This window comes from Prunus persica, chromosome G1 (genome assembly GCF_000346465.2).
Source record: "Prunus persica cultivar Lovell chromosome G1, Prunus_persica_NCBIv2, whole genome shotgun sequence".
Classification (NCBI taxonomy): Eukaryota; Viridiplantae; Streptophyta; class Magnoliopsida; order Rosales; family Rosaceae; genus Prunus; species Prunus persica.
Genome location: NC_034009.1, coordinates 42,255,603 through 42,326,764, shown reverse-complemented (window position 1 = coordinate 42,326,764; position 71,162 = coordinate 42,255,603). Strand labels below are relative to the sequence as shown.

General features: G+C 36.9%; 8 protein-coding genes across 11 annotated transcripts; 2 read left to right on the top strand and 6 right to left on the bottom strand.

Moving 5' to 3' along the window:
- Positions 1,403–3,158, bottom strand: LOC18793389. The gene has a single exon (XM_007227608.2). It carries the CDS (start codon positions 2,814–2,816, stop codon positions 1,668–1,670), a length of 1,149 nt encoding a protein of 382 aa, XP_007227670.2. The 5' UTR covers positions 2,817–3,158; the 3' UTR covers positions 1,403–1,667.
- LOC18794046 (MDIS1-interacting receptor like kinase 2) lies at positions 3,873–9,088 on the bottom strand. Its single transcript, XM_020558118.1, has 4 exons — positions 8,574–9,088; positions 6,973–8,355; positions 4,430–5,280; positions 3,873–4,294 (listed from the first exon to the last, which is right to left on the bottom strand). The coding sequence occupies exons 1-4, from the start codon at positions 9,086–9,088 to the stop codon at positions 3,873–3,875; spliced, it is 3,171 nt and encodes a 1,056-aa protein (XP_020413707.1).
- Positions 10,473–12,092, bottom strand: LOC18792479 (F-box protein At1g22220). Its single transcript, XM_020557058.1, has one exon. It carries the CDS (start codon positions 11,710–11,712, stop codon positions 10,735–10,737), a length of 978 nt encoding a protein of 325 aa, XP_020412647.1. The 5' UTR covers positions 11,713–12,092; the 3' UTR covers positions 10,473–10,734.
- LOC18790750 (NDR1/HIN1-like protein 13) lies at positions 21,227–22,529 on the top strand. The gene has a single exon (XM_007226069.2). The coding sequence runs from the start codon at positions 21,314–21,316 to the stop codon at positions 22,256–22,258; it is 945 nt and encodes a 314-aa protein (XP_007226131.2). The 5' UTR covers positions 21,227–21,313; the 3' UTR covers positions 22,259–22,529.
- LOC18793828 (probable trehalose-phosphate phosphatase D) lies at positions 28,995–31,825 on the bottom strand. Its single transcript, XM_007224279.2, has 12 exons — positions 31,601–31,825; positions 31,149–31,470; positions 30,892–31,032; positions 30,665–30,736; positions 30,457–30,549; positions 30,304–30,360; positions 30,107–30,208; positions 29,920–29,997; positions 29,725–29,794; positions 29,513–29,583; positions 29,327–29,419; positions 28,995–29,214 (listed from the first exon to the last, which is right to left on the bottom strand). The coding sequence occupies exons 2-12, from the start codon at positions 31,437–31,439 to the stop codon at positions 29,152–29,154; spliced, it is 1,131 nt and encodes a 376-aa protein (XP_007224341.1). The 5' UTR covers positions 31,440–31,470; positions 31,601–31,825; the 3' UTR covers positions 28,995–29,151.
- Positions 42,120–48,056, top strand: LOC18792436 (endoplasmic reticulum-Golgi intermediate compartment protein 3). The gene is made up of 13 exons (XM_007227425.2): positions 42,120–42,866; positions 43,211–43,284; positions 43,387–43,470; positions 43,617–43,697; positions 43,932–44,012; positions 44,966–45,058; positions 45,192–45,371; positions 45,547–45,614; positions 45,748–45,799; positions 46,756–46,809; positions 46,918–47,010; positions 47,157–47,223; positions 47,621–48,056. The coding sequence occupies exons 1-13, from the start codon at positions 42,725–42,727 to the stop codon at positions 47,710–47,712; spliced, it is 1,161 nt and encodes a 386-aa protein (XP_007227487.1). The 5' UTR covers positions 42,120–42,724; the 3' UTR covers positions 47,713–48,056.
- Positions 52,032–54,189, bottom strand: LOC18788788 (ethylene-responsive transcription factor RAP2-13). The gene has a single exon (XM_007223159.2). It carries the CDS (start codon positions 53,498–53,500, stop codon positions 52,364–52,366), a length of 1,137 nt encoding a protein of 378 aa, XP_007223221.1. The 5' UTR covers positions 53,501–54,189; the 3' UTR covers positions 52,032–52,363.
- Positions 63,140–69,002, bottom strand: LOC18791217 (uncharacterized WD repeat-containing protein C2A9.03). Of its 4 annotated transcripts, none has more exons than XM_020568012.1 (10): positions 68,764–69,002; positions 68,424–68,574; positions 68,166–68,336; positions 67,852–67,938; positions 64,747–64,881; positions 64,546–64,656; positions 64,336–64,427; positions 64,158–64,263; positions 63,978–64,064; positions 63,140–63,892 (listed from the first exon to the last, which is right to left on the bottom strand). In XM_020568012.1, the coding sequence occupies exons 1-10, from the start codon at positions 68,958–68,960 to the stop codon at positions 63,479–63,481; spliced, it is 1,551 nt and encodes a 516-aa protein (XP_020423601.1). In that variant the 5' UTR covers positions 68,961–69,002; the 3' UTR covers positions 63,140–63,478. The 4 variants fall into 4 exon arrangements, with proteins under 4 accessions (XP_020423601.1, XP_020423604.1, XP_020423613.1 ...); XM_020568015.1 differs by having other exon boundaries at positions 63,209–63,892; positions 68,166–68,333; positions 68,764–68,961; XM_020568024.1 differs by lacking the exon at positions 68,764–69,002 and adding an exon at positions 65,993–66,043 and having other exon boundaries at positions 63,209–63,892; positions 68,166–68,333; positions 68,424–68,510.

Genomic DNA, 71,162 nt, shown 5'->3' with positions numbered 1-71,162 from the left:
ATCATTGAGACATGTAGGGTGAAGTGAACATGGATGTAGTAAGTTGAGTTTCAAATGGAAGTGTTTTTCAATTGTGGGAGGTGGGAGGTGATAGGCGGTTGATGTCACAAACTCATAAACATAAACAAAGATTCCTCCTATAATGAGTAGCATCAACCCTATGGGTAAAAAGTTTAACCAAATCCAAACAAAGAGAAGTGCAAAAGAGAAAATAATTAAGGTGGGAGAGCAAGAAGGTTAGCAATGAAGATGTGTTAGATAACTACCACACGTGAAGTTTAATTTACAACAAAACGTTTTAAAATAACTATGTTTTTGCTTTTGTTTTAAGTTATTTGAATAGTTTGAATTATTATGGAGGTCTATGACCCTAGAAAGAGGAAATTGACTTTGAAATACTAAGGGATGGATACTGTGGGCTAAATTGGTCAAAAGAAAACCAGTAGGAGCTAGTAGGTGTTTAGTCTAAATCTAGCTAAACGTTGAATTCCCATGCCCTTGTAAGTTGTAGGGCTTGTATTGGGATCTAAAAATTTGGGAAATGGGAACAAGAGAAGAATTTGCATTTCATTCAATCACTTTTCGCCATGGGAATAGTAAAATAGTGATATCCCGAGACATGCAAGTTTTTCTCCTCTTTTAGAAGAACAGCCTTTTTTAGTCAATAGGTATAGAAACCTAAAACAGTTTTAGATAGAAGACATACAGTTAAACCCAAATAATAGGTTTTCTATAATTCCATCAACTACCATAAGCTGTAGAGCAGATTAAAACAAACAAACAAACAAATGAACACAAGCATTATTTACCCTAACCACAATCCTCTAATCCTTTCCCTTGCTGTTGCCAGACCCATCTGGCCATTCATTGAGAATGAGAAATCTTCTCCAATCTTCCCATCCCCAATGCATTAACACGTATAATGAAGGCCTAGCTTTCAAAGCCTGCTGTCTACATTTAGTAGATATGACATATGATTTGGGAGAATTTGCTCTGTCAATATCACAGGTATTGTAAAAAGCAACTCTATAGTGAAATTTTCTGTTCACTTTCAGATAGATCAACTCGATGAAACTACCTGTATTCTGATTAGAGATCATAATGTCTAACAAAATTTGCAGACTCCGTTAAAAAAAAACAAAAAAATTTGCAGACTGCAATAAAAAAAGTTCAATCTCATCTCTGAAAAGCAAATTTACATAAGCCACAATTACAAAAATACAAGCCAAGGAAGAGCAATCAAAGTAAGAACAAATGTTTGTAAGAGTCGAACACACAGCAGTTACTAATACCCTCAGCTCAAGATATTGGTAACTTGAAACCTAAAAGACTACAAAGTATAACTTTGAGTAGCAAATAAGCTAACTATCACTCTTTTTTAAGGCATTCAAAGTTTAAAGAATTTAATAAATGGAGAAGGTATAACCAGATCCACAATAATAATAATCTGAGTGTTACAACTTTCAAAGACTATTAGAAGGAAACACAAGTGCTCAAAAGAACATACCTCAAAAACAATCATGACCTTTCTATTTCCTTTCCATGTTCTTCCCCCCGCAAAAAAAAAAAAAAAAAAAAAACTCTTCCTGCAGGTTACAAGCATCATCAAATGCCAGTGCCAGCTAAAAATATTCAAATCGCATTAGCATGGCTCTTCACTGGTCATGTTAGACCTCAAGTTCATTTGCATAAGGAATAACAAATCTTTCAGCAAACTTCTGATCAGTGTACCTGCAGATTGTGGTCAAACTAGGTATTTTCCTAAGTAGATTTTTCTTTTCTAGGTTCTCCATAACTTGTAGTCGTGGTTTCAGCCTGTGCTCAACGCTACAAATAAGCAACTCTGGGTGACTAACTATAAATGCGATATCAGCCTTGCCAGAGCTGAGCAGCATCTCTGTTGCCTCCTTAATCTTCTTCTCAGATATACAAAACACCTGGGGAGCCCTCCTAAACGCCACCAAGACACCCTTTTCTGAAAACCCCAAACTCTGGAAAAGCTTCACCTTCATTTCCCAGGTCTCCAAACTCATCGAACTAATGGTCCGAATTGCTGATAGGAACATCTTGGACTTCCTATCGAAACCCATTTCATCAACCCTTCTAACAAAATCCATAATGCTCTCCTGCGTATGCAGATAAAATCTGGGAAACTGACAAATGTATTTGACAATCTGCGACGAACTTATACCCAAACTCTTCAAAATCTCAATATTGGGAATCATTGTCTTCTCCAAGTCATATTTGAGATACCAACCACATAACTTTAAAACCTTAAGCACACCAGCATTGGAGCCCAGAATGTTCTTCAATGCTAAAATAGCAGGACCAAGCCGATTATCAGCACTATTCCATAAAATCCAGGGGTAAGAGGATATAACATCCGCAATGTCGGAGTCTGAAAAGCCAGAGTCTTGGAAAATCTTGATTTTGGGTTTGATGGTCGTGTCAAGATTGGCACGAAGGATCCTCGGGATCCTTTTAACCACTTCCTCTAGCTGGGTTTTGGAGAATCCGCGTTCTTTTAGGAATGAAAGCACCGAATCCGTCTCGGAGGTATTTTTAAGAAAAGCGATGGATGATGAGGCTTTCAAAGCAGTTTCTGGGGAAAACTGGTGCTGGTTGATTAAATATTCAGCTACTGCTACTTTGGGCGTTGATTTTGACCTTCCGTCTTTGGAGACAAAGTTAAACTTTGACCTTTTGGGTTTGGAGGAAGAGTAAAACAAGATAGAGATTGAGTGGTAGAGAGGAGGCCTGTGAAGCTGGACCGAGCTTCTCAGAGAGAATGAGAGTGAGATTAGCCTTTTGTTCATTTGGGTTATCAAATTTTTCAGGGTTTTGGTGAATTTTTTGCAGTGATTTCAACATCAAAATTGAAAACAGAGAAATTGGTTTTGAAATATGAACTTGCCTGGGATTATGAATTCTGGGGCTCAGAATGCAGAATTAACAAGTTCCGGGAAAGAACTGGTGATGCCAAGCACTATGCTCTGTAGCCCTCAGGCTCATTCTCCAGATTACGCACCATGCCAAGCACTATGCTCTGCTTGCTTTTGGATGTAACGTTTCAAAGTAAAGAAATTTGACGCCCAAATCCCGCTCGTTAGGGTTTTTCAACCCTGCTGCTTTTTTCTTCTTCCTTTTCTGATATTCTTTCTCTGTTTTTAAATTTTGTCTTATTACCAAAAAAAATTATTTTATCAAATAAGGGTGCTTGCTTCCCAGCATTTGTACGTATTCCCCATTTTACCCTCGAAAATTAAGTTGAAGATTTCATGGTTTGTGTTTTTTAAGTCAAGAAACAGACATTAACAAAGATTACAAAGAAGATCATTGAGGGATCTTAACACCATATAAATCACAATCTATGTAAAACATTCACTGAAAAATTTTCAAACCAAATACTCGTATCTGAAGAAGCATGTTCACGGTTAATCAATATATGTCATTTGATTTGATTCCCAATAAGCATGTTGTATCGAAATGTTATGGTTTGCTTTATTATTTTAATTTTGAGATTCATTTAACCGCAGTATATTAAGTTTCATGTGCAATATTATCGTTGTATAGTCTCGTTGATTTGTTATCGTTGAAATTTGAATTAGTTTGCATCAATTTAATTAGAGCCTCGACGGCAACACTTCTCTCCAATTGGCGTTCAAACTATAATTCATGTCTATTTTAGAAGTACTCTTAGCAGCATATTACAAAACACCACACATATAAAAATATGCGAAACAAGTTCTAAAAACTTAAAGCACTACAAAGGACCAAAGTAAATAAAATTAGATGACAATAAGAAAACAACAATTAGGACACTTAATTGTTTCAAAGCAGAAAGCTGGCAGTAGGAATTAACCACATCCTGATCAGGTAGTCAAAGGATTGAAAGCAAGCAATTCAGCGCATGTAATCATAGGTAATGGCTTTGGCAAATGCAGCCTCTGTGTCTGGGTTGATGAGAGGAGTTGAGAAACTTGCTTCATCGTTGGACGAGATTGTGGACTTGCATTCAAGCATGCAAATGCTATCTTCACAAGAGCGACCGCTTCCCCTGCCATTTGATGTGTCGGCGGCGAAATGCGTTGGTCCAAAACATCCACAACCAGCATTTGATTGGCTAGTAATGCAGATGATGATGACGACAACGAGGAGGATGAGGAGGAGGAGCCCGTTGATAGAGATGAAATAAGATCTCCTGGATGCCTTCCCACAACTATTTCCAATGTGACCACCCCAAAGCTATAAACATCGCATTTTTCATTCACTTCCATTGTATACGCCAGCTCTGCTCAGAAAACATTCACAAAAATTGCGGTGTTCAAACTAATTTGTCTTTGGAACAAAAAATGAATGATAAATATTTTTATTAATACCATTTTTTTTTAAAAAGAAAAAGAAAAAAGAGAGACCATCAATATTACCTGTGCCACATATCCATATGTGCCTGCAAGGGAAGTCCAATTAGTTGAGTTTGTGCTCAAAAACTTGGCAGCGCCGAAATCTGCAACAGAGGCCTCAAATTCAGAATCCAGCAAAATGTTGTTGCTTGTTATGTCCCTATGTACAATTGGAGGCAAGCAATCGTGGTGCATGTAAGACAAGGCATGAGCTACACCTTTAACAATATTCACTCTTTTACTCCATCCCAACTCTTTAGCTTCTTCATTTTTGCTCAACATTGCAGCCAAGCTACCTCTTTCAAGATACTCATACACCAACAACGAATGTCGTTTATGTGCGCAGTAACCATAGAGCTTGACAATATTTCGGTGTCGTATCTCAGTCATTGTTCTTACTTCATTTAGGAATTCCTTCTCAACATTCTTCTCACTGTCCTGCTGCAGATGGAGTTTCTTCACGGCCACTACTATGTTGGCAAATGACAAATTCGCTCTGTAGACGCTTCCATGTCCTCCCTTTCCAATGCAATACATTGAATCGAAATCTTGTGTTGCCTTTTTGATTTCCTCATACATCGCTCTTCCGTCAAAGTTTAATATCGAAAAGGAAATTGCTTCATGCATGTTATTTCGTTCTGGATCTGAATGCTGAAGCTTCTTTCTTTTATCTAATACAAAGACAACTGTAAAGAAAGAAGACAGAAGTAAAAGCGCAGCTAGAAGAGAGAATGTGATTACCAATATCCTTTTCTGGTCCTTTTTTGAGCTACGTTCATTGCAGGGCTGCAAAACTCCATTATTGCCACACAATCCTTTGTTCCCTTGTATTCCTTCCGGTGCAGCATCTCGAAATGCGGTGTTGTTGGGAAGGGGTGTGAAATTAGAGATTTTGTTAAGAAGAATAATTCTCAATTGTTATTGATAGAGCCAAAAGGCTAAGTATTTATAGAGATATTACAAGCTTAACTAGGAAAACTAGGTTACTTGGAGACTACTCCAAATCAATTACAATCAACTAATAAAAGGAAACTAAATAACAATTTAATAACATTCCTAATTTCCAACACTCCCCCTCAAGTTGGAGAGTGGATAGCAAGAACGTCCAACTTGCACAAGAGATTGTGAAAGGTGTTACTCCCAAAGGTTGCTGATAAAGAGGCAGTGGTGTCACTGCTGTAGAGGGGGCAGCTGTGTCTCAGCTGTGTCACTGTTGTAATGAAGGCAAATTTGGAGGCAAATGGAGCAGCGGTGTGCTGCTGTAAAGGGGGTTGTTGCTCCTCTCAAATCCGACGATGTATGAGAGTCGTGAGTTGAAGGAAGCAGCACCCAAATAAAGTTGCATCTATCTCCCCATCAAATTTGACACTGATAAATGGTCAAGATTTGAAAGAAGAGAAATTGAAATAATAGTAAAGAGACTCAAACATGCCAGTCTCATGGCAGAAACAAATGCAAGAGGGGAATGTGGTAGCATACGGCTGTCTCATGAAGAAAAAACTTCAAAAAAGAAAAATAGTAAGGGAGGAAACCCGGCAAATCATGAACAGAGACAAAGACAAAGATAAGGTGCTCAAACTGAGAAGCGAAAAGGCAACTCAAGAGAGTAGCTGAAGAAGACAGAGACCGGCAGAACAGTCAAATGAAAGGCTCGACGAGCGTTGACGAGGCTCGTGGAGGAAAATAACGGCTCGGTGAGCGGTGACAAGGCTCACGGAGGAAAATAACCAAAGACCGGCAGAACAGTCAAATAAAAGGCTCGACGAGCGTTGACGAGGCTCGTGGAGGAAAATAACGGCTCGGTGAGCGGTGACAAGGCTCACGGAGGAAATAAACGGCTTAGTGAGCAGTGACGAGGCTCACGAAGGAATCGCAATGAAGACGGCGTGCCTACCGCAAGTGTAGACGACTTAAAAAAATGATGGGTAGGCTCGATGAAGGCCGAAGATGCCGTGGTGGTGGCAAGCGTAGTAGACATCAAAATATGGGCTCAATATCTGATTGCAACAGAGAGCATGACTAGAGATGGCTCAATATGATTTGTATAGAGAGCAATACTTGTATGAAAAACATAAGGAAATTGCAGCGCCAAAGAAGGGTGCGACTGTTGGTTTAGTTAGATGTAGAAACTGTGGGATGGTATGGCTTTGGTAGCGGGAATAAAATATTGATCATTGAGGAGAGGGTGAATAAGACGACTATACAAGATGAATACCCATCATGGGTGAGGGATGAAAAGCGCCAACGACTCTCAATTTGGCAAAAGATTTCAAAGATTAGCAACTAGGGTTGTGAAACATCGGATTGTGAAGAAAATAAGGATTGTAAAAAAGTTTCAAGAGACGCCCTAGAATCAGTGCTCTGATACCATGTGAAATTAGAGATTTTGTTAAGAAGAATAATTCTCAGTTGTTATTGATAGAGCCAAAAGGCTAAGTATTTATAGAGATATTACAAGCTTAACTAGGAAAACTAGGTTACTTGGAGACTACTCCAAATCAATTACAATCAACTAATAAAAGGAAACTAAATAACAATTTAATAACATTCCTAATTTCCAACAAGGGGGCCTTCTAAGTCATTGTAGGAGATGTCCACAAAGGACAAGCCATGCATGCCTTCAAAACTTGTTGGAATGAAACCAGAAAGATTGTTGTGGGAAAGATTAAGCGTCTCCAAACTCCCCATATTGCTAATTTTTGATGGCATCTGTCCTTCAAGAGAGTTATGACTTATATCTAGTTGGGACAGTTGAACTAACTTCCCTAACTGAAATGGAATAGCTTGACTGAACTTGTTGTTGCTCAAATTCAAGTAGTTTAATTCAACCAAACCACCTAGAACGCTCGGAATAGACTCATTGAAACTGTTTCTTGACATGTCAAGATATTCAAGATCAGTCAATGATCCAAATTCGGAAGGTATACGACCCGAAAGTTGATTTCCATTCAACATCAGCTTCACCAAAGAAGTCAGTCTCCCGAATTCCTTCGGAACCACCCCAACTAAATGATTTGAAGAAAGGTCGAGCACATGAATTTTGTTTGCATTGCCTATCTCAGGTGGTATGTTACCGGTAAGCTTGTTTCCTGCCATTAGTAGGGTTTTTAACTGTGGGCATTGTCCCCAGTTGAGTGAGATTTCACCATACAAGTTATTGTGGCTTACATCTATAAAATCAAGATTCGGATAAACGCCGAAGACTTCAGATACATTGCCTGTCAATTGGTTCCCTTCAAGATGGATTCTGAATAAGCTTGTGCAGGTTTTCAAGCTTCTGGGGATTGGACCAGTCAAATTGTTGTTGTGTACTGAAAAGTTTGTGAGTTGTCCACCTTGGCAAATATGTTGGGGCAAATGACCAGAAAATTGGTTAGTATCCAAGTGCAGTTTAGTCAACTTCTTAAGATTCTCTATCTCTTTGGGGATAGGGCCGGAAAGTTTGTTATCCCGTAGATGTAAGATTTCCAAATTGGTCAGGGTACCAAATGAAGCAGGAATTGAACCATTGAGTTGATTCTCGCTCAACCCTAAATCCACAATAGATTTTAAGTTACCTATCTCTTTTGGAATCGAACCAGAGAGTTGATTGTCATGCAAGTACAACAACTGTAACTTTTTTAAGTTTCCAAATTTTGGAGGGATGCCACCTGTTAAATTGTTGTAAGACAAATCTAAACCTACAAGAGATTTCAGATTCCCTAATTCTTCTGGAATTGAACTGGAGAGTTGATTTTTGTACAAGTACAACGTTTGTAGCTTTTCTAAGTTTCCAAAGTTTTTAGGGATACAACCAGTGAAGTTGTTGTTGGATAAGAAGAGATGCACAAGAAATTCCATTTTCCCTATATCATCAGGAATAGTGCCAGAAAATTTATTTGTGTAAAGCCATAGATGGGTAAGGGTTGTCAAGTTACCTAGTGATGTCGGGATCGAACCATTGAGCCGATTCTCGTACAAATAAAGCTCCACGAGAGATTTCAGGTTCCCCATCTCTTGAGGAATAGAACCACAGAAAGTTTATTTTTGGACAAGCACAAGGTTGTTAGCTTTTTTAAGCTTCCAAAACTTGGAGGGATGGAACCTGTTAAACTATTGACGGACAACTTTAGATCTACAAGAGATTTTAAGTTCCCTATCTCTTTAGGAATTTCGCCAGAAAGTTTATTTGCAAAGAGATAGAGGATGGTAAGATTTCTTAGGCCACCGATTTCTGGCGGAATTCTCCCAAACAACTCATTACAAGCTAGATCAAGATAAACGAGTTTAGAGAGGTAACTGATTTGAGGCGGGATGACATCAAAGAGTTTATTCATGCTGAGGTCGAGATATTCGAGATTCGGGAAGGACAAGAACGAGAATTCATGCAACGTACCTTGTATACCGGATGTGGTAAGGTTTATGTTGATGATGCTGCCTGCAGCGTTGCATGAAATACCAGTCCACGTCTTGCATGGGCTTGCATTGGCTTTTGGCTTGCGGAGAAAATTTGTGGCATTTTTTCTGGGAAAGTAAGTCCATGTGGATAGATTATCAAGTGTTTGATTTTGAATGCTAGCTTTCCATTTAAGCAGAGCCTCTGCTTCAGTGGAGCTAGCAAAGCATGGTGTTGTTGAAACCAACTGAACATAAAAGATAAGGCAAGCCAGAGAGGCTAACTTCTCATAAAAAGTTGAAGAGCTCATCTTCTTTTCTTTCGGGCGAAATGTACAATGTAGTGGTTGTGCTTCTGAGATGTATATTTATAATGTTCTTGGCTATGACTTTGTCTTCCACTCAGCCATTGGAGTTTCCTTTCATAGGCTTCTGAATTTAGAGGTGTGCAGAAGAATAATGGGGGGCTGTTTTTATATTTTAATTACTTCACTTTGAAAGTGAAGATAATTTGGTGAAGACTTTGGATTAATTCATACACTAGCGTCAAAATTAGGGTGCTGGAAAATATTTTCAAAATGTTACAGGATAAATCGTCCTAAATGGATTACAATTAGGCAAGATCTATGAAAAATTTGTCGGGATCAAGTAGATAGTGGATAACATATGGGAAGGCGCCATTTGAGTTTCTCATGAGCCATGGAAGCAAATCACTTGCTATTTCTAACTAAAGCAGGTGAATCCATTGTTATATAAAATTGATCGGATAAGGAGATTTTAGTTCAAGTGATTAAGAGCAGTTATATACCCGATGTCGTGTGTTCCAATTCCTATTTAAAAGATATAAAATAATCATGAGTTAACCATGCCACATTGAGTTGGGCCTTAAGAATTAGACTGACCCTGACTCGAGTAGGTCCAAATGAATTGGGCCATTATCCCACATGAATAAAATGAGCAGACATGCGTTCACCATTTTGAGCTCAATTTCAAAGTTTTAATAAATTAGAAATAAATGCTATTGAATTTGGAAACAAATGAATTAAATTTCGTAAATTATATGTACATAAGAAAAATAAATAAATTAAAGAGCAAAATCTTAGGGCCAGTTTGGCATTGCTGTGCTGTAAAAATAATCGCTGTCAGATTTGTTGTGAGAGAAAGCAGTTTGGCGTTTGGTTGTTAAAAGTGTTATTGATACTGATTCCCGCATAATCAGAAAATGATTGCAGCATAATCATTAAACTCAGTGCCTCTTCGAAACTGATTCCTGCGTAATCAGAAAATGAAAGCACCTCATTAGCTGCTTTTCTTTATAACTTTCTCTCACAGTAATTTTTAAAAATAAGTGATTTTCTCATAGTTTAACAAATGGGCCGGGCTTCCCAAAATTTTTAAAAAAATCACTTATCACCTCAAATAAACAATGACAAACTGGCACTTAATAGTTGAAAGGGCTCCTGGTTGGACCTCAATCCAGGCAAGTGAAGGTGGTCATTGTAATTTGATACATTGCTAAGGTGACAAATGGGGACCAAATTAACATCAAAATATGTATGAAGACATAAATTAGACTAATTAGCTAAGGCAGTGTTGCCGTTGCCGTTGATTGAAGACGTAAATCAGACCAATTAGCCAAGGCGGTGTTGCCGTTGCTTGTACCCAAATTCAATTCCTTCTTCTCCCACATGATGACCTTCTAAACTTGTACGAATTTGTTTATTTTTCTTTTCAAAAGAGGACATGATTTTGTTCCCCCAAATATTAGCAACGGACAAAAGCTTTATTCGATTGTTCATACAATTGCTCAGTAGCAGCACCACAGTACCAACTGGTAGTAGTACACTACTTCTACAAATATTTGGGGCCAAAAAAAAAAAGATCAGGATGAATGTACAGAACATCGAAAACAAAACCAGAAAAAAAAAAAAAACATTTCACCATTTGCCATGAATAATTAGAATGAGTTCATTTCCAGTAAATAACTCTTGGCCTTGAGCAAAGCCTCTACAACTTCCCCGTAAAGCACATCCCCGCCAAATGCCCCCATCGCCAAATCACCGTCCTCCACGTCACCGCTCAAACTCGGCCTCACCACAACAAGTGTCGCGCCCTCCACCCAAACCCCACCCTTCAGTTCCATTCTCGGCACGTGCCTCATCCGCATCCTCACGCTAGGCACCCTGCTCCTTCCCCTATCCCATCCCTCCTCCTCCACCTCCTCCTCCTCCTCCTCCGCATCACACGTGTCCTCCCTCCCGCACTCTCTCAACCCTTCCTTCTCCATCACCACCACGCCTTCTCCTTCTCTGTCTCTCAGAACCAGCGTTTCCAGCCCTCTCTGCTCCCTCACCACCTCCTTCAGCAAGTAGTGCCTCGCCGATGCCGCGATCAGCGCGCTGATCGTCCACACCACCCGCACCTTCAGCCCTCCGGCGAAGTCCGCGTCATCTCCGGGCACCGGCGTTTCCCCGCCGGCGACGACCGATCGGAACCCGAGGATCACACAGCTCCTCAAGGTCTTCCCGAAATCCGCTCGCCATTTCAGCACCGTGCCCTTCTCGAGCCTGAGATCCCCGGAGGGCAGCTCGATCGAGAGGTTTCGGACGTTGTGGAAGGACCGGAGGATCTGGGCGGGCGAGTTCTGGGAGCGGGCCCGGGTCGGGTCGGGCCTCGCCGAGACGAGGTCGTGGATCGATTTCAGAATGGACTTCAGGAAGGTAACCAGGAGGTGCGAAACGTCGTCGTTCGCCGAATCCGAGTCCGAATCGGATGAGATGACTCGGTCGACGGTTAAAAGGAGCGAGTCGGTTTGGGGAACGAGCGAGTTGAACCGCTTCGACACGGCGCGGCAGCGGATGAGCGTCTTGACGTCGGAGACCAAGTCGAAGATCTGGAGGATCAGTGAGTCCGGGAGTCGATCGAAGCCGTCCATTTGAGGGAGTAATCTCGGAGACTTGCAGACAGAGTGTGCAGTGCTCTCTCTTTGCTTGTTTTAGGTGAAAATGAGGATAGACGAGAGAGAAGAACAGAAAGGCAGTGCCTTTTTAGAAGAATCGGGCAGGGGTGGGCCCCATATTTGACCGTCTAGGTGGTGTAGGGAGGGCCCCTGTGGTTAACGCCGGCTCCGGTTTTCGATTTGTTTTTAGATTTCATTTATCAGAGAGAGATATTTTGTTTTGAATCTTTCTGTTTTGAAATGCGTGGCTGACGCGGCCAGTTATGAGCCGTTGATCATAAATGATAATCTCAACGTAAGATATAACGGTCAATAAGTTACAGACTTACGGTCGTTTACGCGTAGATCGACGACTTTGCTCTTACGGGTAGAAACGACATGGTGTGCGGAAGCGTTGAAACAAAACGACGACGGCCCGCAGCTTGAAGAATTGTGAATAGTCAATGTTGAAGGGAAGAGAGGCTGGGTCCAAATAAGGTTACAAATTTTGTGTTGGAGCACATATTTATTTGCTAACCTAAAGCCCACTGATTTATTTATTTTTCTATAATTCGTTAATGTGTTAGGTCCCAACTAAAGTATTTGTTAAATCCATCTGAGTCAGATAACACGGTCCATTATGATCTTTTGCCTAAAATTGGAAAATTGTTTGTGGGTCAATGTGGTTTTATTTTCACTCATTATTGTAAGATCCTACATCAACTAACGGAGAGGGGGTGATGTGCCTTATATGTGCACACCCGCATCCATTTAGCACGAGGCCTTTTGGGAGCTCACTGGCTTCGGAGTCGTAGGAACTCTGAAGTTAAGCGAGTTGAGGGCCAGAGCAATCCCAGGATGGATGACTCACTGGGAAGTTGGTCGTGAGCTCCTAAAAATAAAACCGTGAGGGCTAGAGAGGGGGGCCCAAAGCGGACAATATCGTGCTACGGCGGAATCGATCCCGGGATGTGACAATTTAGTATCAGAGCCACTCTGCCGTGTGGTACGAGTGTGCCGACGAGGACGTCGGGCCCTTAAGGAGATGGATTGTAAGATCCCACATCAACCAACGGAGAGGGGGTAATGTGTCTTATATGTGCACACCCGCATCCATCTAGCACGAGGCCTTTTGGGAGCTCACTGGCTTCGGAGTCATAGGAACTCTGAAGTTAAGCGAGTCGAGGGCCAGAGCAATCCCAAGATGGGTGACCCACTGGGAAGTTGGTCGTGAGCTCCCAAAAATAAAACCGTGATGGCCAGAGAGGGGGGGCCCAAAGCGGACAATATCGTGCTACGGCCGAGTCGATCCCGGGATGTGACAATTAACCACACAATCAAAGACAAAGATTGCCATTTTTTGTCATTGGTTTTAACTCAATGAAATAGGGCTTCGATTTGTAAATTAGTGGTCTTATGTTCAAATTCCAATGATACTTTGGTAGTTATAAAAAACCCCCTCCTCCAATATCACTTTGGTAGTTGTAAAAACACCCCTCCCCTAATATCGCTTGTATTTTTAAATATAAAAAAAACATTGCAATTTTTTTAATAAGAATTTGGAAAATTAAACCTAAAGGAGAGAGAATAAAATATTGATTAAAAATATAAAATAAAAGGCAAGTTCCTCCAACAACGCAATCCTGGTAAGTGATCACCTAACCTTCTAGGCCACTCTTCATCTAACTATGTACAAAGTTGGGCGTGGAGTAATCCACACACAAGATTCAAGGTTCTTTTTTATGGGATGTTTCCTTATTTGGAATATGAGACTCATGAATTCGGCAAGTTAGAAGTTGGGAAAGGGTAAAAGAATTGATTAGTAAATATTTTTGCTCATCATTTTAACTCAAGGTGTATTTTTAATATTATTCTCAACACTTGATACGTGTTTATGGGTCTAACCATAGTTAATTTTTTACTTTGTATTTATAAAATCATAGTTATACTTATGGACATGTGTTGAGAAGGGTAGTGGTGATCAGTGACGAACGGATTAAGGGACAAGAGGGGTCACACGACCCCATTAAAAATAGCCAGAAATATGGTTGTGGATAGCATGTGGAGGTCTAAGTATACCCCATGACTAGTTGCAAGATGACCTTGAGATGCACGCAAGGTGCTCGACGAAATGCCAACCTGATGCGTTTGAATTGAGCGCTAAAAAGTCAGATAATTGATCTTTGCTTGAGAAGATATAGAGAAATTAGTGCAAGATGTGTGTGAGATATATTGAAATAGACATTGCTACACCTGAGATCTTCAAAAACCCTTCTTCTTCTGGGTATTAGACAGAGGATTTCTAGGGTAGGTTGGGGTTAATGGTAGAGTATTAGTGTGTGTGTGTTTTATTTATTTATTTATTTATAATTTAATTTATTTTTTTTTATTATTTAAATAATTAGATAGGAAATGACTCATTTGTCCTAAAAAAATGCCTCAATAGTTTAGCCTAAAAAAATTTCGACACTTTTACATTGTGACCCTATGACCTGAGAATCCCGGATCCGCTACTAGTGATGATACACCATGGGTTAAAGTGGTGAGCAAAAATGCTCTCAATGGATTATTCCCCCCAATCAATCTAAACTAGTTCAAATTATGAATTTCATTGCGAAACAATTACATACAAAGCAAGTCAATTCTCTTTTTGATTCCTTTTATGTCACTTAATGCATGAGAATTTTAAAACGAGTATTATATCAATAAACATATGAGAAATTAGAAATTATAATAATTATAATACCAATTTGAAGTTGTTGTGTTTGTAAACATGCCATTAGGGTTACCAATTGTTTGAGCTAGATTTTTTTTCGTTTTCGACTCACACGTATTCTTAAGTTAGATAAAATGTGAAGGATTCAAGTTAATTCGTGTTAAGGATTCAAGATTAGATGATGGTGAAGAGAAAAGGTAAATAATAAGGAATGAATACAACACATGAATGCTAACTATTTTTCTTTTTTGTATTTTTTTTAGATAGAGAAAAGCGATAATTGTATTCATATATTAAGCACAAAGACTATCTGCCACAAGGGCAAATACAAATGCACGCAAAAGGGTAATACAAATATGGAAGCATAGTAACCATATAGGGCTAATCCAAATATAGGCCACAAAAGGCCAAAGAAATTTCGGCATAAAAACCGCATGCCTTAACAAACCAAACATGAATCGCAGCGCCCAAATCTACCAATATAACTCTCATAAGTACAAAATACAAGTAGAGATTAGAAAACAATCAAACACCCAACTTACAAGGAGTTGATGCAATTATTACAAAAAGAAAACTGCAAACAAACAACCAAAAACCATCAAAGCCACTATCGCAGTTGTTGCCACCACCACCACATATGTTGCTGCCGTCTTGGAGATAGAGAACACCACTGAGATTGCAGATTGTTACCTTACAACAAAACCACATATCCACAGATCTGGACACAAATAACCTCCCTACAAGTAAAACAGGAAATCTAGTAGATGGGAAAGGGGAAATAAGTAGGGAAGTAAGAAAAGAGATAGAGGGAGAAAGGAGGAGGAGGAGGAGGAGTGGCGTCCTCCACTCTCCCCGGAACACATAACGTAAAAGAGGTTTGAGAGAGAGAGAGAGAATGGAGGCTAGGATTTTTTAAATACTTTATTCGTTTCTATTGTTATCGTGCAATGTGCTTTAATAATCAGAATCATTTATCTTTTAACTTACTCTTCAACAATCATCTTTGTAAAACATCAACCAAATCAGTGTTTTGTTGAAACATTAATAAAATGACGAAACTGTTGGCGTGACTTGTGGATATTGACTTACTTTCCTTACACACCAAGAATTCCTATTATAATTGTAATTGATTTACTTTAATTCCTGATTTCCTACTGCAAATAGATTTAGGAATTTATTATTTACTTGCCTATTCAGATTTCGTTGTATTATAAATATGACCTCATATAAGGAAAAGAATACACAGAAAATTCCCACAAACAAATATTCTCTCATAGTTTTCATATTTTAGCATGGTATCAGAGCGGCGATCTTGGAATTGCTTACTCTAGTTTCAAACCCCCACCGCTGCTATGGGGGTTGATGATTTTTTCAACCCTCATGGAGGTAGCACCACCGACTCCTTCTCTCATTCTCCACCCACCATCGTTGAGTTGAGTGCCCAGATGGCTCCGCTCCTACAGATGCAGACTTTGACCCCGAACCCGATCCAGAATCAAGATCCTCTTTTGACGACCCCGACCCCGACCCCGACTATGACGACGACGACCCCGACCCCGACTCCGAAGATGACCCCGACCTCTACTCCGATGATGACCCCAACCCCGAATTTGTCTCTGATTCAGACCCTGATCCCGATTTCGACTCCGACTCCGGCCCCGACTCAAGCTCAGATTCCAATCTCAATTCATACTCAACCTGTATCCTATGCATCTTCCGCTGCACAGATTATGACTTCTAGACTAACGACCCCGACACATGGACCAGCTTGCGCATATTGTGGTGATCCGAGACACACTTGTGAAACTTGTTTTAAATCGCATGGCTACCCCAATTGGTAGGCTACTCTTACAGATCAAGGACAATGCAATTTGACCAGTAATGGTACTGGTTATGGATTCCATACTTCCGATAAGATTGATTTCAGGAGCTGGATAATTGATTCCGGTGCAACTGATCATATGACGTTTGATCCTGATGATTTTCTGAATACTACACAACCTCGACGACCCTGTATTGCAAATCCCAATGGTGTTACTTATCCTGTGACAGGGGCTGGCACTGTTGCACTCTCATCCTCTCTCACACTGTCTAATACTTTACTTGTTCCATCTTTATCCACTAAATTGTTGTCAGTTAGTCAGCTTACTGAACAATTGAATTGTTGTGTACTCATTTATCCGAGTTTTTGTTTACTTCAGGATATTCACACTAAGGAGATTCTTGGTCGTGGTACTAAGAGAGGGGGGCTATATTATGTCGATGACTTCAGTCATGGCATGGCTAACAGTGTGACACATCCCTTTGATAGCAAACAAAAGCAAATCTGGTTGTGGCACCGTCGATTGGGACATCCGTCTTTTAGTTATATGAAGCATCTTATACCAGATTTATTCTCAGGTTTCAAGGACTCTGACTTCACATGTGATACTTGTATTTTGGCCAAGAGTCACCGTGTGCCCTACCCGTTGAGTACGAACAAGTGTACTACTCCATTTACGTTAATTCACTCTGATGTCTGGGGACCTTCTCCTATCACTGCTCCTTCTAGTATTCGATGGTTTGTCACATTCATCGATGATTGTACACGGATGACATGGCTTTATTTGCTGAAGAATAAAAACGAAGTGTTTTCCTGTTTTCAGTCCTTCCACAAACAGATGAAAACTCAGTTTAATGCTCAAATCCAGATTCTTCGCTCAGACAATGGTGGAGAATTTGTCAATCATGACTTTCAAAATTACTTCCAACAACATGTAATTATCCATGAGACGACTTGTCCTCAGACACCACAACAAAATGGTGTTGCTGAACGAAAGAATCGACATCTTCTTGAAACCGCCCGAGCACTTCTGATTGGCGCTCATGTTCCTCGCCATCACTGGGATGATGCTATTGTTATCGCAATTCATCTGATCAACTGCATGCCTTCTAGTGTACTGACCTTTAAAACTCCCTTACAGGTGCTTGCACAACACAGACCTCTGCCTTATGTTTTGGTACTCACACCCCGAATCTTTGGATGTGTGGCTTTCGTTCATCTCCACAAAAATCAACGTAGCAAACTTGATCCATGTGCGCTTCGTTGTGTTTTTGTGGGTTATGCCACTCATCAGAAAGGCTACCGCTGTTATCACTCTCCTACCCAACGAACTTATGTCACTTTGGATGTGACCTTTCTGGAATCTGAGCTGTTCTTCCATGACCCATCATCCAATTCTAAACTTCAAGGGGAGATACGAAGTGAAGAGCAGAATTGGAGCGACTTGGAAAATAAAGAAATTATCCTTTGTACAGAAATGATTAATCATTCTGAGTCTGGAGCACGAGATTACTCTCTGTCGAAAAGCGACCAATCGCCCGTTCATGGCGATCAATTGCCTGACCCACCTGATCCATGCGAAGATATTTCTGATCCGAGTCTCACACCTACAGACAATACAGAACAACAAGATGAAGACCCCCCCTCTAACTCAACAGTACCAACAGACCAATCTCCTGAGAATATCCTTGAGGTAACTACTCCTACTAGACTTGTGTATTTAGATGATAAAACTATTGGATATCAATTACCCTTCAGGCAAAATCGTAGGAAGCCACCAAACCGTTATTCACCTGATATTGGCAAGACATCCAAGTATCCAATTGCAAATCATGTATCCACTGAGACGCTGTCTGAACCACTAAAGGCTTTTGTGCATCAGTTGTCTGCTATCCATATTCCAACCAAGATCTCTGAAGCATTGAAAGATCCTAAGTGGGTCCAAGCTATAAAAGAGGAGATGAAAGCCCTTGAGAAAAATCAGACTTGGACATTGGAGACTATACCCCGAGGAAAAAAGACTATCGGATGTAGATGGGTGTTTACTATAAAACACAATGCAGATGGATCTATCGAGCGATACAAGGCAAGACTTGTGGCAAAAGGGTACACACAGACCTATGGTATAGACTATGAAGAAATCTTTGCTCCAGTTGCAAAGTTAAACACCGTCAGAGTCTTATTGTCCCTTGCAGCTAATTTGGATTGGCCACTACACCAGTTTGATGTAAAGAATGCTTTTTTACATGGAGAACTCACGGAGGAGGTGTACATGGACATTCCTCCTGGATATAATACTACTCAGACTGGAACAGTTTGCAGGTTACGAAAAGCATTGTATGGATTGAAACAGTCACCACGTGCATGGTTTGGACGGTTCACCATGGCAATGAAGAACAATGGTTTCAAACAGTGCAACTCAGATCATACTCTGTTCTTGAAACATCGAAAAGGGAAGGTAACAGCATTAATAATCTATGTTGATGATATGATTATTACTGGGAATGATAAACATGAAATATCACAGCTACAAGGCTATTTGGCTACGGAGTTTGAGATGAAGGATCTAGGTGGACTCAAGTATTTCTTGGGAATTGAGGTGGCTCGATCGCAGCAAGGCATATTTCTCTCTCAAAGGAAATATGTCTTAGACTTGTTGACAGACACAGGAATGTTAGATTGTAAACCTGCGGACACTCCTATTGTTCAGAATCATCATCTTGGAGAATATCCGGATCAAGTTCCAACTAACAAAGAAAGATACCAAAGGTTAGTGGGAAGATTGATCTATTTGTCACATACTCGACCAGACATTGCTTATGCGGTGAGCGTTATCAGTCAATTTATGCACTCTCCAAGTGAAGACCATATGAATGCAGTTCTTCGGATACTTAGATATTTGAAGTCTGCACCTGGAAAAGGACTTATGTTCTCAAAGCATGGTCATCTAAATATTGATGGTTATTCAGATGCAGATTGAGCAGGTAATGTAACAGATAGAAAATCCACATCGGGTTACTTCACATTCGTGGGAGGTAATTTGGTGACATGGAGAAGCAAGAAATAGAATGTAGTAGCTTTATCCAGTGCAGAAGCCGAGTTCAGAGGCATGACTAAAGGGATTTGTGAACTTCTTTGGTTAAGAAAGTTGCTTACTGAACTTGGGTATAAACCTACATCCACAATGAATCTCTTTTGTGACAACAAGGCTGCTATAGCCATTGCACAGAATTCGGTTCAGCATGATCGTACTAAACATGTTGAGGTGGATCGACACTTCATCAAACAAAAGCTTGAGGCTGAAGTGTTTCAGTTTCCTTTTGTGAAATCCAAGGATCAATTGGCGGATATTTTGACAAAAGCGATTTCCAGTAAAGCATTCCACAATTCACTAGATCAGTTGGGCATTGGCGACATCTATGCACCAATGTGAGGGGGAGTGTTGGCGTAACTTGTGGATATTGACTTACTTTCCTTATACACCAAGAATTCCTATTATAATTGTAATTAATTTACTTTAATTCCTGATTTCCTACTGCAAATAGATTTAGGAATTTATTATTTACTTGCCCATTCAGGTTTCGTTGTATTATAAATATGACCTCCTATAAGGAGAAGAATACACAGAAAATTCCCACAAACAAATATTCTCTCATAGTTTTCATATTTTAGCAGAAACAACTTCCAATTTAGTTGATTTTTTTGCATAAATAATTCTTAACAAGATGAGCTCGATCACGAATAGTTTCGATTATCATACACATTGGAGAATTAAGAAGAAGTTAGGGGAAGAAAGCTTGGCATTCCCTCTATGCAACGGCAAAATTAGGCAACATTGACTTTAAGTTCAATTTTCAGCAAATGTCGGCATATGGAGCTTTCTCGACTGACGTGGTTTGAGCAAACACCACCAGAAGTTGAAAACAAAACTGCAACCATAAACCACAGTCAAAAACCTCTGCATCCCTATGCCCTCACCAGCCACTTCGGGTGGCAGCATGAGTTGGTGTTGAATTCAATTAGATGAGTTGAAAGACTGTGCAACTACAAGTCATTGAAAAATTCTCCTCTTTTTTGTGTATTTTTTTTCTTATTTTTAATACAAATGATAGTTTAAAGTTTAAACTACAGAGAAAAGGTAGTTTCACATACACTATTGATTTTGAAAAAATCAAAATCTTTTTGCACTGAATTATACCGTTTTAGCCTCTTATGGGTATTATTAAAACCCAAATTATTTTGATATTCTTCAAACAAAATTGTCAATATTTTTTTAGTTTTCTCATGCTTTGTAAGTCAAAAACTTTGGGAAGTGGCCCATATGCAATATACAAATCTCAAGTTGCAAATTTTAAATTGACTTGACTGGGAACATTGACAAATTTCTATATTATTTTTTGCCCTAAGTATTAAACTAAAGGATGGTAGTGTTGTGTATTCTATTCAAGCTGCTGACCAATTAGAGTTACCTTTGGGATATTATAAAACCCAGTTGAGTGTCCAGAGAAAGTGCAAAACTTTGAAATTCAAAGATGGGTGACCAGAGACGAGGTTTGGGTGTAGATAGCACTCATCCACTTCTTTCGAAAGATTCTTGCAAGTGTCTTCCGGTCTTCAGGCCCAGGCTTATTGGTTAGTCTAGTTATTTGGCCCATTTTTCCGTTTTATTATAGATACCCAAGACTTGTCCTTGGACACCCAATGACATTGGGTATGGGCTTAGGGTTTATCATTTGCAATGCGTATCTTTCTATCTCACTCATTACGTAATTCTTGCTATCATTACGTCACATACGTCATGAGAGATATAAAGAGATGGGTTGGACCGGTTTGTGAATTGGGTGTGACTAAGCTCACTAGGGTAAGGTCATAGTGGGACTATAATTTACCTATGTAGTAATCACAAGAGAGTAAAATCCACTGCCTCTTTTTATTTAGGGTGAATCAAAAAATCATCATCATTGAATTCTCCAGTGGCCATTAGTATATGTAATTGACCTAGTAAACAACCTCTAATAATAGTCTAATTTGGAATATCCTCTTGAGTCAAAGACTTTTGCATGCAACACCCCTCTTTTTCTTCTCTCTACCTCACTGCCTCCCATTTGTCCCATTCAATCGACGCTCCATTTTCCAATTGCACATACACCACCCTCCTTGTCTTCACCACCGCTCCCCATCTTCCCATGGCGGAGCGGGCCCTACCTGCCGGCGACGATGACCCCGTCCCTACAACATCTCCCAAACACCCCGAATTCATCCCACCTCCGCTACCCCCACCAAACTCCCAACAATTGATCCTCTCCAATTCAAACGGCTCCACCGCCACCTTCCGCTCCGGCACCTACATTGTCCAGGTCCCCAAGGACCAAATCTACCGCATGCCCCCGCCCGAACACGCCACCATTGTTGAACGACACCGGGACTCGGGTGTCAACAAAAAGAGTTGCTCCTATTGTTGCCTCGGCATCATTGCTTTCATTGTCCTATTAATCATCACCCTGGTGGCAGTTATTTTGACCATGTTGGCCAAGTCCGGAGACCCCAAATTCAGCGTCGAACGCGTGGTTGTCAAGGGCAAATCGGGGCGGCCAGACTACGACCTGACGTTGGAAGCCCGAAACCCTAACTCAAGAGTGGCGATTGTGTACAAGGACGGTGGTGGAGCTAGCCTTTATTTCAAGCAAAAAAAGATAGCGAATGGAAAATACCCTTCTCTCTACCAAGGCAGCGGCAAATCCAAAGAGGTTGCCCTTGTCCTCCATGGCTCCAACATGAAATTGCCTAAGGAGATTGAGAAAAGCTTGAAAAGTAGTTACAGCAGCACATATAAAAAAGGGCATCGTGTGAGCTTGTCCCTGAACATGGACATTCCGGCACGGATGAGAATTGGGACGTTAAATAGTAGAAGCAGGAAATTTCATGTGACGTGTGACATAACGGTGGATACATTGGCAAAAGGGACCAAGGTTCTGAAACAGGAATGTCAAACCGAACGTAAATAGCAATTAAAAATGTTGTTCTTCTTATTGTTCTTGTTGTATGTATAATTAGGAATGAGTTTGGCAGCCATGTAGCGGTGGTAGTTGGTGCTATTCTTTTTTTCTTTTCTTCCTCTTTCGCTCTAGTTCTGTTGATTTGAAGCCTGCAGGTCATGAACGCATGGATGGAGCGTCGATCATGTCCTGTATGTGTTTCCATTCCCAGAAGATGATGGATATTGATTCACAGAAAGACAAGCCAAAGAAACTTGTTAGTTTTTCTCAGAATTAACCAGTTGTTCCAAACCAACATCAGTTGATCATTATTTGAAGAATTAATCTTCTGTAAGTTGTAGCTGGTCGTTGTCTATAATTACTAACAGTAATTTATATATACATTCTTGCTCCTTTCATGAATCATAAGCACTAACATCCGCTGATGTAGCAAAACTTGAATTGGCTAGTTACTCGACCGGGTTCACTCTAGTTTTTTCTTGTGTACTCTTTTAGATATAGCAGCTATTCTACATAGAGGTTTTTACTCATAAGCATACACAAATCGGATTGTTAATTATCCCGGCAGTGGAACATTTATGTTTTTTTTGGATTTTGACAGCGATTCTATAGAGTTTATGATGAAATGAGTTGGGTCAATCCTTACCCATTGTAAGTTTTTTTTTTCTTTTCACACAGAAATCAATTCAAAATGAACCATGCACACTCGATGGCATAATACTTAGGTTAATAGATTGAAAAAAATATATGAAGTTTGGATTGAACATATAGATTTACAAGGGTACAATGTAGTTGTACAAGACCATATATCCGATATTAGGATGACAATGAGGCGAATCGGGGTTGAGTATCCCATTCTCCTCTCCTTCCCTATTAAGTTTTTCTCCCACATCCTCGCCTCCATACTCGTAATATTGAAATTGAGGGTTCTCCATCTCTAAATTCGTTTGGAATGAATTCTCCAACCCATTCCCAATAATTTGTTAATGAGAAGGGAAAAAAAAAAAGGAGGGCAACAAACAAAATATAATTTTAGTGGGAGTCGTCAAGTCACTCTCAATTTCAATCCCCATTGTGTGAAAGCCTTATACATTACTCATTCACCATTCATCTATAATTACAAATTTTGACCCATTCAAAACATAAACTAAAAGATCACTGAAAATTCAATCAAACAAATCATGAGCCTCCTATGAGTTTTATTTCGGCAGCATGAAATTGCATAGAGTTACATGAGTAGTAATTAGGGTTAAGATAGGAAACTACAGCCGTAGAATTCTATAGTAAGGGTCTTATGCTAAGGCCTTACATGATGTCTTATCTCTTAATCATTAGATTAAGTTGTTTAATCGTTGAATTAAATTGGTTAGTTTGATTCAACAGATAAAAGATAAGATCTCATATAAGGACCTTAAAGGTCTTTATAGAATAACTCAACTACAACGCGCTTGCGGAAATAAAAATGAAATAACAGGCCAGATCTGGCCCATCTTGCCAGTAACTCAGTACAAAATCCAGCTCCTCTTGTCTGCCACTTTGGGCTAAGGGCCCTAACAAAAGGCCATTATAAACAGCCACACCAAGAGAAGACATCAGCCACGAAGCACATTTCCTTTGAATCATTCTCCACATGTCATCATCATATAATTTATCTTACTTAACATAATCTCAATCATACACGCTCGGGTACACGAGTAACTGCTCATAACCACTTGAGTTATAAATTCTTTACCTAACTTAACATACTTAGTTTGATTCTCTTGTATTGCCTGTTCACCCCATCTTTATACAGACAGTGATTTGTATCAACACAAATTTCCATCCCTCTTCCCTTGCAACCAAAGACTGAAAAATAAACACCCTCAGCCTTTCTTCTTCTTGCCAACCCAGCTCCTAATCCCCTTATGATTAGAATTCAAAAGTCGATTAGAATATTTAGTTTTTTTTAATTATAATTTATAATGAGTTCCTATACACAAGGGATTAGGTCCAAGCTACCTGCAATGTGAGCACCTTATGCACCTGCTCCCTTTGTGAAGATCATTTAGCTAGTCACATGGGTAATCAATCAAAGATCTATATTTATCCAAATCTCGAACACATGCATGCAAATATATATACTTCTTTTACTGACCAACTCCGTACATAAATGATCAATTTTTATTACCTCAGTTATGTGTCGACAGTGTTGCACCACCCTCCATGGAGGGACCAGATTTCCTACAGCATGACACGTTTATAAATTATATGTACATCTAATTGTGTAGTCAAATACTCGATGCCAGAAACCATGTTAAAAAAAACTTTAAAGACATCCTTTATTTGTTCCCAAATATTCAATTCACAGAGATCCCTTTTTTTCCCCCTTCTTTTAAAGAGACTTGTCTAACCACATGGAGGAGACCTCTCCTCTCACTGCATATATAACACGTACACACATCTCTCTAAATACACTTTTATTCAGGGTTTGGTCTTTTTATAACTCTAATATTTAATATTTCTTTTTTAATTCCCCCAGGTGTTTGTTTGTTGGCACCCCAGAGGGTTCACTTTAAAATATTTGAATTAAATTATTATTTTTTATTTATAAAAACAATATCCTACTTTAAATTAAACTCGATGCACAGTGAGAAGCACATCAACTCTATCCAATTTTATTAAGTCCGTGTCTGCATTGATTAAATTAAATTAACTAACTCGAAAGACTTTTCTTTTCCTTTTTCTTTTTTTGGGTTTCTGTTTGGTTTGAGACACATCATATGTTATGTCATGGATGATGATTCGAGTGAAATGAAAATTTAAAGCTGCAGAAAGTGTGATACAGGGAGTTTTAGTTGGTCGAATTGTCCTTGATGAGATTTTTTTATGAAAAAAACTCCCACCAATAATTGGGCGCCTCATCAAGCTAGAAATAATAGAAGAGCAAGACTTTGTTTATTTCTGTTTCAGGAGCCAATAATGGGGTGGAAGGAAGATGAATCTAAGTGGGAAACTTTCTTTACACGTCTGAAAATAGGGCAGAGGTTTTCCATGGGTTGGAAGCATGCTGGGTGTCGCAATACAAATTAAAACCCATGTCTTCTTCATAGCAAGCACTTTCAGTGGATTCCAACTCCTCCTTCAACCATATTGGGATCCCTCTAGGCCACCTAGCAATAGCCATAGCTAAAAGCTAGCTCTCATTCATATATAAGCTTAGTGGGTTTCCCTCTCATCACCTAACCCTATGAAAATAACACATATTAATATTCCAATGACAAATTGTATGCAATAAAATACTTCTTTCTAAGATTCTTCCATTAATCTTTTGATGTGGGCTCTCCCAAATCTTGGTGCCCAATAGCTTAGGTCTATATCTCTCTTTCAAAAGCCATATGCTCTTCTGTTCACTCATTTTCCACCCCCTCTAATATCTTAACCCTAGCTGTTTAGCTACCTTGGATCTTATATATATTTGTTTATGTAATTGGGATCTTTTTATATATTTGTTTTTGTTTTGGATCAAATTCAATATCCATCATTTGTGCGATCGGTTTAAAAAGCATAGCTTCTTTATTTGCTTTAGGTTTATAAAAAAATGGGTTCATGGTAAGTAATATTGTTCCTTTGTACCCTAATACTGGTGCCAGAAATTAATTAAAACTTAATAAACTTAGGTCTCGTGCGGTCCTCTTTCCATGATCTCTTGTCTGAGACGAGGGTGAAGATGAAATAGTATCTATGAAAGGAAGCAACAAGATGGGGCTAAAAGATTTAATAGTTGGCTATGGCTTTAGGTCTATGTACTGAGGTGCATGTGTGTTACTTAAAAAACACATCAATCATCAGTTTAAATTGGTTCTTTTTCAAATATCATCCCCTCAATTATTGGTATAGCTTCGATCACTGTGTGCCGACGGGAAAACTTTGCTTATATTTTGCTGTGATTGAAATATACATCAAATGTTTACCCAATCTGTCTTATGCGTGTGTGGCTGTTATTTTTTACGCAAACAAATTCACACATAATATTAAGTAAACTCTTATCGTTTAAAGTAATATTTTTCACTTTGTTGGAAGAGATCCCAAGTCCGAATCTCTCCTCAAATAAATAAACGACAAGTTCATATGGAAAAGTTTGCACCCTGATGAATTAGCTTAAGTTTAGGCAATAATGATTAAAGCACAAATACATTTTGGAAATCATCACTTAATGATTGTGAACAACAATTAAAGAGGTGGTAAGTGAATATGATATATATATATTAAAGGTACATATGCACTTACTATACAGGAGTTGCAAACAAATCAAAGTTTAGGCAACAGAATCATTTTCCTAATTTAGGGTTTTCTTAAAGAATATATGATCCCAATCATAACTAGAGGGTCACAGCATCTTTTGGTGGTGCCATTTTAGGTCTCATATTCCTTGATGATACAATCATGCATAGACTGATAATGAGTGAGGACAAAATGACTAGCACAAATGGAAATCCCATTGGGACTTTAATGTTTTGGCTTGAGATGCCTTGTTGCCAGATTAAGAAGATACTTAATGGTTGGGTTGTGTATGGAGATGATGAATATATGCCTGCTAATTATGTAGGAAAAGATTAATAATGTGAATGAACAAGGCCACTAATACGTCCTCGCAGCACAAGATATTTTTTTTAGTACAAGCGATGGGGGTTTTATACAAATATATTTATAGGGTGCCTTGGAATTTCGAATCTCTATTCACATAGTAGACGACCTACCACACTAATGACGCCCAAGAATTTAAAATAATGCATGTGAGTTTGGAGCAAAACATGTAAACGTCATCAACTTGCACACATTTAGGGCAATAGTCGCAGTAATTATTCATATATTAAAAGAATACAAATATAGAATTCATTAGGTTCTTTACTCTAAAAATAAAATCACAAAGTCTTAAACCTCAATTCAAGAAAAGTGTTGATATTCTAATGTTTGGAGAGCACCATTCTGCCTAACTAATTGGGCATTTTGACAACTGTGAATAGATGCTTCCTATTATTGAGGGTTTTAATAACATTGAGTTTGTGTGGACAGAAGCCACCCAATAAACATTGGTCATTTGAAACACTCAATTCAAGAATTCTCAACTGTGCCTTTTGACTGCTGCATGCATATTTTTCTATGCTTTTGTTAGGTCATCAAGTGTAAAATCATAGAATTAAATTAGACATAAGAGGATCTCAGAACACGGCTTCCTACACCACGTTAATCCAACACCAAATATAATTAACTTATTATTAATTTATATTAAGGCAATGTGCACCAAACTTGATCCCCAATTAAGTTCAGGTCTTGGATTCCCTAGTGCATGCAAGACAGCTTTTATATGCAATGTGCCACCAAACTTGGTCCCCAAGTTCAGTTCTTCAAGTTAAAAACTAATAAAAAAAAGTAAAAATTTGGAATATGTAACTTCATGGTCCCCATCTTCATTTACATAATCATATATATATATATATATATATATTCTTCTTCTCACAGGGATTTATAATTTTAAGTGGTTAAAAATATTCATTCTTACACCAGAGATCCTAAATTCGATTCTCACTTTCTCTAGTATAGCTTGTATCAAAAATATAGATTCTCCCTCTCGATTACTAATAAAAGAAGTTCAAATGTTCATTATTATATATGGGGTAGGGTCTAAATCACTAGTGCCCCTGTAAAGAGACATGTCTTGATTCCATAATACAAGTGGAACCAAGTTCTATAGGATGCTGGGATTGGAAATAAATAAATTAATTAAAGAGTAAAAATACAAATAAAAAGCAAGAAAATGGCTCAATTTGTCGTAAAATAGTGCAAGGAAACTATTTGCCTTTTCCTACATGTGAAGGGCAACTTCCCCTCCTCATCGACATGATATGTCAAGGAGCTGCATGAATCGCTTTCAAATCATAATAATTCATTGATTTATTAACTTCAATTTGATTTGATAATCGTACTATTTTCATTACTTTATAGGAGTAAATTACATGTCAATTCAGTAATATAAGCATTGTCCTTTCTAAAATAATGATGCTTGCATATGTGTGTAAAAAGATGACTCCAAGTATATACATGTCATTCATAATTGTTTCTTATTTGCCTTAGAAAATTAAATTTTCATCTCTATTAAACTCTAATGTTAGATTATATTAGTCATTCGTTAGGTACATTATTCATGTACGTACAAACATAGATATATTGGTGTAGATACATCATATGTACTTACGTATGCATATAATCATAATAGTGCACCTAATCAAAGAACCAAAATCACAAAATATATAATTAAAAAATCCGCACTTAGTGAAGGGAAAAAAACAACTTATATCAAAGGATGAGAATTCCAATGCCCTTTTTTTTTCAACATACAACAAGAAAAAGATGAACAGTAAGTACGAGACGAGCTATAAATTTAGACTATACATATTTAATCTTAATCCCAAATGAAGAATGGAAAGCATTGCATTACAAATTACAATAATGATATGAGTTTTTTGGCCCATGGTCAATTTATTTCAACTTCGAAGGGGCAGGATAATTTTGCATAGGCTCTAGGCATATATATATATATATGCTTTGACATATTGTTTTTTGTTGTTGTTAAAGTCGTACGTTTTTCAGTTTGACAAGTGCAATATGAAGCTACTACACAGAAAAACGGCCATGCAGATCGATGTATATGGTTGAGTAAACAAATAGAGCAAGGCAGTGAGAGAGAGAGAGAGAGAGAGAGAGAGCATTATATACAATTTCCAAAATTAATTATGGGATCGAGTTCAATAATTGATAACCACTGGAAAAGAAATTAGAGTAGATAATTCAGCCACCCTTGACAAAATTTTAGGGTGGGTTTCAATCAATTTTTTTTCTCTATTTCAAGCCACCTCTCTACGAGTCTAGTTTCTTTGTTGTTGGGACAATCTTTTCCACTCCACCAAACGCCACAAAAAGTCCTTAACCTGCGAAAGTAATGCAATAATACAATACATTAATTAGGTTAAAACCAAACAAAAAATATATATAAAATAGCATAAATTCCAGGTTGGGGTTCAATAATATTATTATTCTTACCTCTGCTGGTTCTTGTAAAGAATAGGACGCATTTGTTTCTTTTGGAACTTTAGAAACCAGAATTCCAAACCCCTGTCCTCTATCGCGTAGCACCTAATTATTTTAGATGTGACAATACCTTAGACGAAATGTACGAAAATATTGACAAAGGCAAATTAAAAAATTACAGGGAAGGGCATTTGATACCTTGAAGGCATCCTCATCTGTTCGATCATCTCCAATATAGACTGGTAGCACTTCATTTGAATTCGCATATCCTAAAAGGACAATAAACAGTTTTATTAGACGTAATCGTTGATACGGGCATAGACGTGCTTTTGTAAACGTTGATTGATGTGAGTCTCAATAGAGAATCAATGGTAATGTCTTTTTACAAGAAAGTATTGACTCAAGCTCACCTAATGACTCTAGCAAGAATTCAAGAGCTTTGCCCTTGTCCCATTTGATGGTTGGCCTGATCTCTAATACCTGTTTTAAATCCAACACATGAAGTTAAGCAATTGCTTATGTCCTTAAAAAATAACCATGGCCATGCAAAAATTAACTGAACTTTTTGGTCAAGAAGATTGATCTCAATACAGGTATGATGGTACCTTTCTCCCCTGAGTCAACCTGAGCTTTGGATACTCATTGAGCACTAGTCTGACTTGCTCTGCTAAAGCAGCCCAACTCTGGCAAACAAAAAAAATTAGAATATATCATTCATCAAATTATATGACTACAACATGTTAAAATTAAGAAAATAATTGTAAAAAAAATAGGTGGGATTTATTTGTTTACCTTCTCATCAACACAACGAAAGTGTACAGATAAGCAAAACTTATTATTTTCCACCCTTGCTCCTGAGATGGATCTGGTTTTCTCCACTAAAATTTTGCACACCTATTGGAAGAGTTACACAAATTCAGTCCCTCAAACACATTTTTTATATATTCATTTTTGTTTTTTTTTTCCTTAAAGATGATATCAAAACAAACCTCATCAATCATTGGTACGAACTCACTGGCTGGTTGGAAGAGAACTGCTTGATTACCCTGAGTAATTCAACAATAAATATAATAAATCAAAATCATAACAAAAAGTAATATTCAGTAAAAATAAAAAGAACAGAGATGAATAATAAAGCTCACATTCTTATATTTGCTACTTTTGGATGGTCCTTTGATGTCCATCCCATGGCTGCCTGCATAGTAGAGCTCTCCTAATTTCACAAAGCTATGAACCTGCAAATTTGTCCAAAAACATAATAACCATTATTGTTAATATATGTCCTTTCAATCATTCAAAAAAAAATTAATTATTATTTTATTTTTCTGTTTATATAAAGAAAAATTGTACCTTGTCTCTGCACCTCCCGCTGACTATTGCTGTAGGAAAGTATCTAGCAGCAGCCTTCACAGCGTTTCTCATCTGACCAAAATGACCACAGCAGTTCAGAAGCTTTACATATATACATATATACACATCAGAAATACAAACATATACGTATATATATACATATGTATTTTATTTTATTTTATTGTGAAGAAAGTTGAGCAGAATCAGGGTAGGAGTGAAAAATAAACCTCTCTGGACATGAAAGCTCGATCTGGGTCTTCCACAATGGGGGAGAGGGTCCCGTCATAGTCAAGAAAGAGCACAATCTGCTTGCCCTTTGAATAATTTGTTATCTCCTCGAACATGCTCATAGCTGAAGGATGATGAAGCTATATATATGTATTTCCAAGACCATCAAAACAGAAACAAATTAATCAAAATTGTCAACAACAAAAAAACAGATACACACACACACACAGAGTTGCATATATAGGGCAATGCTTACATTCCAAGAGCTATAATCCACAGTTTCAGTGGCAGATTTCACACGAGGTGGAGAAGAAGCTCTCAGAGAGTCAACCCAAGCATTGACTCTGGCAGCTCCACCTTCTGTCTCAACCTTCAAAAGCTTAATGTTCCTGGGAATGGTGAAGCAGCCTCCACCTCCTCCTGCCTCAGCAGTCCTTGGCTTCGGCACAGAGGAAGAGAACATGGACTGGTTCGCAACAGTCACTGTAACAGCCACTGTAACAGCCACACCTTTCGCATCAGAAACAACCACATTTTGGTTGGTCATTTTTGTTTCTCTTCAAGTTTCAGTTCAAGCCCTGCATACATACAAAGAAAGCAACAAACTTTCAAACTCTAGCCACATCAAAGCAAACACAGAACTTTAATTTTTTTTCATTTGATGGAATGATTTTGAGAAAGCCCATTTGAATGATTGTGTTTATATACCTTGAAAGACCGATGAATTTGAGGAAAAGGGTTGGGATTGAAAGAGGGAACAGAGGAAGAGGAAAAGAGAGCAGAGAAAAAACAGAGGAGCTGGTTTTTTGTTTGTCTTCTTTGTGGTGGGTTCTTGGGGAGGAAACAGAGGAAGGGCGAGGGTTTTAATAGAACAAAACCTGAGGAAAAAGGTTGAAAAATCACAGCACACGCGCACTGGCTTCACAAGTATTTGACATGGGGTCGCTTGTCAATTTATAACTCTGTTTCACGGCACTACCTGACGAAAGTATCTCTCTTGTAAACGCCTGTACTTTTCGGCCTCAATATTGTAATAGAATGGCAGGGAGGGACCACTGTGACCCCAATGCAATGCACCCAATAATAACATCCTTCAAACAAACCTTTGTATTCAGAAAAATAAAAAGTAATCATTTTAACTAGAGATACCCTGAAATTGACATAAATCCATTGCTATTTCTAATTTTCAATACCGCATGCTTTGTCTCAGAACGGAAAATTATTGTGTGGTACTAAAATACAAGTAATATTTTAGTGTGACGATAATACTATAACGTTGTATAGTTAGTTCTAGTGTTATAACACGAGTGAATTATATTTGTTTATATTATAACATGTGAATTGATTACATTACGTGTTGTTTCGGTTTATAATTTGTTTAATGAAACCCTGAAAATTAAGCTTAACACCAAAAGTGCCCTTTAAAAGGAGCCCATAAAATTTTGTGAATATGTATGTGAACTTTCTTCTTAGGCTGATCAATCCAGGTTGAATCAAAAGGTTAGGAGACTGCTTCCTTAAAAGCGTGGCGGGTGAGAGTTGAATTCCCATGGTGAGTGTGGAAACATTTTTACCACTAGAACTATAAGCCTATTTTCTTGAAAAAAGATTCTCTTGTCGAAACAAGTTAAAGTGGGATCTAAACACTGCGTAGAATATATACCAATTCTACCTTTGACCAACCAGAGGTTTTAACTTTACGCATTTCGTTGAGTTTCTACAACTTCTTGACAAATCTGTCTTGCAATGTTCAGGTTATTCCATTGTTTTTCAAGTAATTATTTTAATACAAAATTTCCTACCAAAGGCATAACTCCAAATAAAATCATCTTCTACCTCCGGACAAGTGCAATCCAAAAATGAAAAAGTGCCAAATGAAATACGTGTAATATAGTGAATGCAATCATCTCTTACTTTTCTCTTTCTTTATAATGACAGCTGCACGATAATAATTTTCAAACATCAATAAGAGAATAACTATATATATATAAGTGATGCATATAATCCACATTATACAATGCAGATTTTGAGTAGAGGGGTCCATTTTATATATGTCCCCATTGTAGTAAACTTGTTCACGATGCAAGAAAAAGACAGTGTTATAGCACTATCTTGGAGCACTGATCACAAAATGGCCAGGGACCACTTCAAGTCCAAATCTCTCCCTATATGTTTGATTTTTGTTTGTGATCAATTACAAATCAAATTACACTAATTAAGCAAGAATGTTGGTTCTTGCAATCATGGTTATAAAATAAATAAATAATGCATAAATTATGTACAAACACAATTTATACCAGTCATTAATTATTATCTGTGCAAGATTTATGATCCAAAAAAATCATGATTTTTTCTCCTCTTCCACTTATACCATGTTAGTAATGCAATGACATGTCAAGTCAGTTTATGATGTGACTCAAAGTAATGAGGATGCCTCTTCTATACTAAACAACGACATAAATTACAGCAATGCCTTTTTTTTCTTGGTTTACTTTTTTTTCTCAAATAACTTTAAAATATCATGAATTTCATTTTCAAAGTGTTTCACATCATATTTGTATTTTTATAGAGCGCTCTTTGAGGTCTATCAATGCCCATCAGGAGACAATAGACTTATCAGAAGTTTTTACACATATGTCAAACCGTGATTTGTATGAAGGAATTTCTCTTTACAGGAAAAGAGACAAATAGTATCCCTAAAAAAATATCGTAAAACTTGTATATTAAGAATACGAAGACCCTCAACACAGACCTCCTCCTGACAAGAGTCCAAACAATAGAACAATATTTAAATTGAAAGTGAAGCTAGCAAGGAAGGAGAAGTAAAATTCAAACTTGCAAAACAAGAAAGACCTGCTTTTAATTAATAAAGCATGTGGTACACTTCAGAAAGCATCAATCCTCCTACTAAAAATACCAACTACTTTCACACTGACTGTGCCTGCGCCCCTTGTAATCTCATAGTTCTGAACAAAAACAACCAGCTCCAATCTAATCTCCCAACCCACGTACGTTGTTTGAATCAAAACCAGCAACTATAAATATTTTTTCAATGGCTTTTCCATTATGTTGTCTGCAAATGCACCATATCAATTTTATCCCATTTTTTCTTTTCAATTTCATAAAGAAAAAGCATAACTCAGTGTGTGATTAATAAATTAATATCAAGGGGTCGACATTGTTGAATTTGTTAGTAGATTCATGTGTAAATTATTTATCTATAGACATGCACTTTCGGTTTTGAAAGCTGAGCTGAGCTTTTTGTTTGTGCCTGCAAGTTTGAAAATGATGAGAACTTTTCTTCGTCTCTGTCTGGGATTATAATTATGCGATGTAGGAAAATATGTTTTGGGTGCAGACTGCAGGGATGAAGAAAGGGGATGGAAGTTTCCTAACAATTGTTACGTGCTTTTTAATAAATAATTTATTGGCCTAATTATATGAGTTTGCATGGTGACCAAAGGCCTACGGCATATGGACTGACGCGATCCTTTGACCAGGTACAGTAATTAGGAAGCCAACCAAGTCCCACTTCTAGACTATAATTTCTTTTTTCTTTTCTTTTTATTGATTCACATAATAATATTTAAAAAATGAAAAAAATTGAATTCTTGTGGTAAATGCGTAAATAAGTTACAACCCAGCAAATGATCAACTTTCGAGTTGAATTCTAATCAAGATCAGTACTGAGATTTTGAGAGTCCTATATTAAATTAATTTCACTAAATACATAAGTATATAAATATGTTGCATGCTCACATATATATACAATACACACATGAAAAAATAAATTCAGGAGCCCTCTAAAATTAGAGGTTCGATGTGGTGGTAACACTTACACCACCCCAGTACCGGCAATCTTCTTAATTTATTTAATATGTTAAGATCATATATGTAGTTTAAAAGGTTTTTTTTTCATGATATGAAATAATTTTTGTTCAAATTAGAACTAATTTGAAATTACAAACCAAAAAAAAAATTTGTCACAATCATTTACTAAAAAAGAACTTTGTCACAGTTGATGTCTAACATTTGATAAATATTTTATGTTGGTATCTATATAATTCATTAAATATGTCCTCTTATTCAATTAGAACTTTCAAGAAGGCAGTGATTATTCGTGGTAGTATTGAGATCTCAATCAATGGTTGAACCTTCCTTGTCTTTCTCGACACCTGGTTTTTTTTCTTTTTTAGAGGAAATGATACATTGCATTTATAAATCAAGCTCAAAGGTCATTCATTGAAAAGGCCATTACAAGGACAGATACATATACTTAATTTTTAGGATTAATTCATATAGAAAAAAGTACACCGACATCAACAATATAACTTCTAACATAGCCACACATAACCATAATGAATACGTTAAAACTACCGCGAGCCTAGACATAACAGGCAAGAACACCAGTGAAATAAGCACTTGTACCACAAAAGAAAGGATCTCCTAATAATTTAAATATTATTGCTAAAGGTAGCTAGGTCTTTCTGATTCTTTCTTCCAATTTGTTTCCATGTCCATATGTATTGTCATTAGTCAAAGTCGGTGGCAGAGATGCTTTGAAGTTTGAAGCCGAACGTGACAGAGAAGTATAGCAAAATTCAGTTAGATAAACTGATTGTCAAAAAGACAGAGTTAGGCAAGCAAAAGGAAGATTAAAGCCATGAGACCATTGAATTAGGCCATTAAAAAAAGGAATAACTTTTTGGTTAAGTTAATGTAATTATTTCTCCTTTCAAATAATTAATATTCTAATTCTGATTGCCTGAGGAACAACAATAATGCAAAGGAATATTAGCCCTAGTTCTAACTACGTGCCATATTATGTGAACATAAACGTGTGTTTTGGTTGATCAAATCTTATTACTATATTTGCTAGAATGAGTTCTCTCTTGGTAGCCTAATTCTAGAATAAGAACCTTCATTTTGGTACTTTATTTGCTTCTCTTTTTCTTTTAAATCAAATCTTGGATTAATTGGTGCCAGAGGCTTCTAGCTCAAGTATCTAAAAGTATTCACTTGTACACTCACATCACATGAACACCCCGATATCGCATGTATATTAAGGAAACATAGGATACTCACATGTGGTCATATGTTTGATTTACTTTTCCATGATATCTCAAATTAAAGAAATAAAGGGTTAGTTGCAATTTCAATCCTTGTACTTTAGTTTATATTTCAATTGGATCTGTGACATTTTAGTTAATTAACTTGTTAATTTATCGTTGCTTCTGCTGTCTCTCCTTTTATACTGAAGGATTTCTTATTTGAGGGACATCTATTTGGAGAGATGAAAATTGAGGAAATGCTTAAAATTTAAGCGATTCGGATCATTAAAATACAATATAAAATGGATTCTACAAAAATATCTCACAAATAAAATATTTGAAAGATCCCTCAATTAAAACTTGGTATGGATACATGAAGCTCACACTATGGCCATATTAACAAAACCCAGCGATTGTAAACATGTACATGTTGTCAACACATTAAGGTTGACAATATAACCATTCAAATTTTGGGAACTAAGTGGAATATGGCCTCAAGATTAGTAAAAAAACTTACTTGTAACAGGAATAACACTGCCTTGCTATCTTCAACCAATAACAAAATGAAACATGAAAAAATTATCTCATATGTTATTGTGTTATTAACCACTTTGTTGCATGAAAGCCTTTTTTCAAAATTAGAGAGACAAAAGGGCTATCCAACTCAATTTTCTTAAATATTTAAAGTTTTTGTTTTTGTCGTTTTAAGGATTTCCGCCCATATTTTCTCAATTTTGACATGGGACTCGATGAAAGAAACTTCCACTCATATACTTAAAAAGATGAAAGAAGTTCCTCAAGTTTCCCTTTCACCACTTGGCCACTTGTCCAAGATAGTTTCATTTTTAAAGTCCCACATGTTTTTGTGTTACTTGACTAAGAAATATAAATAAAAGTTGCTAGCACTTTCTAGGTGGCTAATATCGACTTGAAATTCTGGTCAAGAATAAAATCAAATTCTAAAATTACAATTAAAAAGACGGAAGGTCAAAGTCTCACACGAAGCTTCTCCCAATGCATATTCAATAAATTGTTTGAGAAAAAAGTATTTAGACTCTTCTATTTCAAAGTTAAGGTTTATATTACAAATGATTTTGTCGTTTTTAAAAGTCGTTTAAAATGGATTAATTTACATTAATCGATATGAGATCAAATAACTTTTGTTATATCAGAAATGTGGCACACAACATGAAAATTACTTTCTGCTTACAAAAAAGAATATATATTTTCAGCATGAATTCAAATATAAGCAAATAAAATGTTGATGGATTTTTAGAATTTTAAAAATTAGGTTAAGAGTTGGTGTCTATAATATTCTTAACCTAATTTTTTTATTTATTATAAGGCACTTAATCAAGTAGAAAGAGCTTGGGACCTCTCACTGATTTTTTATTTTTTATATTTAAAAAAAAACTACCGACAAAGGAAGTACTAACACGGAAACCCTAATGACCTTTTAAACTTTTATCCCATGAGAAAAATTATCTTAAATTTTTAATTGAAAATCTAGGTTCAATTTTGATTAATCTTAGTCATACTAATTACATATGTCGACGGTGGACCTAATGGGTCAAAGATTCTTTTAACTGGAAATAATCATGCCTGGACATATATGTTTGTTGTGGTATCTTCGATGACAAAAGTCGTGGGGAAACCTTTTAGGCGGTGACAACAAAATCCCCATGGACCAAACTTTGGATTGCAACGGCAACCAAGACATTTTACTTCCTTAAGGGCAAAGAAAGCTTAGGGATGCATTGAAAAGTGCAAGGGTTTTACAAATTGTTCACTCTTTCTTTGACGCCAAAAAGGAAAAAAAGAAAAAAGTTACAACCTTTGTTAATAAGACGTTGCACTTCTCTATTCAGGTGAGTTTGAATATGTAAGTAACCGTCTAACACTGTTGTAGTTAGTTGAAAGTGCCACTCAACATTATAAAAGTGTTAAGTGACGGTCTAATTAAAAATTGACTGCCACTCAACATTATTACGTAGCTGAAACAACCCCTCTTAAGCTTTTTACATTTTACTACAATGTTTAAAACAAATTTTTCTTTCAAACTATAAAAGTGAAAAGAATTATAATTGATCCTAACTTATACTAATTTGTAAGTGCATCGTTTATTTTCATAGTTGAAGGCTTGAAGCCTTCCGAAAGGTAAAAGTCAAAGAATGAAATGGCATCCAACAAGGTGTGAATTAGTTCACTTGATTGACAAGGCATCAAATCAAAATGATGTTTGCATCAAAAGTGGCACAAACACACGTGCCCCCTCGTAAAAGTTGGAATACAATTCAAGCACACCAAGCGTGCAAATATGTATTTGATTGAATAGCTAGCACATAGATACCTAGAACGAGAAATGAGATATGACTTATATGAGCATGAGCCATCACGTTCCACACAGCTAGAGAGCACTGACGCCACCATTTTCCTCACCCAATCGAACCTTCTCGTGTTAACTGCATAGTAAATAAATATGCACTTGTGAGAACTTAGTTCAGTCTCGACAATTTCTGTGTTTGGCATGAGTTGAGCTAAACACGTAAACAACATATATTAAGATGCGAGATATGTGTAGTTGTTGAGCTTTACAAGTTGATATCTACAACATCGAGCATCAATTAAAACTAATTGAAAATGAATAAAGAAAACGCACGGTTCATGAAGTTCCCAAAACAATATCAAGTTGTAATCATTTAAGCACAGTTAGCCATATATACTTGCCAACTTTTTAGTGAATCAGGAGAAAAAAAATATATCTCTCCATTACAATTTACATATAACTTATAACCCACTCCTCCCCACCCAAATGAATAAATAACATAAAAGTTTTATAAAAGAATTGGAAAAAGAACAGAGCCATTCATTGCTGCTAGCCCCCTGAATCGTTGCAGAAATCCTTAGCCAAAAATAGAAAAGGCAATCTAATGCCAGAAGACATTAATAGGGTAAAGAGAGCTAAAACTGAAAAAACTGCCACAACAACAAAGAAACACCTAATGGTTTTTTCAGTTAAGAAAATGGGCCTCCACTAAGAAAGAAAAACCAGACGCTGCATGATATAATAATGGGCCCACTCCCTTTCCTTTTACCTGATGTGACATGTGGAGTTGGCCTGGCAATGATTCATCAAGGGGCCCACAAATCATGTTCTAGTGCTAAGCCCACTGAAATGCCCACCATCCCCCACTCAAACTCTAAAAATTCATCTTACCCTAGTCCCCCACCAAGCACCTTCTGAATATCCTCTCCCCCTTTTCTTTTTCTAGATTTTTATGGATTTTAATATTTTGTAAAGTGGGGCATTAAGAACAAGTAGAGATAGATCAAAAGCTAAATGTTGTTCTATTATGATTTTGAATTAAGCATTTAGTGGGTTGTTTGGGGCTGCCTAATTAAGGTAGCTTTCCATGTGTATATGTCCAGGTTTTGAGAAATGTGCAATGTATGGGACTAATTTGGATTCACATCCACCCATAATTCTTTAGTTTTTTCAATCTTCTTTTCTTTTTCTACTACTTTGTATCACTATCCACGCATAAAAAAATAGAGAAGCGTTATCTAAATTTCTTTAAACAAACATATTTTCCGTAGGATCAGTAATGCTAGAGAAGAGCGTGAAATCGGGAGTACAAGAGAAAAGCACTATTTTTGTAGTTTGTGTTATGTTCCTCTTAAGGCCTTAACAAAGTGCCTAATTAAGAACATATGGGGCATGCAAGAAGATTTTCCAATTGATTATAATGGGATAATGAGGAAGTTGCTTTAAATTATCAATGATAGCTAAGTTGCTCCTCTAATATTCTATTAAAAGAATCTCCTGGTTTCTCTTTCCATTTTCTGGTTTTTTAATTTGAAAAAAATCAAGCTAATTGTACTTGAGACAAATTAATGGAAACATCCTAAGACAAAATCATTGCTATAAAATTAAGTAGCTTTACGAAGTTAGGCTAAGATAGATAACACATCGATGAATTCCCCATGCTTGCCAAGATCTTAAAGTGCCTTTAACTCATTATTTGTGTTAGTGCCTTGGGCACTAACTAGGATGTCTAAAGTCGAATTGATTGCCACGCATTGCTCTCATAGATGTTACATCTTAAATCCATTACTCTCCTATGATAAGGTGTATTTTGTCCTAATTCAACTTCAACGACAAATTAAATTTTCCACAAGCATTCTAATCGTAGCTTATTAGTTTGGAACTATGGAATTTATATCTTCTAACATTAAATGATTTCTTTTATGTTTTCGTCATGTTAAATACTATGAATCTTATCTTTTTAAAACTCTCCCATTTCGAAATCTCATGCTACTTATCCAAACACATTGTAAATAGCTACGTTGTACATACGTCACACGACTAGCGTCCAATACCTTTGAAGAGATTGGAGAAACTCTTTATTTTGTTTCACCCCGAATATGGGATATTGTTTCTCATACGTTATAATTTTTGCCAAGGACGTGCACGTTGCATTCCTGTCTTGTTTCTCATATATATGCATGCATGAAATTTCTCACTTGTTAGCTTGCAAAATGAAACTTGATCAATCAACTTATATCGGCATGTTTGAGCCATGAACTGTTCTATATAGGGTTACAGCAGCTGCACTCAGTCATATATATGTCATCTTCACGCATTTTTCCCTTCCACTTTGATCCCTAATAATTTCGTGCATAACTTCTTCTTTTACTACCTCCATCCATTACTTAATGATTGAGGTCCATGAAAAGATATGGAGAATATGGTAAGCCAGATTTGACATAAAACCAAGCCTTTATTTCTTGTTCAATATTTGCATTATTCAAATAAAAACTTGGTCAGTGGGGATTTAGGGAAATCTTTGGCTTAAAAAGTCTGAGTCAAAATGATTCACATCCATATATGCTAGGAACTCAAAGTTGTGAATAAAGTATTTGACAGTACAATCATTGTACAATTGAACTGTGTTTTTTTATATTCTTCTTAACTCCGTTTGGAGGAATCAAAGACAAATTCCCACACACAGCAAATGGGAAATTATAATTTGATTTGCTCTCAAATTTGCTCATGTTTGGATTAGATATCTGCGCACCCAAGATATTGACAGGCAGAAGTTGAAGTACAAAATGCATTCCAAAGTTGGATGAGTAGAGTTTCACGTGCTTTTAAAAGAATGAAGAAAGAAATCATATTGCGGACAGAATTATTTTGGATGTTACGGCACCAAGTAGGATCCTTTTGGTCATGATCTTTTGTAATTAAGTGGTTAAGGTGGCACAAGAAGAGCCCTATGATTTTTATAGTCGACATGTTTATCTTAAGACCTTATACTTGATGAAAGAGAAAACAGGGACGAGAACTTTTACGTGTTAAGTAAAAATTATGTAACTTTCGGTTCGATTTAATTACCTTTCTATTATGAATACTAAATCTTAAAGCAAAGCGATCAATGCTGTGTTTTCTTCATGACAAGGACAATGGCACACAGATTTGTGAGAGAATTATTATAACTAATTGATTGATGGATCCAAAAGAGGCTGCTAAATTTCAAAGATATCATACAAAGATTCATTCATGCTCCATATAGTAAGCATAACCAACTCCATTAACTTTTGGGTGCAAATAGTCCATTAATTGCATTTGGCTAGGAAACGCAAGAATCAATTCTTATGTCCAATGTTCTTATATCTACACCTTTAGAGGTCATTTTGATACAAGATAACTCAGCTAAGTTGAAGAAAACTTGACAATGACTTCATCTCTCATCTAATCAATCTAACTTCATCAGTTGAAATCACATAATTTTACTTTTTGATATCATCGAATGTAACTTAAAATTGTATACTCCTTTTTAAATCAGTGGAGGCAGGGTAATTGAATCTTACGATCTCTTTCTAATATTTGGAAGAAAAATATCACTAGATCAAGACCTAGTTAGCATATTTCGATTTTGACTCTTACAATGGTTTGTGTCTCGTGCCCAAGTTTTAACTACAAAGAAAGCCCAGCCCAAGTTTGTGTTGGTCTCATTCCCCAACCACAAAGCATTGCTAGCAAACCTCAACCAAAAAACAATAAATAAAAAACCCAGCCCATCAAGGAGTATGATGGAGTGAGCTTGATCTGAGCCCAAGCTGAAATCGCAGTCCGGCAGACTCGACCCGAACCTGAAATTCCCAAGTCTAAAGTTTCGGGTTTTGTCCCAGCTCATTGGTACCTTCTTACATTACATTCCAACGTAAATCTAGACAGACAAGGACCATATTTTCCGGCCAAAAAATCTAAAAATGTAACGAGAAAAAGGGAGAAAAAAAAAAACTTAACGAAAACTTAACGGAATAGAATAGAAAATCCTTAAAATGCAAAAAAGAGAATAATTAAATAAATAAATATTGGCCAAAAAAACGACCCGAATTCTCATTTCCCGGCAAGTGGCAAGAAACAAACAAACAGCTCCCACCACCAATTTCTCCTAAAAAAAAAAGAAAAAGAAAAAATAATTAAATATAAAAATATAAAAAACAAATACAAGAAGTTACTGAAAGGCGAAAGCCAAAATCAACTTAGACGCCCCGTTCGCAATTTTCCCTTTTTTTCTTCAATAAAATCTGTGTCTCTGTGTCTCCTTGCTTTGAATTGCGACGGGGTGTTTAGGTTTCAATTCTATCAAATTTCAGAGATTGATTCAATTTCTGTTTCAGAGACATTAGGTGAGGGATTAGTGTAATAAATCGTGAAGAAAAATCAGATCTTTGAGATAGCGACAACAAATTGGGCAGAGAAGGAAGACCAAAAATGGAGAATATGATGAGCAGGCTTCGGAATTTGGACGCCTACCCCAAAATCAATGAAGATTTCTACAGTCGCACGCTCTCTGGTGGCGTCATCACTCTCGCCTCCTCCATTGTCATGCTCTTGCTCTTCCTCTCCGAGCTTCGTACGTCTCCTTCTTCCTTTTTTTTGTTTTTTTTTTTCCTGTTTTGTCTTGTTATATTTGTGTATGTTTATTCAATTTCTCTGTGTTAATAGATCTCCATGATTGTTTGGTTTGGTTTTGGAAGGAGGATCTATTCGCTTTCTAGGGTTTGTTGTTGAATTGCTCTGTTTGAATAATGTAGTAATAGGAACATAAAATGATTGAATTCTGAATTCCAAGTTATGTAAAGCTGCATTTTTTTTTTTGGCATCCTAGTGGATCATCATGGAAACTCTTTTTGCATGAAGACTTAGTATGTCAGAATGTTGTTCTTAATATGTTAAATTTTCATTACGTTGGTTCAGGGTTATATCTTCATGCGGTAACGGAAACAAAGCTTGTGGTGGATACTTCAAGAGGAGAAACACTACGTATCAATGTAATGTTTTTTTTCCTTCTACAAGAATCTAACTTTGAGATACGGTACGATTGTTCACTTAAACTAACCGGTGCATATGCTTTTTGGCATTTACGAGTGCAGTTTGATGTAACCTTTTCTGCTCTTCCTTGTTCTATACTAAGTCTTGATGCCATGGACATCAGTGGCGAGCAGCATTTGGATGTAGTATGTATCACAATTGATCGGTGATGTGATATAACTTTTGCTTTCTACTCAGTCACACACAATTATACTGTGCCCTACACTCGTCACCTTGTGCTTGTTTTTCAAGATTGACTTGTTTATAATTTCTCGTTCTTATTTAATTGCAGAAGCATGACATAATCAAAAAAAGATTAGACTCCCATGGAAATGTTATAGAATCAAGGCCAGATGGAATTGGTGCACCCAAGGTTAGTAGTATAATGTTGTTTGAAGTACGTTTCTTAGAACCAACTCTTTTCATTTACATTTGATACATAACACAGTTAAAAATATTCTGGAACTAAGAAGTTCACCGAGATAGTTATTTCCTTTGGTCTGCAATTGCAATTTTGTAAATGAGTTGCATTGAGGATCTAGATAATTTCTCTTTGTTTTTACTCATCTGTCTCTCATTCTCTTATACCTGTTACTCCTTGACACAGATTGAGAAGCCCTTACAAAGACATGGTGGGAGGCTTGAGCACAACGAGACATACTGTGGTTCCTGTTATGGTGCAGAAGCGGTATGTTTGTTTGTCTGGATCCTTATGCTAGATTTGAGTTAGATATAATGTTGGAATTTGTTTGTGTACGCGTTACAGTGCAGTACCATGGGGAATGCTGAACTAGATAGGTGTTATTAATGCATCCTGTATCTGTTAATGATGCTGATTATGATATGCAGCTGCGGTGTGGCACATGAACTTAAGCTATTTTCAGATCCAATTGTGTTCTAATTCCAAAGAACTAAATTTTCTAACAATAAACTAGAAAGATTCTCACACGTGTTTGCATTATGATGGAAGCTAGTACTGGGAAGACAGAAAACTGGGTTGCAGAGGATAAGGGTGAGTGTTTTGTTGAGAGAAGGAAGATGAGAGTAAAAACAGGAAACTGATTGGAAATGGGGTAGTGTTCAATTATCATACTCTCTTTGTTTCTTAAAATAGTGGAAATATATTGAGCATCTCATTATCATATATTTCCAACAACAGAATTTCTATAATAATATAGATATACCGATTCAATGCCTTAGTAGACTGTAATAGGATATGCAAAGGAAATGGCCTTTTATTTCTGTGAAGCTCTGTTCATTGTGTTGTATTTTCTATTTTAATGTTGTCTAAATACATATAGCTCACAATCACTTAAGCTTAATCAACTACTTCAACTTGATTACATTCACCTTCCAAGAGGAACAATTTCATAAATGGCTTATACTTTGGGTGCTATATCTGTCACTTTGGCCTCCATCCATTGCTGTAGTTTTTCCTTTGTATTTCATTTCTCCTGGGCGTTCTGTATGCAGACAATGTTTTCATTTCGGATTTTGTGCTGCCACTTTTGAGAGGCATTGTAAATATAGCTGAAAGTTTGTTCATCGCAAGTGATAATCATTCTATACAAAGATGTTTGAGTCAAAGAATTTCCTTTAATTATGAGTTTCTTATTTTTCTAAGGTTGTTTATTACTGCAGGCTGATGAGGATTGTTGTAATTCCTGTGAAGACGTCCGCGAAGCTTACCGAAAGAAAGGTTGGGCAATTTCAAATCCAGATGTGATTGACCAGGTGGGTGAGCTTGAGATCTTGAATCTGAATGAGAAATGGAAATTGAGAAATATTTATTGTTGTGATGTCTATATGCGAGTATAAACGTAATCTTATGCATTTAGTGTTTCTAATGGTATGTGTTGCATAACAGTGCAAAAGAGAAGGTTTTTTGCAAAGAATTAAAGATGAAGAAGGTGAAGGATGCAATATATATGGATTCTTAGAAGTCAACAAGGTAGCTGGGAACTTCCATTTTGCACCTGGGAAAAGCTTTCAACAATCAAATGTTCATGTGCATGATCTGCTGGCATTTCAAAAGGATAGTTTCAATGTAAGACCTGATCCTGGATCTTTCTAGTTTTCTTTGTATGTGATATGGTTGTAATGAAAAGATTAAGAGATTTGTAATTTTATATGATAAGCAAATTTCCTTGAAATCAATTTTTATAAACTCCACCCTGCATTGTCAGAAAAGTCTCCTAATTAATTTATATTGCATGACACAGATTAGTCACACAATCAACAGATTGTCTTTTGGAGACTATTTCCCTGGTGTTGTAAATCCTCTTGATGGGTATGTTTTCTTCTCTTCATTTCCAAATCCAGTCAGCATTATTTATTTCTAAACATTTGAAATCCTCTAGGTGTTAGCTATTTATACGTCATAATTATTGAAATATGCTATATATTGGTTTTTCAACTATCAGCGTGCACTGGGCGCAAGCAACACCAAGTGGGATGTATCAATATTTTATCAAGGTACAGTGCCTGCAGTGTTGCCTCTCAATTTTGTTAACTGGTATTCTTAGTCTAATGGAAAGAAACCAAAGAAACCGTGGGTCTTATATTTGTTTTGTTCTTTTCCAGACTAGTATAGTGTCTGCAGTTTATTTACTTCTTTTCACCACAGCTTTTGAAATCCACTTGCGAAAGATTTAGAGCTTAAATTCACAGGATTCACTATTTCTTGTTGTTAGTTATTATGTCAAATACATATGTATACACATATACAGAGCTACATTTATGAGCATGTGCATGCACACACTCACGCGCGTGCGCACAGAAAACATGGGTTTTAAGTTAGCAGGGGAAATGGGAGAATGGGGGCTGGGGCAGGGAAGGGAGCTATTAGATTCCACAACATTTTTGCCCTAGATGTTTTTGTTGAAATTTTTGGACTATGGATATTTTTGTAGATAAAAGAGAATTAGTCCTTTTGCCCCTTTATCATTACATAGCATACTCCAGCTACAAGTTGACAGTTGGGAATGTCTTACGTGAAAGCATGCTATTGGGGGGAAAACTGACTTATTTCAGAACTTACACATATTTGGTATTGAATGATGACTCTGGTTTAACTTGCTGGCTATCTGCTTCATTTATACTTTCGCCCAAAACCTTGTTCTCCCCTTTGAATATAAACCTCTGGGCCAATTGTGTATGGGTATATCATAGATCTTATCTTGAGTCCCCAATCATCCTAATTCCCTTACTCTGCATATTTAATCGTATTTGGTAATGTAGATACTCTTTAAACATATGTATTGCCTGTCTGCTCATACAATATATTCCACATACGAAAAGCGCATTTTTGGTGAAGCCATTTACAACCACTCTTAATCTTCCATCTGATATAGTTGCCTTTTATCATTGGCTGTCTTTATTAGATCATGCCTTTTTCTTTAATGATTTTAAGCATCCTTTTCATTTTGCAGGTTGTACCTACTGTGTATACAGACGTGAGTGGACACACTATCCAATCAAATCAGGTGCAGTAAACTCGAACTAAGAAAAGAATAAAAGATTCTGCAGTTTCTGAATTTTGTTTGGTGCTAGTGTAAGATGACATGTTCTGAACTAATAATTGGAATTTGCAGTTCTCTGTGACTGAACATTTTAGGGGTACAGAAGTAGGCAACCTTCAGTACCTTCCTGGAGTTTTTTTCTTCTACGATCTTTCTCCAATAAAGGTGGGTTTTACTGCTTATTCAATTCCAAAGTTTGTTCAAAAACTAATGCAAAGAGATTTATATATATAAATATATATAATTTTTTTTTTTTTTGGTGCTGCTGCTGTTGAACATATATTCCTCTGAGGCTGAGTTGCATGTTGCAGGTAACTTTCACAGAGGAGCATATTTCATTCTTGCACTTCCTGACAAACGTTTGTGCCATAGTAGGAGGTAATATAATTTCTCCCTCCCATCTTTGATTGATTCTATCGATGAGCAACATCTTACAGTTTCCATCTTTGGTTTTTCTGGTTATTTTCAAGGATTGTGAAGTTATATGGTTTCAGTTGTTAAATATGTCATTTCCTTTTTCTATTGGTTAACCCCCTTATTAACATCATTTACACTAGTCATCAGTCATCTTGAACTAAACCTTTTTCATCATGCTACATTCCTTTGGCTCTGTTTTTAAATTGTAGGTCTCCTTATATTATTAGCTTCCTCGAGTCTGCTGCGTGGAACATTTTATACAATGCTTTCTCTCTAATCGCTATTCCTGGTTTTTCTTCCCTTATTGTTTTGATGCACAAGCAATGTTTTTTTTGTTTTTTTGTTTTTTTGTTTTCAGGAGTTTTTACTGTTTCTGGGATATTAGATTCATTCATATACCATGGTCAGAAGGCAATCAAGAAGAAGATGGAAATTGGCAAATTTAGTTGAGTGGTTCCACTGGCATAATTGCTCCTGCTCTATTTGTTGGTCTGCCAGTCAATGACTTTGGGGACAAAATCAAATCTAGGGATGAGGAAGCATGTAATGCGCTCATCATGTGGTTGGGCAGGGCATCGTTTAACCAGAGACTAAAGTTTTGTGAATGGCTTGATCAAGTGAATTAGGTTGAAATTCCTTAATTTAGACATGCCAAGTGCCAAAATGTTGAAACAGTTTTGTAATCGCTATCTTGATGTGCATAACTGCTTGAAAGATTAAAAAAAAAGGGCTTTTCCATTTCTTGCGGGATATCTCATTGGAAAATCAGAAACTCTCGCCCTGCCCTTCCCTAATTACTCTTTTTCTTTTTTCTTTTTTTTAAATTTGCTTTTTTCACATTGGATGAAATTGAACTCGTGATGCATCATAGTTCTACCCATTTCTTCTACTGAATTTCATTTTATTAATCAATGCCATAGGATTTGCATCTGGTTAAGTAAACTAACTAAAACCATTGTAGCATTTTCCTTTATGGCTATTAAGTCGATACAAGCTTCAATCGTTTGTGCATGTGAGTCGTGGTTCGACCCAGTACGTCTCTGGTGGTCATGACAGACCGGGCACTTTCAAAAACGGGAATGACTCTCAGAAAATAGACATGACATTTCATTCCCAAGCAAGCTATTCAACTAACCAAACTCTATTGGAGTGGCAAAACTGGAATTAGGTTGCATGGTGAATGTATTTAAGAACTTGTTTTTAGTTAAAAGGCCAATACTTCATAACTTAATTGTTGCAAATCCCACACGGGAATTAGTCTAGTGAAAAAGAACCTTAACTTAAAGATTAGTGGTCTTATGTTCGAATCAAAACCCAATGACTCATTGGTAGTGCATGTGTGATACACGGGAAGGAGAAATATCTCCTTACAGGTTGAAAAACTTACTTGTAATGGGAATAACACTCTTTTGCTATCCTCAGCCAATAACACAATGACATATGGAAAACTTATGCACATGTCATTGCGTCATTGGTCGAGATAGCAAAAAGTGTTATCCTCGTTGCATGAAAATGTTTCTCCCTTATGATGGGGTCTAGCCTAATAGAAAAGAGTCTTAACTCGCATACCAATTTTCTTGAGTTCAAATCGAACCTCATTGACTTATTGGTAGTGCTTGTGTGATGCGTAAAAATGAGGAGTATCTCTTTACCGGGATACTACTTGCCTCCTTTCCTATAAATAGATACTTTCCTTCTTGTGAATCACAGTTTGACACATATGCAAAAATAATTCATAAAAAATATATATTTATGTACACATATCACACTGCTATTAGTAATAATTTAAAAACTCCTATTAACATAATAAAAAGGAAAATATTTTCCTATAAAAAAAATTCTCACGCGGACCCATTCCCTTGAAATGCCAAAACAAAAAACAATGACACAAACCGCGTCGGCAGCACCAGAGAAAAAGGTGTAAAGGCAGTCCATTCTCCAATCTCCGTCCATATATTGGAAGCTTTTTTCTATTTAGAATGATTTTCTTGAGATTCTTCCGCCCAGCTTATCCACAGATAAAAGGTAGCCCCACTGATCTAATCACCTTTAACCTTTTTACCTTTCACAGCAAAATGCCAAAACCATTCCCATTCCCATTCCATTCCATTGGCTATCTTCGTTTCCCCATCGTCCAAAACAACCTTTGCACCGTTTCCACTAACCATTTCACACACCTTTTCCCCCTTCTTCAAGTCCTATATGCCATTGCTTTTGAATATTATGTAAAGAACACAAATATTTTATTGAGAATTTGATTTTAAAGAGATTTATGATTATTACTACCTAGACTTTAGAATCAACCCATGTTTTTTATTTTGTACGAAAAATGGTTCCAAATACCCCACATGGTGTGACTTTTTCTTTTTCTTTGGGTCCTCCTTCCTTATCACTCTTTTCGTGTGGCTGTGACCTTTTTTCTGCAAAAGGCACGCTTGAAATTGGAAGAAATGGAAGGAAGAATAAGAATAAAGATGGATATATATATATATATATATATATATCTATGGTGCTGACATCCAAAGAATAAGAACAATTTGTTTTGCCCTACTCTGCCTATCGTTTTAAGCAGTAGACGTGTTTTTTTATGAAGAATTATGGGGCATTAAAGATGACTGTGCAGTATCAATTGTGTTGATCTCGAGAAAGTCTTAGGTGTAACCGGTTTCATATTTCAATCCTGATTTCTAGTCTCATGGGATTCCTTACTTTTTAGCTTAAGAAAACTCCAACAAAGTCCATATTGTTTTAGAGAAAGAGGAAAGGTTTATTTGTTGATTTAGGGTTGGGGAACGGGAAGGTGAGACAGAATCAAAACTCTTGCAATGGTTATGGTTGTAAGGATGAAGTGTGTTCTATCAATAGGGCTATAAGCTCCTGCAAATCCAAGTCAAAGTTCAAATTCAAAAATTTTTATAAAAAAAAAAAAAAAAACTAAACATATCACTCTATAGGCACCTAATAGCTTTTTAACTTTAGCTAAGAGAAGAAAATTGCAATATTTTGGATGAATATGCATGGAGTCTATCTTAACACTTAATAGCTGAAAAGTATATATGTGTCTTAATACTCTGGTTTAAGCCCCTTAAACGTCAAGGCCGCCTCAATTATGATAAGATAGGTAAATGCTTATTCAACATACCAATGGCATTCCAAAGGTATATAGTGCAACCACAGGATTTAATAACTAGTAAGTTCCAAATCTGATAGTTGTTATTTACGCTTTAAAATAGTCATCGTGTACTCTTCGTGTATAAAAATATAAAGCAAAAATTGAGCTTAAGAGAATGCAAAATAGTGTTGTTTGGAGTGTGATGATAGCAACATCTAAGTTCAATGTTGCATGTGCTTGGTGCACGCATAACCATTGACCAAACATGTGCATACCTTATAACTAAAGGATTTTGAATACTTGAAGTACTTCTGAGCTCCAATGGTGTCAATTATTTATTCAGAGTTGAATATTTGAGAGACAGGAGGAGGAGAATCGCTTCTGCCTCAAAAATGGTGCGACCAAGAAAACAGAGCAATGACTTAGCACATGCACTGCTTAATGGAAGTGATTATTGTCCTAACACCATGTGATTATTTTATAATAAGGCAACATTTTGTTTTGGTGTAATTTAATAATAGGCAAACAGTTTGCTTACACATTAGTCAGGGTCCTCAGCGACTATGTTTCGTCCCATGAGGGCATGAATTGGGACAATATTCCTCATCTGATATTAATTTAATAATCACAATTGAAAATGGAGCTTCATTAATTAACCTTTACCAACCCGTAATTGAGCTTGTTTAGTGTACTATATGATTGATCACATGAAGAAAAATGAAAGTCTCGTTTGCAAGCATCTTCAAGGTTTGCAATTTATACAGTTGGCCGGAATTAGGAAATACGACATCATGGTAAACAAAAAATAATGTGAGAGAAACTTCCATGTAACGAAATGTAACTTATGCTGTGAGAATAGTTAGTCGTCCATTTCTCTCACTCTCTCTCCTAATGCATCGAAATTTATATATGTTTCATTTTATTCTTTTGTTCACATACCTTATAACGTTTGGAGTGTCACTCATTTATTTCTCTCTCTCTCTTTTTGTGTGCCGAAGAATTATTTTGATTAATCATCATGTCGAATTATTTTGGTTAATCATCATGTGAGACTCATTGTATACACTAGGTTTAGGTAAATCTTAATTACAAAAAGCGACTCGAAAGGACAAATAGGAGAAAAACTTTGGTAACCATCATAATTGCTAGTAATCTTTTTGGTAAATAGTTGGCTGTAATTCTTGGAGTTCGATCTAGTGGGAAACCAAACCAAAGCAACAATGAATGATGAAGCTAATCCACCAACTCATGTTTAGGTCCGTGACTTGCTACAGAAACCAAACCAGAACAAAATTTCCAGATTCTTCGCTGCAGGCACCCATCAAAAAATCAGAAGTTCAGGTAGGTCCAAATGAACAAAACTTTCCAGATTCTTAGCTGCAAGGCGCCCATTACAAAATCTGAATTTGAGGTAGGTCCACATGAGGAGTTATATGACTACCCAGCGACTCAGCATCACATGTTCAATTTAATATCTTCCAGATTTTGTGTACACAAATGCCATTACGAATCAATAAAGTTTGAACACAAATGTAAAACCTCATCCCAAAATTATCCCAAGTTCCTCACAATTAAACTTTTTTGCATCCGAGTTCGATGAGAGAAATTTAGAATATCGATTTGTGAAAAGATAAAAAAAAAACATTAAAACCAAAGATTAACACAAATGGATGATATAATATGACAACAGAAGTACATAAAATGAGAATATTACATATATATAAAGAACTTCAACCACTCATGGCTAGCAAGAAAAAAACCAGCAGACCATGATGAAGATTTTTTACATCATTGTATGAACATCAAACCCAATTTGACCCAAACTAGAAAACTAGACTAAAATTACTACAATGTGTAACCCTGCAGATGCCAAAAACTTGATTGCAGTGGCCACCAGAAAAGAAGACCCCTAAACAAATTACTTAGAGAGACTGACTGACCAAACTAAAACATACTCAATTACAATTAAACATGATTAATTAAAGCTAATTAATTGAGGATGGAGGCCCAATCAATCTCAGAAGGGTACTTCTCCAACATAGCTGTGCTCTCAGAACCACTGCCGTTTTCCCATGGCAAAAACTCTGCGTTGTCGGCGAAAGTCAGATCGGACAAAGGAGAAGAACCAGCAGACCCGTCGCTATCAGTCATCACCGGCGACGAGGAGGTCTCCACCTTCACCTCCGGCGGCGGCGCCGGAGCTCGGGCGGCGGAGGACCTCTTGCTGGGCTTTCCTGCTGCCTTCCCCTGTTTCTGGGTTTCAGCCAAGCCTTCGCAGATGGCTTGAAGCTTGGCGTCGACGGAGGAATGCAGAGGCTTGTACTCACCGAAATCGCCTCCAACGGAAGAGCCGTTGTGCCTGAGGTGCGGGAAATTGAGCCTAGCGAAGTCTCCTCTGAGCTTGTAAGCTGCCTTGTCGTAGGCCAAGGCGGCTTCTTCAGCTGTGTCGAAGGTGCCAAGCCAAAGCCTGGTGCGGTTCTTTGGGAGCCTGATCTCAGCGACCCATTTGCCCCAATGGCGTTGCCTTACACCCCTGTAAAGCTTGGTGGGTTTTGGCGGCGAACCAGAAGAACCCACCTGCTTCATCGGGATGGGTTTGGGGCTAAGGAAGCTGAGGGTATGAGATTGGTGGTGGTTTTCTGGGAGAGTAATTTGTTGTTGCTGAATCTGATAGTTTTGCCAAGCCAGGTTGGGCTGGTTTTGAGCCTGGATCTGGACTTGGATCTGGTGGATCTGAGAAGGGGTTAGGTGGTTCAGCCCAATTGAGCCAGGTTGCTGCTGCTGCAGCTGCTCAAAGAACCCATCTGAAAACAGGGTCATGGAGGAGGAGGTGGAGCAACCATCTTGGTACAAATCGGGCTGATGGATTGTGGTGGTTGTGGGGATTGAAGGAGAGAAAGAGAGGTAGCTGTTGTTGTAGGAGGGGGAGGAAGAGGTAGAAGGGAAAGAAGGAAGAAAGGGGTTTGAGGTTGAAGGAGGAGGAGAAGGGGTAGTGGGTATGGAGCTGGGTGGCGATGAAGAAGCACCCTTCATAAAAGGCTCAAGTGCTTCCATCAGCTCACCCCTAAAGGGATCTGATGAAGATTGAAAAGCTCTGCTACTGTAGAAATCCATTGTAGCTGCCATGCCTCCTTCAAATCTCTCACAAATCACAAAACACTAGCAATTAAAAATTTAGACAAAATAAAAAGATAGGGAAAAATAAAATGCTGAAACTTGTGCCTAGAAATCAACCTGTTCTTATCAAAATTAAAGAACAGATAGTGGGTTTTTACAGAAAATACAGACAAAACCCAGAAAAATTAGAAGAAAGAGATTTCAAATAAACAACCTCTTTTACTCCCAGAAAATTAAGAAGAAAAAAAAAAAAAAAACCAACCTTGAGGGACCAAAAATCACCCTCCAAACTGATTTTCAAAGGAAAAATAAAACTAAAAACTTAACCAAGCAGCAAAGAGAAAAAATAATAATTATATAAAACCTGGATCTCGATTCTGAAAACACCTGGCTTTCGAGAAATCCTTCTAAGTTTGCTTTTTGTTAATTTGAAAAACAAACCCAAAAATCATAACTTTGAAAGACAGATGATTAACAGAAAGGGATTCAGAGAAGCGGGGATTACAGAGAGGGGGGGAAAATAAAATTAAAGAAGAAAACCCAAGAACACAATCGCTCTGATCTCAACTCTCACACTGTTTTTTTTGCTTTATTTTTTTGCTGTGAATGTATCACTCGTCCTCACTGTGTTTTTGTCTCAGCACCTGCCTTCTTCTTCCAATATATAAAGACCCTGGGCCTCTTAATTACCTCTGCTAATCGCGTCGTTAATCCCAATTATCTCACTCTAAGCCCCACTTGCTCTTTTTTTAATTGTTACGTCCCTCTCTCATCCAGTCCCGGTTCTGTTCATGACGTAAGGCTCATTCATTGAATGCACCAGAGCGAATGGAAACCTGCCACGTACCCTCTTCCATGCTTGATTTATAGACACGTGTCCTTTGCCAACGGACACCTGTCGGTGGACTAGTAGTTGGTCGTGGCTTAAATGTGTTGCCAAGCTTGTTGACCATATATAGCGTTCACACCTTCTTGTAGTTTTGAGCCTCTGTCCTCTCATTTCCTCTTTCTTGAGTTCTGACAAAACTCTCCACAAATAATACAACCAATTAGGATAATATAAATATACAATTTCTTAAATACATTCAAAATAAAGAAATGTGTAGATAAATACGTGATTCAGATTTACAGTCTGACAACATAAATTTCTCTTCTTTATTTTTCTAACGGTTTAGTAAGAAAATATTTCTCATGATGTCGTAGATGAATAAACAAACTAATCTTGATTGTAAATGTACACATTATATTAGAATTATTTACACTAACAGTCTCTAAAGTTTTCCACTTTTTCTCAAAATTCTATGAGATTTTAGAAATTACACGAGTAAACAAACTAATCTTGAATGTAAGTATAGATGTTATATTATCAAATATTATTTCAAATGCGATTTATATATAATTGATTGTCTCATATCATATCGTTAGTTTGTGGTTCCAAACTAATCTTATCAATTAACAACTGACAATCGTTATCTATGCATTCTTTAATGCATGATCCAGAGTCTTTCTATAAGGCATGATGATCCACTATGTTTTGACATGGCCAAGTATGATATAAAACCTTATCCCCACGATAAGCTTAGTTCACCAAAAGTGAGGAAAGCCGAAGTTGATGGACGGCTAGTGATGAAATAATTGGGTTACCACTATACCAACTCCCTTCCATTTTGTGGGTTGACAATTTTATAAGTATATAATATTATTTAAAAAAAAACATGTATATTATTTATAGGATGGTGTAATAGTGCCGGTATATAAATTAGTGTAGGTTTCTAAATTTTGAATGATTAAGACAGCCCCACATTCTACAAGCAAATGGAAGCATCTAGCTCTAGATGAAGATGATGATGAAAAACTCATCTAATTAACTAATTAATCCTAATCTTCTCCACGATCTAATCTTCAAGCTTAATTATTAATTGCAATTATATATTTAATGGAAAGTCTCGTGCGCGTACCAAAAGACTAAACAAAAGTTCAACCATAGTTTGAGTGACACAGACATAAAGGTGCTATGACAGCCGTTGATGATCAGGAGATATGACACAAAAAGAAGGTATCTGATGTCATGATTACATATCGGATGGTGGAGGATGTCCCTTTATATTTCGTCTATCAGAAGCTAGACAAATGGTAAAGCTAGCTACATGGAAATACTTGACTTTGGGTTTGCATTTCTTAACTTTGGTTTTATTTTTGGTAACCACAGTTAGAAAGAGAAGGAGGAAGATTTGAACCGCAAACAGTCGGATGTAGGATTAACTACTCTGAATCATTTAAAGAGGATTTACATTTGAATCTTGGTTTCTCATAACAAAACTAAAAGAGGATTTACATTTGAACTCGATTTCCCCAATTGATTGGCTCAATTGGAGATACCTACATCAACCATGTCACACTACGTATAAAATACACTCAATCATTTTGTTCGTAATTTGAGAGTGGGCGGAGAATACGGCGTACACTGGAGTGGGAACCAACATGTCACGTGCAGGACCACGCGATTGGGACAAGCTCTTCAATTGCGGCGCCAGACTCAGTCTAGAATTTCTCAACCCATCCCCACCAGCACATACGCCTTACGATGATAGTGAGTTCCGACACGTGTCATGATCCAGACGGAACGTGGGTTCCACGGATTATGGAACGGCGTGGGAGCAGAAACACTGCAAGGCGTGCTAAATATTTTAATGGTTTATTGTGTGTGCGAGTGGAGAGTGATTAGAGCAAAAGAAACGTTTCGGGCAAGTTGGTTGGTTGACCGAATCGGGTTAAGCGAATCGCGAATGAATCTTGCGGCATGTCGGGCGGAACCCGAAGCCCAATTCTTTCCATGATGCCATGTTTTGTAGTCGTGCCTTTGTCTTCAAGTCTTCCAAATTCTAACGTAAAGCAATCGATTTTCCTTTTTTTTTGGGGTTTGAATTATTGCTTAGTTTTATTTTTTTATTTGGGACTAAAAATTAAGTTCCATATTTTTTATTTTAACCCGGACTTCATACCCCAAAAAAATAAAATTAAAAAAACAAAAAAATTCTGGCATTGATAATCAACCAATACCAACTTGAGGTTGCGGCCTTTAGAGCAACTCCACCCCTAAGGGCAAAGTCTAAGGCAAGGGCAAGCAAGGGCTGTCACTATTCACATGAATAGTGGCAGCCTTGCCATTTGTGGTTCCACCCATGAGGGCTAAGTCTAGGGCAAATACTATTCATTGTACTTTATTTCCTATTTTTTTAATACTTTAAACCATTAATTTTGATAATCTTTTGTAATTAAATTTTCGGATAATATTTTTGGTTGTCACGTGTCCATTGTTTTAAGAAAAGATTTTCGGATGAGAATCTCGATTGCCACGTGTCTTATTCCAGATAAAATTTTCGGATATTCATTAAAAAAAATTATAATCTCAGATTTCATATAACATTTTCACCCTCTAAAATTGTACCACGTGTCCCATGTCAGATAAGATTTTCAGATATTTTAAAAAAATTATAATCTCATATTTCAGATAAGATTTTTTTTTTCTTTCTACAAATGGAAAGTAGTAGAAAAATGTGAGTGGAGGATAAAAAATATTGGAAGGAGAAGAGTTTGTATGGAGAATTGGTGTGGGAAGTGAAAAATGTGAGTGAAGAGTAAGAAATATTGGAAGAAGAATAGTTTGTGTGGAGAATTGGTGAGGAAAGTGAATAATGTGAGTGGAGAGTAAAAAATATTGGGGATGGAGAAGAATTGTATGAAGATTTTGTGTGGAAAGTAAATAAAATGGTTAGGTATTTATAGGGAAAAAATACATAATTTTTTGGTATTTTTTTAAAAAAATTTCAAAATTTTTCAGAATTTTTTTGCAATTTTTTTAGCAAAAAAAACGAGGACCGTCGGATTTCTGGAAAAAAATCCATCGGAGCGTCCCTGGCGCGACACGTGGCTTGTTACAGTTGGTTGCTGTCAGGGATGACGTCAGCATGACGTCATCCAACTCGGGCTGAAGCCCAGGCTGAAGTTGCCCTTGGGCCTGCCCGGGCTCGTGGGACCCAGCAGCTGCCCGGGCTCTCTTCCTCGCGCTGGAGCTGTGTTGGGCTCGCCTGGGGGCCCTTCTACCCGGGTTGGGTCTTGCGCTGCCAGTGCTCTTATGTCTAGAGTAGGTGGTAACCATGTTTGGGACCAAATGTGGCCGGAGTGATTTTTGATATTTTAGATAGTGATATAAACCTTTCTGTTCGTCTTCAATTAAACTCTCTTCGTTGGAAAAAAAATGAAAAGAAGAAATAATGTGTTGTTGAGTAAACTTGTGATTTCCACTTTTACACTTAATAGTATATTATCCAGGTTGTAATAGTGAACTTCAAATTATAGAACTTATAAAAATAATATCCAAAGGAATACCATTTGTAAAGTTGTTTGTTTTGTAAATCTATTTCAATACGATAAAAATTATTAAATTGTGGTAGTGATGATGATGATGATAAGAGCGAATACGATGTCACTTGTATTAGGAGTTATAGTGACTATGAGCTCAGTGGTTTCGGTAGAAAAATGGCGACAGAGTTGGTGGTGCTAGTAGCACCGACGGCATCAATGGTGATGGTAATGATATTGGTGAGGCAAATGTTGCGAATATTGATTAAAAAGTGTAGTTTTTATGGAATGCAGGTAATGTAATGTGGTAAGAGGTACATCTTTACAACTCATTCTTACCTAATGTGGTGTATGATAACTAGCTTTTGACTTTCTTACCACAATCGCATGCATTATAATGTCAAATTCATGCTTCATTAGGTCAGGCGCCATGATTAAATCAACTTCAAGGCTGCATTCGTTATAATTTTTTAAGTTTTCTTTTGAATGATGCGTCAATATGCTTGTCACAATTCTGATTCTATATTTCTAATTAGCACAATTCAAAATGATCCGAAATTTAAAGAAATGAAATACACTGTCACATCTTTTGGTAAATATTTGAGAAATAAATTTAATAACTTTGACAATATTTGTAGTAAAATAATTTTCTTAATATTTTGTAATATTAGACGAGAAGAAGGTTCTTTTGAGTATTGGATGGATCAAAATTCACATCATATCAAATCATTCATGCATCCTATCTACTCTACTTATTTTTCATATGGGGCTCCCATTGCATTTACACATAACTCCAAAATTCTCCTTCCTCTTATAATCAAAAAATCTGATATGAAAGCAGTTACAATATGATATTAGAGTAAAATAACCTGATAGAACTCGTTTTACGTAAGTTAAAATATGAACCGTCTTGTCCACTCATATTATAAATCATAGACAAATTAGATCGTATCGTTGTATATTTCTCCAAATACATACCTCATTTGATATTTAAAACAATTACATACCTCATAGACAAAAAAGAAAACAACTCATTCTAGGTTTAAAATATTCAGAATTATTTTCAGCACTTCAAAATATTCAAAATGTCTCCAACAGAAAAAATAAACAAAATGTCATCTCATCTGTATGGAGAGCACGTGATAAATATGTGGGGACCATTGGAGCGTTTTTGACGCGGTTTCGCGCCTCTCTTCTCTCACACAACGGATCTTGCACTCAACGCCACAGCCGTTACCAACATTTTATTTAAATTAATTAACTGAGGTTTTTTTTTTTTTGGGTCCAAGTAAATTGTGGTTAGTGACTCGTGCGCACCGGCCCTTGACTGCCGTTTTGTAGAAAGCTGCTAGACAATTTGGCTGGGAGCTTACCCAGTCCACGGTCTATTGTCGGTGTCAAATTTCGGTCTAGCAGAGCACTCAACTCACCTGCACCTCACGTGATATCAGAAAACGCGGCTTTGACCAAATTCAGGTTTGATTTATTTATTTATTTACAACTTTTTCCATCGTCTTATTTTTCATACATCACATCAAAATTTTATTTTCTTTATATATAGCAAAAAGCTTAAAAAGAAAAAACCCAATGGTTTTCAAATTTTCTTAACGACAGGTGATCTTTGATTACTTGAAGTAATGAGTAATGAGGTTTGTATGTAACCAAAATCCTAGTAGTAGTAGGTAGAAATGCTTCTATGGAGTTCTAAAAGATTCTCCACATTTCGTGACAAAATTTGTATACTCTTTTCTACGTAATTCCTTATGAGGAGGCAAACCCTTTTGTCCTTTAATTCAGATAATATTTTGTACAATTTCATCACCCAATAACTCATCCAAGAAAGGATTACCCAATTGTCTTAAGCTCACGGACAAAAACTTGCCATGATTTAGCTTAGATTAGGTGGATTTTTAAGTCTAATATTTTGTTTGTGCCTTAGATGGATTTATTACACCAAATCACCGATTGTATATAGCAGGTTCTAGAAACTACACAAAACCTTTTGTAAAGTGCGTGCGGAATTTTAAGAAAATTGTGAGTTTTACGCACACTTCTTACTTTTGTGAGCGGTGATGAACGTATTACACCCACTTTACAAAAAGAGCATCTCGAATTTATTAGGTCAAGTTTCAAAAATCTTTACAACTACTTTAGAAGAGTACCTTAAAGATGATTAACCAAAAAAAAAAATATGCACATGCATTAATTAACATGTCCAAATCTATTGACTAGGTTTCCAAAACAAGCTGCCTAGCATTAGAATGAAATTTAAGGTTACAATTTGGCCACCTGAGCCACAAGCATGCCAAAAAAGAATTTGGTTCACAAAAGTCTCAAAAAGGAGTACAAATTAGTGCAACCACCTCCTTTTGCCACGAGTTACAGACAAGTCAAAGTGATTAAGGCTTCTCCTTGGAATTTCATGTACAACGTCTAGTGTGTTTCCCAATCAAGGGTGGCAAGTAATGGAGAAGGTAGGCCATTGATGGTTGATAATTAATTCTTGAAGAATGCTACACACAGGGGTTCATACGCGGATGAGCTATTCTAGACGTTGATACATTATAAATTTCACAAACACCGACGGCTAAAATCAATTCATGCCTAAGTGACTGACCTTAATGTTGTTCTTTAGTTCTTTGTAACTAGAAGTCTAGAAGAAGGGGCCATAGCAGGGAGGCCCAGGGCATTGAATTTGAATTGTTTTGCGACTAAGCAACGCAAAGTAATAGTTGTCGTTGTCATTTTCAAAGGTGCGTTTCATGTCATTATAGCCAAAGATATTTCAATGGATTCGGTGGGTGTCCTCAACTTCAACTTTTCCACGACACTGCTCATGACTCTTGATCTTGACTGTTTATAATTTCTTCAAGCCTCTTCTTCTTATTTGCTGATACATATGCCTTTTTTCCACTGTCAATTGCCTGAGCCTCAGGTACAAAAACAGTACCAAGTTTGATTTGAATTTGAATAGGACCAAAAAGCCCTTAGTGAGAGCATCATGAAGACTTATGATGCCCAACCCATCAAAAGTAATGTTAAAACAATGAAAAGTTTTTAGGGCCTCGGTTGGAATGTTGCATAAAAGCGAGCAGATGGAATTCCCAAAGTCTTCTGAATTTTCTTTCTGTTCAATCTTTCCAATTTCTTTTGTTCTTATTCGATTTCTTTTTTTTCTCCCTTTTCAAACTATGTTGGTCATTCAAGAAGAAAACTATTACTAGCTTATTAATTTTATTCACCAAATGACGTGTAAGTATGCATACCTATTAATATTTGATATTCTGAAATTCACAAGGTTTAGAATGAGTTAATTTTCGAACAAATCAAATGATACAATTACGTTACTCAAGGAACAAAATTATTGAACGAATTCCGTGACTTAAAGATACATAGTTCTAAAAAATTGATGATGAACTTGTGTGTTCATCTTTAAAATTGAGTAGCGCTATATTTAGCACTTGGTAGGGTCAAATTTCAATGCCTATAAGTAAACCTAACAAATGTGTTTGGAAATATATCTTAAGATTTTCAAAAAGATTGGATCAATCATACTCTTCTAGCATCTCCAAAGGAAGACGCAAAAGAGTATTCAAACCTCATTTGCTTTGCCATATCAGCATTTTCATGCTCTAAGGGAAGAGTCAAATGGATAGGCAAAATATACATACTCTCCTCAACAAGGCAATACTCTCTCACCTACTTTCTATAAAATATAATAGTAAATGTAAAAGATAAAAATAAATAATATAATAATAGTTTGTAGACTTGCATTGCCGAGTCCCTGTGAGTAAGTGACCAACTCTTTTCATAAGGTAAATAGGTAGGCAACATGCCAACTAAATTATATAATACAATTTTGTGTATTTCATCTGCAGACTTCTTAGAGATTATTATGAGGATATTATTTTTATCCCTTTTTATAATATTGTGGATAGGGGATTCGTCTTTGTGGTTTTATATTTATTTAGCACTCATTATTCATCAACTTTTAATGTTATTAATTAAATAAATAAAAACCCCACTAACGCATTTTTTAATGTTAACATTCGACCTTGTTTTAAAATAACGAAGGTGAAAGGATATGAGAACGAAAGAGAAGAATACATGAACTTTTTAAATTTATTTATTTTGTGTGTGTGAGAGTAGATAATATGAAAAACAGTGTTTGTCTTAGGTAAGCCCAGGGACAGCCAAACAGAGTCCAATTTATAAGTATTTGGGCTAGACTCTTGGCCCAACGTCAAACCAAAACCCACTTACCTCTATTATTAGTATGTCTCTCATTGTTTTCCGTTTTCTTTTCTGGGCACAATCGCTCCCTTCTCTGACTGAAAGAGTAAACATTGATTGAAAAACAAAGCCAGAAAAGAAAAGGGAATTCACACACACACATGTCACGTTTACTTACAAGTAATAAGAATGAGAAGAAAGAGAATGATTTTCATTCATGACTTCTCCAATATTTACTTACACATAAACAATCATTAAGTACGCAGATCCTACCTAAAAATCCTTAATCAAATATCCAAGGAATCGATTTCTTTGCGAAAGCTTTTTATCATAACTCAAAAGGAGGTTTTACCCATGCCAACTAAGACAGGCAACAGTGCCTCCATCTTCTAGATTTCATCTACCATATTCATTCAACACTAAACTCCATTTTAATTTTCTTTATTGACCAAAATCTGCATCCTCAGCTCCTCCATTTAATATTATCTTAGAAATGTTTGACAGTTTTCTGTTGCACCAACCGCTCTAAATCCAGCTACCTTCAAGTTCAATTCTAACTTTCAAACCTACCGAATACAAAACGAGTTTCTATATATATATATATATATATTAAATGAGGGGAGCTTTGAATGGAAACTGCCTACGATATCTATAACGAGCGGGACGCAATTGCACCCAGAACATTCTTAGATCCTTTTCATGACAGTTCCAAATCAAATTAAGGAAACCAGTGAATGGATCTATATTTGGTGGTAGTGGAGATACTTGTGGTGTTATTTCGAGTCAATCATTTGCGATGTGTTTTAACTTTCGGATACAAAAATACAACTTTCCAACAAGTCAATGTGTAATACTGCCACGATGGCATCCCCTTTACATGTAAGTTATGCAGCAGTCAATGAATTCTTATACATGAAATGGATTTTTACAGAAGCAAAAGAAAAATGCTGGACTAAGATTGAAAATTTTCTATCACACATTTTTACAATCTTTAGTTTGGCTACAAAATAGGACTGAAACCAACAATACATGACAATAGCAAAAGATCAATGGTTCAAGAATTTTAAAAGAACAAAATATTGAATAAACCATATCTGTTTTCAATATACACATTGACCGGAATGACCTTTACAAGACCAGAAGTTGTTCTCCATTTCTGCTTACTCAAAAAATACTTCACAGAAATAGACACCCAAACGACAATTAAGAGAGCAAAATGCCAACACCATGTTTTTTTCCCTAAAAACTGTGGATCTATCTTACTATTATAATTACGGAGGGACCCTTGAGTTCAAAGTCCCCAATAGTATTTGTAAACACTGTTAGTTAAGAAAACCTCAGCTAAAAATACACCTCCATCTTTACACGGGTGCTGGACTTGGAGACATTCCACTAGAACACTGCTTCTAGATATTGGTTGTGATGCCTCTTGTTGAACTCTAATACGCTACCATAAGTGCGATCGGCGATCCCAACAAACAGAGCTTCAGTGTCAGGGCTAAAGGATATCCCGGCAATCTCACCAAACAGATCAATCTCTTGTCCCTTGATGTACCCGGACTGGGTATCCATGATGTGAACAAAGTCTGCTGGCTCAGCCATGGCCATGAACCGGCCATCGGAGCTGAACTTAATGGCTCTTATTGCTCCCATCCTTCCCTTCAACACAGTGAGGGACTCTGAGAGGTTCCTTATGTCCCATAACCTGCAAGTAGTGTCTTGATTCCCAGTAGCCAAAATTTGTCCGTTCGGGTGCCACGCAGAGGAAAAGGAATAGTCTAAGTGTCCTTTGAGGTTTCCAATGGCCTATGTCGAGTAGGTAATAGATCAGAACACTTCATGTGGTTTGGATAAAAAAATAAATCGGATGCAAAAAAATAATGCGACTTACTTTTCCAGACTGGGCATCAGCAATCAAGCAGTCTGCACTATCACCAAGAACTGCAACCAGCTTACCGTCTGGACTAACAGATGTGTTCTGCCAAGATCCATTAACGAAATAAGCAAACATGAGGAATATAGAAAAGACAGATTGGCACCATAAATAACGGTTTTTGTAGAGGGTACTTACATTTACAGACCAATCAAAGGAGAATTGATTTAGGCAAGAAAAATTTTGGACATCAAAAACTCTGACTTGAGCATCGTTGTTTGCAGCCATTACCCTCATTGACCCACTACACAGAGAAAAGTTCATTTATACTCCTTCCAAGTCAAACAACCTATATAGTTTATGGCAGAGAACTTACGTAGGGCTTTGGAAAATGTCCACTGCATTTGTGATGGCATTGTCATCTGCTGTTACTTTTGAGCAGAAAGCAACTCCAGGTTGATTGATGTGCTGCCCAACACAAAAGAAAAATATCAACATTGGGAGAATAGTGCTACGACAGATTCAGTACATGAACGAGCATTTTATTTGAACATTTCCATATACATTTATTTGAACATTTCCATACCTTACAGATGAGCTCGCCTTGGAAGCCCCCAACAACCAATAAGTTTTCCTTAACAGCCATAGTGCTTATCTGCACCCTAGAGAGTGGCTGAGCCAACAACCCAGGTCGTTTCTGAAAGAAAATACCAACTTAAATCAGAAATTTTTTTTAGTAAGGATTTCAGCAATGAAACCTGACTAAAAAAAACCAAATGTTTCATACCTCAGTAGGCACAATTGGTTTTGATACATTGAGTACTTCTTTCCCTCTCCTGAGCAAAGAGGACCAGTGCATTACTGAAAAGTTCTGCATAAGGTATACATCATGCTTTGATGTGGCCCATACCAAATTCCTCAGCTGCACAAGGAGAAAGAAACCAAGTAGACGGACATCTTAGTAACAACATTCTGCCATCCAAGAAAGCAAATAAGAGTATTAAAACAACCCCATATCTGTGTATGCCAGATGACAAATATGAACTAAAGGTAAAAAATGCTGTAGAAGTTACATAAGACAAGTGCTTTTCTATTTTGTCTTCTCCCTAGAGTGTCTTTCAGAGATCATGCTTTATTTTATTCCTGGATTATAATTGTGCTATAAGCTTTAACATTGTGTGCAATTCTTTTCTACTCAAAATCTTGTTGCAACTGAGTACCTAATGAACTACTGAAGCCAAAGTATATAAGCCATTTTGTCTGAGTTGATACATAGGTACCCATAAAAACTAAAATCATTAATGTAGTACTTATAGGTCAGTGGCCAGTATATAAAAACCATGCATCATTTAGCCTTTACTTTTCCAGGCCGGTATAAGTTTTTGTAAGTTGGAAGACAAAGTTAAACTCTAAGGCCCTGAAGTGATGGGTAGTGACATGGAGACATCCCATGCATATGCACTTCTCCGGGTATGAGACAAAGGCATTTGAACAAATTTCCACTTAGGCAAGACTACAAACAGGTCACTGGGCAAATAAATTTGGGGATTAACATGACAACCACATCAGCCAAGGGAAGTGCATCCAACCATTAAGAAAGTACAGGTAAATGAAACACAATGATCACTCTTTGACCCTCACAGAGAAAGAAAAAACCAACAAAATATGGCAGAATAAATTATTATGAACAATCCAATGACATTCTTAATCACAAAGAGACAGACAATATATATACTTGAAAAGTAGCAATGCAAACCACCATAACAAAATATACCAGCAGATAGTATGTAACCACATCAACGTAAACTTTGGATGACAATAAACAAATGTCAAAGAAACGCAAATGTGATGACCCTGTATGATAAAAGCCAAATTAAAGCAAATGAGAAGGCCCTGTATGTCTCTAACAACTCTAGAGAGAATTCAAAGTCTAAGAGAGCAAGGACTGTGTAAATCGGGCCCCGTAGGATCAGAAGTACTGCCACTACTTGCTACAGTGGCCTCTTAAATGCTCAGATATTTTCCTATCATACCATATAAACAATGTCGCGCCAGCAGCTCTAAGTTCCACCCTGCTTTAAGAGCTGAAATAAAAGAGAGCAATAGCAGGCCTAAATGCAAGAGATGGGTTAAAGTGAAATATTATTGTCAGCAGTCAACAGAAGCAATATATTTACCACCACAAATAAAAAAATACAAGGATAACTAAGATTCAAAAATAACAATGACCATGCAATATGCAAAAGAAATGGCATGCAGAAAATCAAGGCATAAAATGCACATGAACCATTTACAAAAGTATTTGAATTGCATGAGTAACCACTGTTAACCATGTAAGATACAAAAAGCGAGGGGATCCAATTCATCTTAAGTTTGAACATCAACCATAAAATGCAGTGCAGGTGACTGGTGCTCAACTGTTCACAACTAATCTTACACAAGTATACCTTAGTTAAGGGTTAGTTGTTGATATAACTGACATTTTAGATCCTATATCACCAAAAAGGTAAAACAGCTAACATACATCTTACTTTCAATTATAGCGGCTGCATAATGAGAAAATCTTTGACATCAGTAATGCAGAAGACACAGCAGCGTGTACGTGTGCACAGGTTTTTGTGTGTGTCTAGACATGCCTCATTATTTTGAAAAAGAAGGTTCATATCACCAGACGATATATCAGCATTAACACCAGGTTCCGTATCTCAGAGATACCAAATCGTACCATAGCCATTATGCATTCATATCCCCCAAATTAGGCATTAAAGCATCTCTTTGTGGAAAGGAGCAACAGACAGAATATTCAATAATGTACTTTTGAATCATGACAATTTAATTAATAAAAAATTTATACAAGCAGATCAAAGTACATAGAAAGTAGCCTTTATATGTATGCTAAAAGGGATCTACTGAATACAACCCAGTTTGATGCCATTATTTGCAGCATTTAGCAGTTCAAAAACATTTTTGGCCTTAGGCCAGTGCACAGAATATATTGATCTGACACGCATCTGAAATTAATCCTTCCATAAAAGGTGCAATTAATTTTCTGAAAGGATTCAACTGCAGAAAATTGCCCTCAGAACAAGGTTATCCTTATTACGAACTCCTATATTATAGGGGAAAAAAAGTAGACCAAGAAGGGGTGACCTAAATTATATAAAACTGATTTGGTCGAAATTGATTCTGTTTTTATTTAAGTTAAACAGCAATAAACTATCTTGACAATAGGATGTTCGCCTGTTGCCTACAGTTTAAGCAGAACCTTAGTTTAGGTTCATGAAGTACGCCAATTACATCTGAGATGATACAAGATCTAAAATAGGGCCCAACAAAGACAGAACCATTATGAACTCCATACCTTCCAGTGAATGGTTGAGGCACAGAACCATAATCACAAATTAAGATATCCATCATAAAGGATAAAACATTTTTACAAGACCTGCAAAACTACCAAACTAATAATATGCATATAACTACATTAAAAAACAGCTATAAATGGAATCTTATATCCAGCAGCAAAGCAAGGCACAAAATTCAAAAGGATATAAACTTTATACACACAGCATGCCTTCAATAAGTGACAAAAATAGTTAGGATATTATGATGAGCAATGCCCTTGAATAATCGAATGAATGCATGCAATATGAATATCAATAGTAGTTTTAAGAACTTAATGTATCCAAATGATTGCTAAATGAATATGAAGAAGAAAAATATGCAAATGTTGCACCATTACACATGGATGAAGTTTTGAAAAAATAAAAACAGGGAAGTGAAGGTTTATATGAACTCAACATCAAAATATTCCTATGTCTTCAAATAAAGTCACAAACCAATTTTCTTTGAAAACATTTCAAACAGTATATAGAAGAAAGCACAAAATATCTACCTGGAAATGGACAATTGTAGACTTGACAATCCTTGTATTGTAGTGAAAGTCATAGAAGGTCTTCCCCATCTCTACTCGCAAGCACTCCTGTCAACATAGTATGTTCAGCAACGAGAAGATTCACAAAACTTACAACAAAAACAAAATTGATATAGCCGCTATAATGGGTAAAATAATTTCGTTTCACAAAGGACCGACATCAAAACATATGTAAAGATAAAGCCTTGAAGACCAACAAGGCATTTCTAAACCCGAAAAATACAGAACACAGAAGCAGAGGCCACAAAAAAGAGTGAAGAGTACAAAGTAGAAACCTTTTCGAGGTCTTGACGAGGGCGAGAGAGGCTCTCGTAGTTCTTGTACTGCTTCAATCGTGTCTCACGATACTTATCTCTGGTGAAGTTAAGCCTCTCCCATGGAATTCCCTGTATGTCTTTCCCGTTTCTAGCTTCCATAGCTGAAGTATCAGTCTTCACCTTGCGCTGCTGCAAATTCACCAAATATCACTCCTTTGGTTGTTTAAATTGTATAGAATTACCAAATTCAACAGGAAAAAAACAGAGCTCAATTACCTCATCAAAGTCGTCCTCAAAGTCTGAGTCGGCATCTTGGCTCCCACGGAGCTGGTTCTCAGCAAAAGCGTCGTTGTCTTCGAACTCAGCGACGTCGAAGTAGTCATCGACGACATACTCCAGCTCGTCGTTCTGAAACTGCGCCATCAACCTTCACACAACACACAGAACCCATAACCTCACACCATCAATCTTTCAACTTTTAATTTCTCAATTTCAAATTGAACTTTCAGAATTACAAATTAAAACACCAATCGATAACCAAAGAACAATGGCAGTGTATATAGCTCAATTTATACAGCGCGAAGCTAAAAAATGAAAACAAAACCGAAGTAAATACCGTGAATTGGGGGAGAAATCAGTTGGACTGGTGAGAAAAACAGAGTGTGTAGAGTTTTCCCGAGAAACAAACAGAAAAAGTAAGCGTTTTTGTTGGCGTGTGAGAGAGAATGAGAGGAATCTAAAAGATTGAGAAAGTGAAAAGAGAAGAAGAATCTGGAGCGAGGTTTGACAAAAGGGCGAGGAACGCTCAACCATTGACGCTCTACTTATAGTCTTTTCAGAAGAGAGAGAGAGAGAGAGAAACGGTAGGACCCGGAAGACGAAGCTGGAAGGTGCCAGCCAGCAAGTAAATTGCCACAATGCCATGTGTATTTTTAAAAGATTTTATTTTTATTTTAAAAATGTTTGTTACCTATTCTATTTCCCTATTTTAAATTATGATTTGATATGGTACCACTGGGAGAATATAAAATAAAATTTATAAAAAAAATCTTTTAAGAAAACTGCTTGGTCTATTTTCCACCAACTGCAACAGGAGGTCGGCTACGGTTTGACTGTGCTGAATGCCACAAAGACCTGACAGCTGTCAGGCAGTCAAAATACAAGTGGGTCCCTGCCCTGCCACCAATGTATCCAAAATGATATGGAGCCCACCGGATACAACCTACGGAGTCCACGTGGTAGGCTCACAGCGTGAGCTTCACAGCCTTGGCAGACCCAATTGCCACCACGTGGCACTCGCAGCTGACGGGTCCCACTTACCTCGCTTTCCGCTTCGCATACGTTAAAATTCGCTAACGACGTTAAAGAAGAAACGGGGTCGTTTTATTGCCCTGATCTGGTTAGTTGAAGGATTTAGCGTACACCGCTTTCTTTTGTTAAGAGGTCGGTGTGGTCAGGGTCCCACTGCCACTGCAGTCACGCGGGCCCACCATGGAGATTTTGGTTTGGATGAGGTTGTCGGTAATCTCTAATCACTAACCACTAATCAGTGTGGTTTGCTTAATATTGCTTCCAAAATCAATGGGTCGTTTATAACCTTTTTGATTTCAGGTACAACTCCTTTCCCCTAACCACCCCTTTTATCATATTTAGTTTCGAATTTTAAAAGTCATTTAGATTTTTATTTTATTTTATGTTTTTTCATTCTTGGTAAATTTTTATTTACTTTTTACTCCTTAATTTGTTGGAGAGAATCATATTATATATATATCACAATAAAAAGAGACGCAATGATACAAATTCAATTAAATGATAATCCACATTAAATTTAAATTCTTTTTAGTTAAGTATAGTACAAAAGATAGTCCTATTATATGTAGTGGCAGATCTAGAAATATTGTTCAAGGGTTGACGTATAAACAGTGACGAACTCAAGATTCCCGAGCTAAGGAGCACAATGTAAAAGTGTATAAATTTTTTTTAACCAAAAAAATAACACTAAAAAGAAAAAAGATAGTACTTTGATTCAAATCTCCAAAAATTAAGATAAGAGTACGACACTTATTCGGCAATTAAAATAATATATTTATTAATTTTTATTGTACTAACGTATTAGTTAAATATATCACTGGGGTAAAAGGTTAAAAGGATTTTATTAATAAAAATTTGGGCCATACTTTTGAAAAGACCTACAAGTTATTAATAAAACTTTGGGCCATACTTCTTTATCATTATACATGGCCCAGACTTATTAGAAAACCTACAAGTTAGTGAAAACTGAGTTTCAACTAAAATGAGGAATAAGCTAGGGCAACTTCATGACATCATCTTCTTCACTGCCTCTGCAACCCCAAAAAAATCCAAGTCGTGGTGCTGCAAGAGTTCGTTTGGAAGAAGGTTAGAAAGCACTGAGTAGCGCAAGACAAGCCTACATGGGACTTTCATCGAGCTCCCTACGTGCACACAAGCAGAGCCGGTCCTGGGTTTTCTAAGGCCCAGGGCAAATTTTCTCAAGTGTGCCCCTTTATACAAATTAAACAAAAATAAAAAATAAAAAATATTAACTAATTAATTTTATTAAAATTATAAGAATTTACAATCTTCAGTCAACTGGATACAAACACATGAAAGTGAGCATGAAAAAGCATTAGAAAACATACCGCCTCTTTGGAAATGACTGCTAGTTCGCCTGGCTTAAGCCCTTGTTTGGCAAACTCCCGAGCTGCATATCCCTATAATATTTGAAAACAAACATGTATTAAGCATTAAAAGTTATCGAGGCTTCCACAATACTGCAAAAAATTATCACAAAGCACAAACAGCAATTTTTCAACACTTGATCATTATTACCAAATGATTTTATTTATCATATTAAACCACAATTCTACACAAAACAACTACAAGAGTCGAGTATAAAAAGATTCTATATGTATCTTTAAAAAAAAAAATTACCTTCAAAGAAAGGCACTGGTCTAACTGGTGGATGATTTATTTTCCAACTCTGTTGGAGAAGAA

Coding starts and splice junctions, on each gene's coding strand:
- LOC18793389 (XM_007227608.2), bottom strand. CDS start 2,816: ATGAACAAAAGGCTAATCTCACTCTCATTCTCTCTGAGAAGCTCGGTC.
- LOC18794046 (XM_020558118.1), bottom strand. CDS start 9,088: ATGAGCTCTTCAACTTTTTATGAGAAGTTAGCCTCTCTGGCTTGCCTT. Junction 8,356..8,573: donor ACCATCCTCTATCTCTTTGC/AAATAAACTTTC, acceptor TTATTTGTACGA/GAATCGGCTCAATGGTTCGA. Junction 4,295..4,429: donor CACATATGGATATGTGGCAC/AGGTAATATTGA, acceptor ATGTTTTCTGAG/CAGAGCTGGCGTATACAATG.
- LOC18792479 (XM_020557058.1), bottom strand. CDS start 11,712: ATGGACGGCTTCGATCGACTCCCGGACTCACTGATCCTCCAGATCTTC.
- LOC18790750 (XM_007226069.2), top strand. CDS start 21,314: ATGCAACACCCCTCTTTTTCTTCTCTCTACCTCACTGCCTCCCATTTG.
- LOC18793828 (XM_007224279.2), bottom strand. CDS start 31,439: ATGACCAACCAAAATGTGGTTGTTTCTGATGCGAAAGGTGTGGCTGTT. Junction 29,998..30,106: donor TTCGTTGTGTTGATGAGAAG/GTAAACAAATAA, acceptor TTTGTTTGCCAG/AGTTGGGCTGCTTTAGCAGA. Junction 29,420..29,512: donor CAGATGAGGATGCCTTCAAG/GTATCAAATGCC, acceptor TAAAATAATTAG/GTGCTACGCGATAGAGGACA.
- LOC18792436 (XM_007227425.2), top strand. CDS start 42,725: ATGGAGAATATGATGAGCAGGCTTCGGAATTTGGACGCCTACCCCAAA. Junction 45,615..45,747: donor GTTGTAAATCCTCTTGATGG/GTATGTTTTCTT, acceptor TTCAACTATCAG/CGTGCACTGGGCGCAAGCAA. Junction 46,810..46,917: donor ACACTATCCAATCAAATCAG/GTGCAGTAAACT, acceptor TGGAATTTGCAG/TTCTCTGTGACTGAACATTT.
- LOC18788788 (XM_007223159.2), bottom strand. CDS start 53,500: ATGGCAGCTACAATGGATTTCTACAGTAGCAGAGCTTTTCAATCTTCA.
- LOC18791217 (XM_020568012.1), bottom strand. CDS start 68,960: ATGGTTGAGCGTTCCTCGCCCTTTTGTCAAACCTCGCTCCAGATTCTT. Junction 67,939..68,165: donor CTCGTCAAGACCTCGAAAAG/GTTTCTACTTTG, acceptor CTATGTTGACAG/GAGTGCTTGCGAGTAGAGAT. Junction 64,882..67,851: donor CTACAATTGTCCATTTCCAG/GTAGATATTTTG, acceptor CTCCTTGTGCAG/CTGAGGAATTTGGTATGGGC.